Genomic DNA, 72,089 nt, shown 5'->3' on the forward strand with positions numbered 1-72,089 from the left:
TTTCGAGCTTCTAAAGCAAAAGTTGACGACTACCCCCATCATTACCGCACCAAATTGGAGCTTACCCTTTGAGCTCATGTGCGACGCTAGTGATGTTGCGGTGGGGGCGGTCTTGGGCCAAAGAATCAACATAATGTTCCATCCGGTGTACTACGCAAGTAAGACAATGAATGAAGCTCAAAGGAACTACACGGTCACCGAGAAGGAATTGCTTGCCATTGTTTTTGCCATGGAGAAGTTTTGCCCATACCTTATGAGGGCCAAAGTGATTATTCATACTGATCACGCCGCCCTTAGGTACTTGATGACGAAGAAAGACTCAAAAGAGAGGTTAATGAGATGGGTGCTTCTTCTTCAAGAATTTGATTTGGAGATTGTTGATAGAAAGGGTAGTGAAAATCAAGTGGCAGACCACTTGTCTCGATTGGAGGAGGAAGGGAGGCCTTTGGACGGCCTTGAGATAAATGATGCTTTTCCAGATGAACAACTACTCTCGGTCTCAATAGACATGCCATGGTTTGCCGACATTGCCAATTATCTTGTTACCGGTGTGATTCCGTATGAGCTCTCTTCTAACCAAAGGAAGAAGCTCAAGCGGGATTGTTTGGACTACTATTGGGATGAGACGTATCTTTTCAAAATTTTCACCGATGGTGTAATTTGTCGGTGTGTTCCCGAAAAAGAGCAATTGAGTATTGTGGAAGCTTGTCACTCTTCGCCCGATGGTGTCCATCATGGCGTGGCGAGGACGTCGTCTAAAGTGTTGAGTTGTGGTTTCTATTGGCCTTCTTTGTTCAAGGATGCCGGTGACTTTGTGAAAAGATGTGATGAATGCCAACGTGCCGGAGGGATTTCGAAGAAAGATGAGATGCCCCTTAACACGATTCTAGAGGTTGACATTTTTGATGTTTGGGGGATAGACTTTATGGGACCATTCGTAAGTTCTTGTGGCAACACCTACATCTTGGTAGCGGTTGATTATGTGTCGAAATGGGTTGAGGCCATAGCTTTGCCAAATAATGAAGCTCGAAGTGTGGTGGCGTTCTTGAAAAAGAGTATCTTCACGAGGTTTGGCACTCCACGTGCTATCATCAGTGACGGGGGTTCTCATTTTTGCAACCGGGCTTTTGACTCTTTGCTAGCCAAGTATGGGGTAAATCACAAGGTGACCACTCCTTATCATCCTCAAGCGAGTGGTCAAGTTGAGGTGTCCAACCGTGAGATCAAGAGTATTTTGTCCAAGACTGTCAATGCAAATAGGACCGACTGGTCGAAGAAATTGGATGATGCTCTTTGGGCTTATCGTACAGCTTTCAAGACTCCGAATGGTATGTCGCCGTATCGGTTGGTGTTTGGGAAGGCTTGTCATCTTCCGGTAGAATTGGAACATAAGGCTATGTGGGCCCTGAAAAAGATGAACTTAGAATGGGATGTCGCGGCAAATCTCCGGGTTGAGCAATTGAATGAACTTGATGAATTTAGGTTTCATGCTTACTCCAACTCGTCCTTGTATAAGGACAAGATGAAGACCTTCATGACAAGTATGCCCGAGGGAAGGAATTCAAAGTTGGTGACATGGTTCTTCTTTTCAACTCCCGGTTGAGGTTATTTCCGGGCAAGCTGAAGTCTAAGTGGAGCGGCCCATTTGAAGTGGTTGGTGTAACTCCCTTTGGTGCCATTGATCTCAAAAATAAGAATGGTGAAGTTTTCCGAGTCAATGGGCATTGTGTCAAGCACTATTTGGGAAAGATTGATGACAGCCACATGGTGGCACTCATTTATTTGAAATGACAGACGCGCCGTGCCGCGACGTTAAATTAGGCGCTTCTTGGGAGGCAACCCATGTCTTTTCTTTTTCTTTGTTTTTCTGTTGAAGAGTAGGATTTTTGAGGTGATAATTTATGAAGTGTTGCAGGGATAATGTTGAACCAGTGCAGGGCAAATATGCAAAAAAAAAAATGGTCAGTCTCTGAATATGGCCTACGCGGCCGCGCAGCAAAACAGTGTGGTCCGCATAGGTGTGAGCAGCTGAAAGGCTGAGACCCAGAAGACCCAGCGCGGCCGCGTGACATTTCTGTGCGGTCCGCGCTGGAGGACCAGGAAGTACCAAGTCTCTGACAAAGTCCCAGTCGCGCACCAAAACAGTGCGGTCCGCGTGAATTGAACAGCTAAAGTGAAAGATGCAAAATCCAGCGCGGTTCGCATCCATTTCTGCGCGGCCGCGCTGGTAGGTGGGTAATAGGTCCCAGGGCTTTTCTATAAATAGAAGCCTTGGGCCTCATTTTAACCTTTTCGCCAATTTTACACCTGAGATATAATTTTCACTGTTCATCAACATTAAGTGTGCACATCGTTGAAATCTCATTAATCCCTGGTAACAACTCTTATTCATTTTAATCATAGTCTAATTTTTGTCTTGTTTAATTGCTCTCCACTAGTGTAACTTCTTACTTTCGTCTTTTTCTTCTTAGTTTAACTGTTAGATTAGATTTTTGTGTGTTTTTGTTTAATCATGGGCATGAAATCTTGTTAAATAACTGAGTAGGGACACTTAGGACCCAAGAAGGTGAACAAAAATTGGATTTATTTGAACAAACACCCGGCTCAGTTAAATTAGCCCTACACGGCCGCGCAGCATTTGTGCGCGGTCCGCGTGACTCTGGTAAAGAGATGATGAACCTCTCTGCGCAGACCGCGTAACATCTTTGTGCGGTCCGCGTGAGCCCAGCGTGGATGCGGTCCAAAACAGTGTGGACCGTGTGTGAAGAGTTCAGAGAGGTCAACATTTTGGTATTTCACCTGCGCGGACCGCGTACCATTTCTGTGCAGACCGCGTCGGTTTATTCAGAGAGGTATGTGTTGGTGTCAGTATACTGCGCGGACCGCGTGCCTTTTGGTGCGGTCCGCGCCCCTTTGCCTGTGTAACTGTGTCTACACTCTTTTCATTTAACTGAACTGTCTACTTTACCTTATGTGCTTCTACTAACAATGTTAGACATGTATTCCTTGTAGACAATGGTTCAAAAACGAGTGGCTAAAAAACAAGTGGGAAAAGAAATACAAGCCGGGAGAGGTGGTTCCTCCCGAGGAGGGAAAAGTAGGCGGATTGTGAAACTCACTCCTCAAACTAGGGAACTGATAAAGAAAACCCGGAAGATAATCCGGGAAGCTGATAGAGCTGCATCTCATTCCACAGGGAGTGAGTATGCACCTTCACGGAGCATTACCTCGGAGTCTGCCCCCACCCACATGTCCACTTCATTTCAGCTCCATGATTCTCCTTCCCCGGATCATGATAATGTAGTCTCCTCCAAGAAGCCGGTTAATGTCATCTCGGACTCGTCTGATGAGTCCGTAGCAAGAGAAGAAAAGCAATACTCCACATCTCCCACAGCTTCATTATCAGGGGAGAGTGGAGGATATGCTGAGGGAGGTGAGCCACAGGTCGGGGGGATTGAGCGTACTAGAAAACCGGAGGCATGGGCAGACAGATTTGTTAGTGAGGTTGCTTTCCACAGATTCCGGGAGTGGTGGCCAAAAAGGAAACTGATTCCGGAGAGGAAGTTCATAGATGTCGATCTTGTCCCTCTCAACCCTCATGTGCAAGCACAATTCCGCACTAGAGAGGGTTGGGGCTTCTTCAAAGAACGTGTTGAAATGGCGAATGAGCATATGGTGAAAGAGTTCTACAGCAATGTTCACCATATAGTTCGGGACTCAAAAGTATCTAAAGTGAGGGACAAGATAGTGATGTTTGATGGCAAATCGTTGAATGAATTCCTGGGGTTCGGAGAAGAGGATGAATCGCAATATTTAGAAAAGCTAGCAATGAAATAGGAGGTTCGTCCTTGGTTGGTCAAGCACTTGGCATCCCCGGGTACAGTCCCAGTCTGGTTTAAAGCACAAGAAAAGATCTTTCGAAACACCCTGAACTTTGAAGCCAAAGGGTGGTTGACTTTTGTGTGTAGTCGACTTGACCCGTCTACACATGATCACTCCATTCCCCTCCCTCGTGCTGTCTTGGTTGCATCTATCATGGCGGACTTCCCTCTGAATGTGGGTAATATTATGTCGAGAATGATTTCTACAGTGGGTAATGAGACCCAAACAAACTACCCCTTCCCGAATACACTCTCTTTGTACTTCAGAGAATTGAAGGTGAAGAAAAAGAAATATGATGTCAAGGTACCTCCGGTGGCCCCGTACTCATGGTATAGTCAGTTGGGTCCGGACAACCCGAAGAGGGGCAAGAAAAATATGGCATCCACTTCCACCGCACCTGGCCAGTCTGAGGAGCCAGTGGTCATTGAGCAGCCCAGTGAGCCTTCCACCATTCCTGCTACGGATGAGGCATTGCCTCCAGGTCCCTCGTCGGCAGCTGGTCCTTCTATTGCAGCTGACCCGGTAGTTACTTCATCAAAGACTCACCGGTTCACCGCAAACCAGCTCACCCATTCCCTTGCCAGTTTGAACAACTGGATGTCAGTTGTGACATCCAAGTTGTCTACATTGACCACTGTTGTACAGGCACAGGGAGCGCCAGCTACTGTTGAGATTCCTTCCTCCATTGAGGATGCATTGAAGAAGATCTTGGCCAATCAGGAAAAGATGATGGCGACGCATGATGCCTTGACTAAGGCAGTTGGGGCACATGGCAAAGCATTGGAGAAATTGGCTCGGGAGCACAAGAAGTTGAGGAAGTAGAAGGCTTCCAAGGAGTCAGTGACACAGTTGAGAGTGGATGTGGACAAGCTCATGGCAAATCAGTTGCCACTTGATTTACTATTTGGGGACCCGGCTGTAGAGCCAGCAGCTGCACAGGTACAGGAGGAGGAGTAGAGGCCGAGGAAGAAGAGGAAACTCCCTAGCACTAAGGGAGTTGTGATTGAGGTAGCACCAGTTCAAGAGAGTCCCTCCACTGCCCCACTTGTTCATGAGTCAGTTCTTTAGCAGGCATCTATCCCAGTAGCAGCAGGCCGGAGACCAGTCTGAGGTCCCCGCCAGTACAGAGGACTTAGGAGCCACTGACCAGCACAGGGTGACGGATGAGGCTTGAGGGGCCTTTCTATATCCTTTCTTTCATTTTTGTGCTTATCTTGATAGTTAGCATTGGGGACAATGCTAGCTTTTATTCGTGGGGGTGTGGCCCTACTATTTGGATTGACTGTTGGATAACTATATATATTCTTTTACTTTCTTTTACTTTCTGCACATTCGTAGTTATAGATGGATTATATATAACTGTTCATTCCAGATGCTCTATGTATATATTCATTCCCCCTGGTTGTATATTCTACTCCCCTTTTGTACATATTCATTCAGTTTTCATTTTGGCTTTCTTTTTTTGTAAAAAAATTTCGTTTTAGTTGCAAAGTCAGGCTCGTAGCCTTTTTGTTTTGTTTTGGCGTTTGCAATAAGCCCTTGGTTTTGGCCTTGAGACTCTTGTGTTGACCAAACAATCATCATGTGGTCATTTTGGGCCATTGTGCGCTTGAATCATATCTAAGGTCGTTGTGGGCCCTCGACTCCGTCTTAGACAATCCTTGAGTATGTGTAGTGAGAATTCGAATCGTGAACCCAAGTACTGAGCCGATGGTCTAGAACTTGCCCTGAATGTTTGTTGAGGCGAAATCATAGGTGGAACTTGCCTTGAGATGTGATTATAGGCTCTCCTTGATCCAAAATGCAAAATTTGAACAATTTCCATGACCTACCAATGAAATAATCCCTAGTTCAACCCTTTTGAGCCTTAAACCTTTTTCGTTCATAAACCAAGCTACAAGCCTATACCCATTCTTAACGAAACCCTCTCTTGGCACTCATATCTTCCCTTGAGTAAATGGCAAATGTCTAAGTTTGGGGGGGAGAGACAAGAAAGGCATCAATATGGTAAAAAGGCGCAAAAGCAAAAAGAAAAGGAAGGCAGTGAAAAACAAAAGAGAGAAAAAGACAAAAAGAAAGACAAAAATGAATAAGAACCAAAAAGGGAATCCAAGGACAACAAAAAAAGTGAAAAAGGTGTGGAAAAGTGATAAAAAGGAGAAAGGGTTTGAATTGCAAAAGAAAGAGTGACAATGTGTCTCTCTAACCCCTTGAAGGAAGTGAATTACTCAATTGAGTCAAGAAAGTGTGCCAAAATAAATCAAAAGAAGTGTTTGAGGGAAGATTGAACCTATTTGAACAAAAACACGTCCTACCTTTACCCAAACTCTTGATGCTCTTGTGTCGCACTTGATCCACAAGTTTTCAAAGTTTAAATGTGTTAATGATGCATTCGCATTGAGGGCAATTGTTAGTCCCAATTGATGCTTGTTGAGGTTACTTTAGGATAAACAGGAATTACTTGGGTGTTTTCCATTGAGGGGTAGGTCTCATTTTATTTGCTTGAGGACAAGCAAAGGTTTAAGTTTGGGGGAGTTGATAACTGTGATTTCTACATGCTTTATACCCATTCTTACCTAAGCTTTGTGCATTAACTGCCATAAATTAGTCCAAAAATACTTACAAGTTGCGCTTGATTGCAGGTTTAAGCAACAAGATGACAAATACTAAAGATCGGCTCAAAAAGGAGTGAAATCTGCCAAGTGTCAAAAGACAACAAAAGGGGGGAACAAAATGACCTGTGCGATCCGCACTGTTTTGTCACGCGGCCGCACAGGAGAGTTCAAAGGCTGGGCATTTTCAAGGTAAACATGTGCGGTCCGCACTGTTTTGCCACGCGGCCGAACAGGAAAGTTCAGAGGCCATGCCATTTTTAAGTCAAGCTGCGCGGTCCGCGCTCCTTTTCACGCGGTCCGCGGCCCTTTCCGTGCGGTCCGCGCCCCTTTTCATGTTGTTCGCGCCTAAGAGTGTTAGAGATTCAATCATTCAAGGCAAGATATGAAGTTCACGCGGCCGCGCGTCACTTTTGTGCGGTCCGCGCCAGGCCCTCAGGGGTATTTTTGTCCGGTTTTTCCTGTGTAGTATAAATAGAACATTTTACTTTTTACTTTTGTCCGGCCGCACACCTAATCAGTGCGGTCTGCGTGGATGAAGTTCACGCGGCCGCGCGTCACTTTTGTGCGGTCCGCGTCCCCAGTGCCAGAAGCAAGATATGAAGACCAAAAACCCTCCGTGGCCGCGCGTCATTTGTGCGCGGTCCGCGCCAGGACCTCAGGGGTATTTTTGTCCGGTTTTTCCTATGTAGTATAAATAGAACATTTTACTTTTTAGGAGCAGTTTTTTAGTTTTGGTTTTTTATCAGATAGGAGCTGAACTCGTGACTACATGGTTTTAGCCTATTTTGGGCAATTCTTCTAGTATTAACGTGGATTTGAGTAGATTAACATTGTAATTAATTATTATGTCAATTTCATCTACTATTTCTTCACTTTCTATTTCTATTATGGCTAGCTAAACCCATTAGCTAGGGTTGTGGCTCAACCCTAGTGTGGGTAATTAATGGGTGTGATTGTTTAGTGCATGAATGATGTTGGGTATTTGTTATTTGGATTAATCTTATGTTTTCATTACGATTTGGTGGTTGCAAACACTAAGTCTAGCTTAGTGAGTATTGACTCTTCTTGAGAAAGAGAGTTTATGACCCCAAGATTAATTCCAACAAGGAATTGGGATGGACCCATGAGAATGGTAGCCCCAATTAACGGGTTAAACCTCGAGAGAGTAATTACCCAACTTGAACCATGAGTTGCTTGGGCAAATTGGCCTACCCAATTGGTCTCGAGAGAGTCAATTGGGCAAAATCACTCTCTCTACCGAGAGGTGTGAGAGTGGGTGCAAAAGTGCAACAGTTATAGCATAAGTCCCATATTCATCATTCTTGCATTAGGAATCTCTACCCGTTAGTTGACCACCTAGATGCATGCCACGACCCTAGTGCCTTTCTCTATATTGCATATAACATAGAATTAATATCTTAGCATAACTTAGCTTTAAACTTGTAGTTGATAAATTGTAGTTGATAATCAAAAGAAAACCAAAAATGTTAGAAGATCAATTAGGAGCTAAAACATAGTCCTAGACCATACAAACACTCAACTCCAAATTGAAGCTCCCTGTGGAAAATTGACCCCGATACCGCTATTGGGTAAAAGTATTAGCGCCCACTCTTCCTTAGGTTGAGTCCGCTGCGATCAAACACCTAGGAAAAACTATGGAGGTCTACATAGACGATATGTTGGTCAAGTCAACACAAGCAAGGGATCATTTTCAACATTTGGCTGAGACCTTTGAAATTCTCCGCAAGTACAACATGAAGTTAAATCCGTAAAAGTGCACTTTTAGTGTGGCTTTAGGTAAATTTTTAGGTTTTCTTGTTTCTAACAGGGATATTAAAGTAAATCCCGCACATATCAAAGCTATTGAAGAAATACCAGACATACTCATGAGCAAGAAAAAAGTGCAAAGATTAACAAGTAGAGTAGCAGCTCTGGAAAGGTTTATATCAAAGTCATCGGAAAAATGCTTTAAGTTCTTTTCAATATTAAAAAAGCAAAATCAGTTTGAATGGACTACTAACGAGTGTCAGCAAGCTCTGAAGGACTTAAAGGCATATCTATCAAATCCACCTCTGTTAGCAAAACCAAAAGACGGAGAGAGGTTGCTCATCTACCTCGATGTATTAGAAGTAGCGGTAAGTACGGTATTGGTACGTAAAGATAAAGGTAAATAATCTCCAATTTATTTTGTTAGTAAGTCTTTACTAGATGTTGATACACAGTATCCTCACCTAGAAAAACTTGCTTTACCTATACTTATGGCGTCAAGAAAGTTACGACCTTACTTTCAATGTCATCCTATTTCTGTTTTAACTGTTTTCCCACTAAGGAATATATTGTATAAACAAGAATTATCAGGTATGTTAGCTAAATGGGCAATAGAACTCAATGAATATGATATTATATATCAGCCTAGAAACGCTATAAAATCTCAGGTGTTAGCAGATTTTAGCTCAAGCTTAGTTTCTGAAGCAGAAAAAGAGCTACAAATATTTAACGGAGCTAATCCCGGGACTTGGACCTTATTTACTGATGGTTCCTCAAATGTTAAAGGAGCAGGTTTGGGGATTGTTTTAATTTCACCCTCGGGAGAAATTATAAGATAGGCAATAAATTACTAACAATGAGGCAGAGTATAAAGATGTGATTGCAGGCTTGGAACTCGCACGAGAGCTTGATATTGAACAAATTGTGATCAAAAGTGGCTCGCAACTAGTAGTCAATCAAATATAGGGGACTTACGTGACAAAAGAGACACGAATGCAGCAGTACCTCGAAAAGGTACGAGAATTGCTTAGGTAGTTCCAAACATGGAAAGCTGTGCAAATACCCAGGGAGGAAAATGTAGAAGCAGACGGATTGGAAAATCTCGTGTCTGTCGCTAATGCAACAAATGCAGAAAATGTCGTTGTGGTACATCTGTTTTAGCCCTCGATCAAACCAAGAGTGAGGTTTCAATAATTTAACTTGGAATTGGAGAAACAAATTTGTGAACTTTTTGCAGTATGATATTTTGCCTGAGGATAAAAAGAAATCCCGATCGTTACGGCTGAAGGCTGCTCAGTATTGCTTAATTCGCGGGAACTTATATTGCAAAATATTTAGTGGACCTTTAGCACAATGCCTTGGTCCATCACAAACGGAATAAGTAATGAGGAAAGTATACAAGGGGCATTGCGGCAATCATACCAGGGGGGATCGTTGGTAAAAACACCAATAAGAGCGGGATACTGTTGGCCAAAAATGGAAGCAGAAAACTTTGTAGCAAGGTGTGATAAATGCCAACGATACACTAACAATATGCATAGACCGGTGGAATTGTTGCATTCAGTCATATCACCATGGCCCTTCATGAAATGGGGGATGGATATCATAGGACCATTGCCTCAAGCTAAGGGAAAAGTACGGTTTTTGTTAATTCTAACAGATTATTTTTCAAAATGGGAAGAAGCAGGTGCCTTTAAACGAGTGCAAGAAAAAGAAGTTATGGATTTCATTTGGAGAAATATTATATGTCGATTTGGAGTCCCAAAGGAGATCATTTGTGACAATGGGTCGTAGTTCATAGGTGAGAAAGTCACTGACTTTTTCCAAAGCGGGCAAATTAAACGGATCACTTCTGCACCTTACCACCCAGTGGCTAACGGGCAAGCTGAGTTGACAAATAAGGTTATCATCAATAACTTAAAAAAGCGATTGGAAGAATCAAAAGGCAAATGGCCAGAAGTGCTACCAGGTGTGCTATGGGCTTACCGAACAACGGCAAAGACTAGTACGGGAGAAACCCCATTTTCACTTGCGTACAGAACAGAAGCTCTAATTCCGATAGAGATAGGCGAACCAAGCATGAGGTACACACATACTACTATGGCAACAAATGAGGAAGAGTTGCGAGTAAATTTGGATTTGACAGAAGAAAGGAAGGAAGCAGCATTAATTCGGATGGCTGCTCAGAAGCAGATGATTGAACGATACTATAACAGGAAGGCAAATATGAGGTACTTCAAAATTGGGGACTTCGTCCTCAAAAAGGTGTTCCGGTCGACAAAACCGGCGAACGCAGAAAAGTTGAGTCCAAATTAGGAAGGCCCATATAGGGTTAGAGGCATTGCTGAAAAAGGAGCATACGAATTGAAAACCATAGATGGCAAGGTGTTACCATCGCATTGGAATGCCTGATCACTGCCGACTCAACCTAAGGAAGAGTGGGCGCTAATACTTTCACCCAATAGCGGTATCGGGGTCAATTTTCCACAGGGAGCTTCAATTTGGAGTTGAGTGTTTGTATGGTCTAGGACTATGTTTTAGCTTCTAATTGATCTTCTAATCATTTTTTGGTTTTCTTTTGATTATCAACTCAATATATCAACTACAAATTTAAAGCTAAGTTATGCTAAGATATTAATTCTAAGTTGTATGCAATATAGAGAAAGGCACTAGGGTCGTGGCATGTACCTAGGTGGTCAACTAACGGGTAAAGATTCCTAATGCAAGAATGATGAATATGAGACTTATGCTATAACCGTTGCACTTTTGCACCCACTCTCACACCTCTCGGTAGAGAGAGTGATTTTGCCCAATTGACTCTCTCGAGACCAATTGGGTATGCCAATTTGCCCAAGCAACTTATGGTTCAAATTGGGTAATTACTCTCTCGAGGTTTAACCCGTTAATTGGGACTACCATTCTCATGAGTCCATCCCAATTCCTTGTTGGAATTAATCTTGGGGTCATAGACTCTCTTTCTCAAGAGGAGTCAAGACTCACTAAGCTAGACTTAGTGTTTGCAACCACCAAATCTTAATGAAAACATAAGATTAATCCAAATAACAAATACCCAACATCATTCATGCACTAAACAATCACACCCATTAATTACCCACACTAGGGTTGAGCCACAACCCTAGCTAATGGGTTTAGCTAGCCATAATAGAAACAGAAATTGAAGAAATAGAAGATGAAACAGCCATATTAATTAATTGCTAATGTTAAACTACAATAATCTATGATGAAACTAAGCTAAAAATGCCCAAGATAGGCCAAAATATAAGTCTCACGAGCTCAGCTGCTATCTGCCCAAAAACAGAACTCAAAAAAACTCTGCTAAAAAGTAAAATGTTCTATTTATACTGCACAGGAAAAACTGGACAAAAATACCCCTGAGGGTCTGGCACGGACCGCGTAAATGTCACACGGCCGCGGAGGGCAATAAGTCTTCAAGTCTTGCTTCTGGAACTGAGGGATGCGGACCGCACAGATATGTCATGCGGCCGCATAGGCTAAGAAGCGCGGACCGCGTAGAAATGGGATGCGGCCACGTAGTAGATTTTACCCAAAACTCAACTCTCTGAACTTTTACCCACGCGGACCACATTGATTTGGTGCGCGGCCGCGTGGGCTTTTGCCTTGATTTTCTGGGTCTCTTAACTTCCATCAGTGCGGACCGCGTGGAATTGATTGCGGACCGCGTGGCTTGACTTCAAACTTGCAAGGTCTTTGAACTCTCCTGCGCGGCCGCACACCAAATCAGTGCGGTCCGCGCAGGTCATCTTGTTCTGTTCCAGCCTCTGAAATCTCCTGCGCAGCCGCGCAGCAAATCAGTGCGGTCTGCGCAGGTCATCTTGTTCCCCACTTCAGTTGTCTTTTGACACTTGGCAGATTTTACTCCTTTTTTAGACGATCTTTGATATTTATCATCTTGTCGCTCAAACCTGCAATCAAGTGTAATTTGTAAGCATTTTGGGACTTATATATGGCAATTAATGCACAAAGCTCAGGTAAGAATGGGTATAAAACATGTAGAAATCACAGTTATCAATGTCATCCATTTGAAGAAGTATTACTTCTAAAAGAGGTTAATACCCACAGACATGTATCATGCAAGTTCAATTTTACTTTGATCATTTAAAATTTACTAACCATTTTAGATAATAGGCAAAAAGTTGGACCGTACCAAATGATGATATAAGACCCGAAGACACGCGGAATACTGAATTATTTCCGGACTAAGTTAAAATATTTCTGATGGCAAAAAGGGTTATACAGTTATTATCTAAAAGATTATCTCCGAGTCCCGTATGTATTTTCTTTTTCAGGAAAAAGGACCAAAAGTAAGGAGCTGATCCAGTGTTCGAGATCTCATGCTTCAATGCTCTAACACTGGGGGGGCTATGCATATAGAAGGATACACAAGGAAAGAAGATGTAAACCAAGAGCATATTTCAGCCATGATTAAAACCTCAAAGAGCCCTTGAATAAAAAATTTCAAAGGCGTTCAAACTTGCAGAAAAGATGGCCAGTAGAAAGTGCAAAATATTCCCACGAGCTTCTAGGTTAAAGCCATAAATTTAGCCAGGGGAAGATATACCCGAATTTGTAAACCTGCTACAAAGAAAGCATTTATGAAAATATTATACAAACTTATTTATTGAAAAGTTCAAAAAATAAAACTTCTTCAAATTACTTCATGTTTTATATCTTTGCACCAATATGAAGATGAGATGTCATCTTCATCAGTGTTGTTAATATAAAAGGGTCCACTTTTATAAAAAACTGTGCATATTGAAGTCACTGTCCACTAAAGTATTTTAAATGTAAGTATAAGCTCAAAATCTCAAAGAGCAGAAAGCATAATATGAAGCAAAGAGATATTTATATCATAACCCCAAAAACAAGGGCGGAAAAGCTTCCAAAAATTATCCAAAAAAACAAGAAAGAATTCCAACAAAAACCAAAGCAAAAATAAACAACTTCCACAAAAGTCAAGAGGGAAAAGCTAGGGAGAATAATCCATGGGAGAAAAAGAATTAATTTGAGAAGACGAGGGTTGAGCATCAGCTTCACCAGCAGTAAGTCCATCACCATCACCTTTGGAACTCTCATCCTCGGGTGTTGAGAAGCTTTGGCACTGCTGAGTCTATTCAATCGTCTCTTTTGCTTTCGCAATTTCAGCATTGAGGTCAAAACCCTCCTGGCTAGCTTCAGTTAGAGTTTCGAAGCGAGTGTTCAAAAAAGTCCAGCTAACATCAAGTGTTAACTTGTCTTCAAGGCCTCATAATCCTTCTTCCACTGCTCAATCTCAGCTTTTAACTCTTCTTTTTTTGCTTCTGAGGCTTCGTAAGATGCCTTTAAAGGAGTAAGATAACTCTCAAGGAACTGAATCTTGTCCGTAGAGGTACGAAGATCTTCTTGAGCCTGGGTGAGCATATGTACCACATCACCCGCATACACCTCTTTTTGATTAAGGAGCTCTTTCAAACTTTATATTTCTTCAGTTGCCTTGGAGTGTTGTTCAGCAAAGGAGGATTCCAATCTGTCCTTGTCTTTTTCAACTTGACTAGAAGAAGCTTTTAAAATCGCTAGTTCAGCGGTGATCATCCTCAGTTGTTGTTCTAAAGCTTCTTCTCCTCACCAAGAACGTCTTTCTCCAGTTGAAGGCCTTCGAATTGCTCTTCCAATTATCAGCCTCGGTGCGCAACTCAATCACCTGCTGATCTGTCCAAGAAATCCTTCTCATAAGCTTCGTACTTGTCAAATTGATCTATAAAAAGAGAAAAGAAGGGGAGTTATGAATGAGAAAAGAAGGAAAGGAAAATAAGTAAGTAAATACCTTGAGGGAAGAATGGATGATGCCATTCATCAAGGTCAAAGAATTGTGACCCTCAAGCTTTTTTCTTTTCACGGGACCAAGCAATAGTTTTAACCACACAGCAGCTTGATTGGACTTTTTTAATAGATTCCCACTATCGGGGACTTCAATCAGAACTTTTTTAATACCCCATCTGCTGCTAGAAGGCTCAGCTTCTTCACGAGGAGCAGAAGCGGGGGAAACCACTAGGGTTACTATAGGCGGAGAAACAGGGGATTAACAATAGGTGTAACTGACGACATCAGAACAGAGGCAAGTGGCGGCTCTTCAGAAACAGGTCCAAATTATTCTTCACCCTCAAAACCTTGGGCAAAGAACCTATAAATAGGACTTGAGGGAAGGTTATCAAAGTTACTAGCGTTTTTATCAGAGATATCCAAATGGGTATTCTCTGGCTCATCAACGAGACTAAAAGGAATTGAACTTGAAGGGGGATCTTGAGAGATATGGGTTTCATCATCCGAAACCACGCGTCTTCTGACACGTAGTTTCCTCACTAAGGAACTTTCTTTGGTATCCTATCTTCGGACCCATGGGCTTCAGTGGTTTCCTCTTGGAGGAAGATACGCTTAAAATTTGTTCTTGTGCAGAGCTTATAGAAAGCCTCGCAAAGGGAACAGAATAAGGGTCGATACTACGAATGGCAAACCCTAATAAAAAAGGAAAAAAGTATATGCATTAAAAGGAAGGAATAAATAGAGAGAAAGGGAATCATGGGAATAAAAAGTTATCGTGCGTCTTCACTTTCCATCCAAATTTCTATGAAAGAAATTTCCAGGATCTCTTATCCATGGGAGCAGCGGTCAACATTTTTTCTACCCAAGCACGGAAGTCAGGAATTTCTTCAAAAATTTCCATGGTTGCTGAAAAAATGAATATACATTCATGTAAAGAAAATCAAAACGTCAAGAAAAGTAAGGGAAAAAAAGGCAAAAACACTTACGTGCAAAGTTCTATTTTTCAGGGAAAGGCATATTTTCATCACCCACTAATCCACGAGTGGGGGCAGCAACAAATCGAGCATACCAGCCACGGTCACGGTTATCCTGGGGCTGACTAAAACCCTTTTTACTTCTAGCCACGAAGGAAAAGACACTTTCATGAAACAGTTTTGGAGAATATAGGTAGAGCAAGTGACGAAAGGTAAAAGGGGCGGACACTAAACCCGACAAGTAGCGAATGCAAGCAACTACCCTCCACATGATGGTACCTATTTGACCGAGGTAAATATTGAAGTAGTGACAGAACTCAATAATCACAGAGTCAATGGGAGGTTCAAACCCTAAAGTAAAAGGATAGGTGTAAACAAAGAAAAAACCAGCATGGTAAGAGGTGATTCTTTGATTAGCACCAGGAATCAATACTGAAAAATCCGGATTCCAATGGCATTCACGTCGAACCAAAGAAAGAAGTCCTGGAGTAATCAAGCTTGGGTAATGTTCAGCAGGGTTAAGAGATGCTATAAAAGAAACCTGTTTTTTCATAGCTTCGCGATCTGATACGAAAGAGAACTCTTGTGGGACAATCTCAGAAACAGTAGGTTCACGCATGGGTTCATTGTGATCCCTCCCTTAGAGGAAGATCTAGGAGTTAAGGAAGTTCTAGCCCTAGAAGAATATGGCATAGCAGTGCTACTTTGAGGAGTAGAACTACGATCGGATAGTGAACCTAAACTATGAAGTCTGACACCTCTCCTACTCCTAGTGGAGGCAGTAAAAGGAGAAAGTTCACCAACGATCACCACTTTACGTGGGTCTAATTATGAAGAAGGATTTTGAGAACGTGAAGACATCTGTAATGGAGGAAATACAAGGAAAAGATGAAGAGATACAAGAAAAACTGGGAATTAAGATAAATACAAGGAAGAGAAAAAAGAAACTTTCGAAATTTAGTGAGATGAAGTATTTATAGGAGAAAGAAACTGTCATCAGAGTTGGTCATTATGAACCGTCATCATGGAACTGTTACTTCGTGATTGATGCAGCCGCAGAAAAACCCTAAAAATGCGCTGAAAATTGCAGAACCAATTACAAAGGACACATGTCTTGAGCATTGAATAGACATGATGTATGTCGTATCGGTTCTGAGAAAGGCATTATGTTACTCGGGAAAAGGCGGCAAAGAATTCCCGCCATAAATACTTACCACTTTCCGAATATTCAGAAAGTGGGGGGACTATTTGTATTGGTGGAAAAAAGCATGACACGTGGACTACATCAAGGTGACAGGTGGCACTCTCAATCAAGTGAATTCAAGAATTCAAGAAGGCACGGGAGAAATACCCCCGGTATTTCTCTAGAAAAGAACTGGAAAAGAAGAAATAAAAACGGAATGGATAAAGACCATAAGGAGGGAAGGTGTACGAATCTGTTATAAATAAGGAAGGGAAATCGACATTAATTGTGGTTACGCAAAATCTTCAGTCATTAATGCTTTCATTACAATTATATATGGTAACGGGTAATCAAGGAAATTAATTCCATTAGCAAGCCCGAATTAAGTAAGGAAATCGTTATAATTATATACTCTTATATAAGGGTCTAGTCCTCATTTGTAATGGTATCTGATTCTTGACTGATATATGCAATTATTCTTTTGCTTTATTCAAAAAGTTTTAACCGCAATTCGGGGAGTGATTACCAATCTATTTTGAGTTTTCTTTCCTTGTCTATTATTTTCTTTATATTTTATTCCTCAAATTACTAAGAAAGTGATGTAATTTTGATTATCAGTAGCCCAATCTCTTTTTAATATTGACTTTGACCGAAAATTCTATTTTTGGGTCAGACAGTGTACTTCTTACTGTATCTCCATATTTGGTGATGGTTCAAGGCTCGTGTGTGTGTATGTACATAATAAATTGATAGTAACAAAATTCTTTACACTTAATATATATAACATAAATCACTTTAAATAAGGTAAAAGCAAATTTTATGCCGTGTTGCAATAGTTAATTGAATCCATAGACGTACCTATCTGTCTAACAAATAAAGGTTGAAGTCAATTGTTGTATGCGGAGTTAATATACAATTTTGGACAAGATAATGCTAACAAAAGTGGCCAATTTTGAACAAGATAATGCTAACAAAAGTGGCCAAATGGAGTACAATCAATAATAGAACACAACGACGAAGCGATCAGAAAGGGGGAATTTGCATCTATACCCAGTTTTTGGGTCACAATTTAACTTAGACTCGCTTTGCAAAAAAAATTATAAGTGTACTTACTTTTCGGGTAACTTACGGAGCCTGAAATAGCAAGAATTTATGTCTTAAGTTTAAACTTCAGAATTTTTTTGCCTGAAGTGTGACCTTATCAAAGTAAAACTTCAAATATTTTCGTCTGAAGTTTGGCCCGACTTACAAAAACAATCAAAAAAAACTTCAGTTCGTAGCGCAAACTTAAGACAAATTAGTATGAAGTCAGTTTGTGGTACAATAAACTTTAGTTTCCCAAACTTGTTAGTCTTCAGTTGGAACATTCTGAACTTAACGGTCATGTAAGATCAGACGAAAACGATCTTATTCTGCCAATGCTTGAGACTTTGGTGTTAAGATTTTGTGTTGATGTTGATTCTGTTAATATTGTTTCTCCAAAGCTTGTGAAACTTCAATTGATGTTGATTCTGTTAATATTCCCAAACTTCAGTTGATGTTCTATATATATGTGATGTGATATGGAGTTTTCTTTATGTTGGCGTCACTGTGATGAAATTAATAAAACGTCGACGGCACTCGGAAAGACGATTATTCCGGTCGTCGGAAAGAGAATTATACCGGTGTTGAAGAAGTCAAATAGCAGCAAGAGGATTTTTTGCTTAGACTTGAACTTATCCCCTGATGAGAATGTTGATCTGAAGTTATGGCCGACGGCGCCAGTTTAATCTCCGGTTTTGCGATGCTGTCAAACTTAGGAAAAGAAGAGGAGGAAGAAAGGAGCTCGTAGGTAGAAGGATTTGAAGTTTCAAAATTAGGGTATAGGTTAAATAATTTTAAAAATATGAGTACAGGTTAAATGGGGGCAACCAAATAAGGCTCAATGCAATTTTTACATCAGAAAGAGCTAATAATGTAAAGATGAATATATGTGTTTTGATTTTTATTCAAAATGATCATCTTATTCTCATGAACTGGTGTCATAAGTACCCAATTAGACATTATAAATTATATTCAACTATATTTCAAGATAACAATTTAATTCGATCAGAAGTTATTTTTTTACGTAGATCTTCTATATATTTTGCTAAAATTCACTGACTGCTTCATATAATAGTTGAGAAGAGGTCAAGTCTCGCGTCATCGTCGTCGCTCGTCTCGGCTCGACTTTATTTTTGGATTTAGATCTAATCAAATGAACTGATTGATTGATTAATTTTTTGGACCAAATTTATTTGTTAATATTAAGATTAAATTAATATTTTTTAATCCGAATCAAACCACATCTAATATTTTTAATCCGAATCAAACCACATCCGTAATGGTAATTTAATTTTTCTCCGTTTTGATTTTTCCGTTAAAATTTGAAATTGGCGATTTGTGTAAATAGTCATTTCGTAAAATAGCCACTTTGAGTTGCAGCCTTAAAGGAAGAGTTGAAACTCTTTGATTTTTACCCAAACATTGGCTATAAATACATGCTCTTTCCTTCGGATTTTTCTAATGAAAATTCTGAAATCTCTTCTCGTTTTTGTATTATTTTCTTACAAAAACAGAGTAAGTGTGTTCACTATCGCCATTTGTATTCGTGATATAGTGGTATTTGAAATACCGCTAAATAATCATAAACCTCGGGTAGTAGATGGGAATTAAGTTACTTAAGGAAACATTGTAAATTCAGTAAGCTCGGATATAATTATACTTCTTCTACATTTTTTATTTATATTGTGTAAGTTTCCGGAAGATATTTTTCGAATGCGGATTAATAACAAGAGTTAGATCGTAAGCCTATTCATGTAAAAAAGTAAGAGGTATTAATACTTGTTTATTATGGCAACTCGGCACATTGTTTTATTTATTCACATATATCTATTTCAATGTAATTGTTAATTCAATTGCGTACTCTTGAGCAAACTCATAAAAAGCAAGTACTTAAATAATACTCCATAAGTACTTAATTTAAGTACTTGCTTATAATGAGTTTGCTCAAGAGTACACAATTGAATTAACAATTGCTTTGAAATAGATATATGTGAATAAATAAATAAACGTGCCTAGTTGCCGTGGAAGATCTCATTAGGAAATGACAAAAAATCTTTACGCCATATAGAGTATACAACAAATAAATTGTACAATCAATTCTATTAAAAGTTAACTGTCTATACCTTTAAATAATAAATATTGATCCGCAATCTAAACAAATACTCTTGTGTAACCTGTCATATCCCATCAAATCACATTGAATATTCTTCACATTGTCAGTTAACATAAACTAAAAATATCATCATTGCAAGAACCATTATATTATGTAAAAACATTATCTGCACCAAACGTTTATACCATATTATATCTACTTATCATGGTTTGATTTGGTTTAACCGCCCAATGCCAATATGTATTTACCACTATCTTCTTATAAAAGTCATTTTTTTTAATAACATGTATTTTATATTTATACTCCACGTATACATGGCCAATTTTAATATTAATGTGAACTCGATGAAAGTTGAGAAAGCTTAATATGGACTTTTTGTTTCTTTATTTATTTGTGTATGTATGTACACATATCTGGCTAAGTATTAGCACAAGGCTTTATTAGGGGGGAAAAGGAGTCATTGGTGAAGGTTTGTAAAGATGGTGAGTGTATCAAAAATGCTATCAACAATTTCCAAGAAAATAATCAAACCTTCCTCTCCCACCCCATCTACTCAAAGATGTCACAAACTTTCCCTTTTAGATCAAAGGCCTTACAATTATATGCCCCTTGTTTTTTTCTACCCCAAACATCAAGTAGCTACTATCCCAAATGGACCTAAACAACTACCAAATCTTTTAGCTAACTCTGTGTCAAAAACTTTAACTTGTTACTATCCTTGGGCTGGAAGTCTAAAAGACAATGCCACTATTGATTGTGATGATAGTGGAGTTGAGTTCTTTGAAGTTCAAATCAGTTCTCAAATGGATAAAGTTATCCATCATCCAAATTCAAATATCAAAGAATTGACATTTCGTCAAGGTTTACCTTGGGATAGTTGTATTGATCGCGCCTTAACTATAGTCCAAATTAGCCATTTTGATTACTTAGTGTTCGCCTTTCACACAAAGTGGGAGATGCATGTAGTGCTTACTATTTTTTGAGAGATTGGGCTGCACTAACTCGAAATCCAAACGCAAAAATATCTCCATATTTTGCTGAGGATTCCCTATTTCCATCACCATTCGATGGTCCTTTGGTTGCATCTGTTATCGAGTCGAAAAACAAGGATTGTATCCAAAAGAGGTTTGTTTTCTCTGACTCGAAATTAAGTGCTCTCAAAGCCTATATTGCTGATGAATCAGGACTTCAAAATCCAACAAGGAGCGAGGTCGTGAATGCACTTCTCTACAAATGTGCTGCCTTTGCTGTAAGTGGTAGCTCGGGTTCATTTCAGCGATCTCAGTTGATCCAATACTCAAATCTTCGAGAAAGAATTTCACCTCCGCTACCACCAAGCACCATAGGGAATATTCTCACTGTCTTTTCTACACCAATATATAACAACGAACGAGACCTCAGGTTGCCAAAAATAGTACGAGATATAAGAAAGTACAAAAACAACCTCTCCAGCAAAAATAATCTCGAAGAAAATGAGTGGGTTGTAGAGATGCTAGATGCATATAGAACAGGAAAAGAGTTATTCAACCAAAGGAATTGTGATGTGTACCTTTGTAGTAGTACATTAATGTACGAATACGAGAAACTAGATTTTGGATGGGGGAGACCTGCTAAAGGAAGTCTAGGAAATGTTGGTCAATTTAGCAAGAACTTTATCTTGATGAATACTCCAGATAGAGGAGTGGAAGCGTTCGTCAACTTGAACGAGCAAGAAATGTGTTTGTTCGACAAGGACAAGGACCTTCTTGAATTTCCTACTCCTATTGATCGGGATAATTTGAACTAATTTCCCTTCGAGAAATGTCCATTTTGTTGTGTAAATGTGGGGAGCAAAATACTTTTTAATATCGAATATCGCTTCCCTATGCTTGGGACTATTCCTATACTATTGTATTACAAATGTCGCTAGTAATTTTATTCTTACTGCAAATGAATAATTTGAACTAATTTCGCTGTAATAGTGACTCCTAAATTAAAATGTCAAGCTTGATGTAAAGGGAGACATTTTTCTTGTTTCCTTTTTATTGTTCTTGAGAGGACTTTATGTTTGAGAATTAAAGGCTGGCTGGGGGCAGAAACAGGGGAATTAAGAGGGAAGAAACAAGTATAAACCAAAGGACTGGGATGCTCTTCCACTAAGATGATCATAACAAACATCAACATGGAAATAGCATCATAAGAACCAACACCAACATCAAATTCAAGCACATTTACTGGTCTCTTTCATTTCTTTCTCCTTTTTATTCATTTCAATTCCACTTCACCACTCCTAAAGTGAAGGGGAAGAAACGAACTGTCTTGGTAAGCTAAAAAGATCTCTCTCTTCAAATGGAGAAGTCCACTCCCGAGAACCACCAGTAGACGTTTCCGCTGTCGCAACTCTTTCCTGCAATCCGGGAATTGAGACACCACCTCCATTGGACAGGACAGGTCTCATGGCAGATGTAACACCAAGTCCAGGGGTAAATGAATCATATGTACGAGCATTGTTTGGCCTAAAAGAGCTTGTCGTTGACCACATGCCACCTAATCTCGATGATGAAGTCCCACGATCTAAACTCCAGTCTATGTTGGCGTAGTCTAGCTGCACCATTGAGCCACCACCGCTGTTCCAATCCACTGGAGATGATGATCCAGATGTACCATTGGTTCCAAACCCAGAGAAGAGTCCAAGCGAGGAAGCCGGAGAAAGGGTTTGTGTCTGCAGAGCACCTGTTCTATTCCACAAACTATTCCCCCGGCTTATTCCTGGTGATTCAAGTGAGCCATTGCTAGAAACAAGTTGTTGTGGTTGCTGGTGCTGTTGATACTGAAGTTGGCTGTACAACTGGTTTGTGCCGACACCATTTGTGCTCAGGCTTCTTGTGCCAGGAATATGTGGCATCAGTTCATTGGGTTTCATTGTTTCAATAGAATTGTTAGGAAACCACCCTGCTGCAGTTCCAGGTGGAGAAGAGCTAACAGTTGAGGTGGGAGTCTGCTTAGGATTAATTGATTGATTGGGTCGTTGCATAACTATGACTGGTTCTCTCACGGTTCCTAGCTGTAGATTCTTCAACTCATTTCCTACAGCCACATAACGAGCTTCTGACTTGGCAGATGAGGGTGATGCCTGCAGAGGAGATGCCAAAGAATAGGAAACAGAAGGATTCGATCCTGCATTTGGCCACCTTTTGTCAGCAGGCACCACCACCTGCGGTGGCTTGGCCCAGTCCAGTTTCGGTTGAACCTTTTTTAATGATTGTATATTTTTGCTCCCATTATCCGCAGAAGACCCTGCTGTGGCTGCAACTTTAGTATAATTGAAGTCTCTGTCATCCCTCTTTGGCAATATTGTGCTGGATGAAGGTTTTACAGGTACTCTAAGTAAGTTCTGACTGTTGACAACTGGAAGCTTGCCATTGCCCACGGTAGGAGGATCACCACTTTCTTCAGGCTTAGATGGCACAGAATGAGGTTCCTGCTTTTGTGACCTCAAAGTCTCTCCAGCCTTCTCGAGATCACCCTCACAGGCAACTACTGCTCTTTCAACCTCCTGCCTGGAGCACTTATACCTAATTTCCATGTCTGCAATTCGAGCAAGCTCTTCTGAAATGTCAATTTTCAGATTACCCCCACCATCAAGATTATGTTCCTTATGTTTATCTGCTTCTTCACCTCCTTCAAATAACCACGACACTGATTCTTCTACTCTGCCTTCATTCAAGATAAGAGCCATTGTCGCTCGTTCTGAAGAGAATCCCATAGCCACAAGCTGCTGGGAAAGAGCTTCCAGCTTTCTCGACATGAGATAGCCACTGCACTTTTCATGCAATTCTTGAGCTCGTCTCTCCTTTTGACGTTGATGCTTCTTCTCATTCTTCTGACGAATTTTTTCGCGCTTGTCGTTATCAGAGCCAGGTACTGCCTCTGGCCGCGGAGGAGGATTGGATGTTTTCTCTTTATGGTCCTCGGACTCACCAGACCAGCTACCATTATTGGAAACAGAATCATACTCAGTGCTAGCTCCAAGTGAGTGCCCACTATGGTCATCTGTCTCGTCAATATTTCTGAAACGACCATTCACATGAAGAGCAGCATTTGAAGTCACAGGAGCTGTCTCAAGCGTATGGAATGTTCCTAAAAGAGGATTGTATCCACTAGTGGGTGTTGCAGCACCTGCATTTACACTTGAAGGCTTTGAAGCAGCTTTGGGTGGTTCCTTGCCACCCTTTTTGTCCTTTGGCTTGGACCTAGATGCTGGAGACATTGCTGCAGCTTCTAATTCAAAAATCTATACCAGAGAAGAAGAATAATAGAGTAAGTTTAGCACAGAGTGTAAATTTTATCGATAAGAGGCTCTTCATCAATAAAAATTACAATATTAAGTTTGAAGAAGAAAACGACTTCTTGTCGAAAAAGAGTACACAAGTAGAGGTCTGCACATTCCCCTTAAGAGAGGAAGATCTAATAAGTTCCATAATAACATCAAAGGCACAGATACGAGAATATATATATAACTGAAGTTTTTTTAATTCCTAGGCTTGATGTGTACATCTCAGTATCAACTGACAGACAAGGAAGCAAGACAGAACTATAGATGAACATGGACACACTTTTATCTGTTAGACAATTCCTTGTATTCCTGAAACAATAAATTTAATGAGTTGATAACCATATAACGCAATGCATTGATTAAATTCACGTACAAAGAAGAGACATGAACACAAACTTGAATTATCAGAGAAGGGTCAAATATGTTACTATTGCAAGTTTTGAGCAATTCTTTTAAACTTGCAGAAAAGCTGAACCAAGAAGAATTCTACTGCAACTCTAGTCATACGACAAGAAGAGAGATTCTAACGTTACCACTGCCGGAGAGCAAAAGCAGATAGACAAGCGTAGCTAATGAATGAAGTAAGCCTCATTCTATCAGATCAGAAGCCAAAGCCCATGGAAAATTTATAGAAATGAGTATCAATCGAGATACTACTAAGTAATAGAAAGGAGCGTCTATCCAGGTAATCCTAATAAAATTCCACCCAAAGGATTGTCTTTATGTTTGTTTCATCATCCGTAGTCTAGTAAACTTCAGCACTAACTACATCGAGAATCCTAAAAACCCTACCTATTCAAAGGCATCTCCAATTAGCAATTTGAGTGGCAATGCATTATGCCTGAGACGAATGCCTCACATGATTACACAAAAGGGGATTTTCAGTCATGCAGAAAACTGCATTAAGACTATCTTAGGTGTAGTTTCTCTCGTTGGTTAGAGGCAAGAAATGTCTTCAAGCAGCAATATCTAAATGTCCATTCTCGATCTCATTCAAACCACCATCTAAGATGAACTTTTTAATGCATAAGTAATTGCATAATGCGAATGAACCTCACTCAATATTTCACAAACACCACAACCCCACCGTCCAAAAGAAAAAACAAAATCATTTATACGACATAGTCCTAATTGATGAGACGCGAGGTGGCGTTAACGAGAGGCTTGAGGTCTGGAGACATACCCTGGAGTCTAAGGGTTTCAAGTTGAACAGGACCAAGACAGAATACTTGGAGTGCAAGTTTAGCGTTGTTACCCAGGAGGCGGACGGGGATGTGAAACTCGATACGCAAGTCATTTCCAGGAGAGAGATTTTCAAGTATCTGGGATCTATAATTCAGAAGGATGGGGAGATAGATGAGGATGTCACATACCGTATCAGAGCAGGGTGGATGAAGTGGAGGCTTGCTTCCGGTGTCTTGTGTGATAAGAATGTGCCGTTGAGACTTAAGTGTAAGTTCTACAAGGTAGTTGTTAGACCGACTATGTTGTATGGGGCAGAGTGTTGGCCAGTCAAAACCTCTCATGTCCAGCAGATGAAGGTAGCGGAAATGAGGATGTTGAGATGGATGTGTGGGCATACTGGATTGGATAGAATTAGGAATGAAGTTATTCGAGACAAGATGGGGGTGGCCCCTGTGGAGGCAAAGATGCGTTAGGCAAGGTTGAGATGGTTCGAGCATGTTAAGAGGAGAAGCGTAGATGCCCCTGTCAGGAGAAGTGAGAGGTTGGCCTTGGGAGGTGAGAGGAGGGGTAGAGGTAGGCCAAAGAAGTCTTGGGGAGAGGTGATCAGGTGGGACATGGCGCTACTTGAGCTAACCGAGGACATGACTCTAGATAGAAGGGTGTGGAGGTTGAAGATTAGGGTAGAAGGTTAGTAGGTAGTCGTGCATCTCCCTTTGTCTTCTCTAGCTCGATAGTATTAGCGCTAGTTCAGTACCCTTTTTTCCCTTAGTTTTCTATATTCGCATGTCTCGTTTCATTGTTACTTGCCATTGGTAATTCCGTAGTTTGCTAGCAGTACTTCGTTCATATTCTCGTCTGCTGCCTTGGAATTTCTAAATATGTTATCTTGCTGCTACTTGTTATCAGTATCCCTTTCATATTATCTGTTGCTATCTCCGATTTAGTTTTCTAATTATTGTTTTGCTATTACTTGCTACCAGGGTCACCTTCTTTAGCCGAGGGTCTATCGGAAACAGTCTCTCTGCCCTCCCAGGGTAGGGGTAAGGCTGCGTACATCTTATCCTTTCCAGACCCTACTTGTGGAACCACACTGGACTGATGTTGTTGTTGTTGCTTCTTCCTTTAACTGTTATAATGAGTTAACAAGAAAGTCACAAGACCTACAGGATGTTGCGGATTTACGTTTGAGGTATGGGTGCCGAAGCACCCACAGCACCCATTGGCTTAGGCCAAATTGTGTTATGTACTCATAGATAATACCTAAAAAGTTAAATAATTGATCATGAGCACCCACTATGATCATGTTTGACCACGGTTAATTTACACTAAAATCAGTGAAGCACCCACGACCACTGGCCAGTGTTATACATAATATAAGAGTAGGCAAGAAACTCTCATCAAGAAGACTAATATAAAATTAAATGAAAACATAAGCATACTTCCAGAATTGTACTGAGAGCTCGAACAGGCCAACGACAGTAGCATATACAGATCATTCAAAGTAGCAATTCCAAAATATCATATATTTACATAGTTGATGTGCAACGGCACACTTCTGACCGTGATTCAGTAAGAGCAGCACATACATACACAGACGTTTTGCAGTCTATCTAGAATAGAGATAATGGACACGAAGAACAAACAATTGAGTTTCATGGCATATGGACTGTTTTTTAAAGGGGCCTAAAGACCGAGATTTAGTCAGAACAATGCTCTTCCAGATTCATGATAAACAGAGAAATACACATATCTGATAAAAATAAGGAATGTGAATTTTTATAAATTGTCCACATCTTTTTTTTTTTTTTTGAGAACCCGTGCAAGAAGCTAAATAAGTTGCATTTGTTGTCAAAACAGAAACAGAGGAGATAGATAAGTACATCAAACAATCACTGTTAATTTAATTAAGATCCTTTCTGGAAGAAATAAATTGGTGCCAAAATCAAAAACCAATTGCAATTTGGACAACTGTAGAACCTATAATTTCCAATACCTCAGTCAGCTGCTTACAAATTACTAATTTTTCAACTGACAGTCAATCATTTACCATAGAAATTCTTATGCAAGTTCCATAATCCACGGAGACCTAGGCACACAAGATATTCCATCTACAATTAACTTACAAGAAAAGAAAAGACTATCTTGATGAGAAATTGTTTCCAAATTACACCTTTGATTTCCAAATAGAACAAGTCAGTCATGGCATTTCTGATCCGCAACATGGTTGCAACTATTTTAGAACAATATGGTCACGGCAATTCTGATCCTAACCAGTGTTATACTTAGACCAGTGCTATCAAAGGCGAAAAGCGCAAAGAAGCTCTAAGGTGCGTTGGGGCTTTAAGAGCAAAGCACAAATAAAGTGTGGGCTTTAATGAAGAAAGACGCAAAAGGAGAACAATACAAATATGTGTGTGTAGTCCAAGATTAATAATTACAAGCATCAATAACGAATATATTGACAAAAAAATTGAAAGAAATTACGAGAAAGTTAAATATCAATTGTCTAATGCCGCCTCTTCAAGATTACGCTCATTAGCAAGGAAAAGTATGTATTAGAGCCTTGATGACGACACTAAAGCGCCCGCTAAGCAAGGCGAAGCGCTCAACATGTTTTGTGCCTCGCTCCAAGGCCGCATTAAGCACACGTTTGACAACACTGATTTAAACCTATTCACGAATGTGAGGGGTGAAAGGCGTTTAAAAAGAGAATCCCACCCCTTTTCCAAGACAAATAAAAGAGTCTCATTCCAACCATGGCAGCGAATATCTCACAATCATTTAGGCTTTCAGCATCTTTTACTTATGAGCATTTTCGCCAAGACAAAAGGGGGGGGGGGGGTTTGTTAACCAATACAAATAAGAAAAAGATCCAGCTTTTCTAATAGAATCTTGCTGCAATCCCATTTCCTTTGGCAGCTTCTCCAGCCGAACCCATCCTTACCCCATAAAACCACAACTTCCCTGCATAATAGCAACAATGACTACCCCTAAATGCCTCAATACAAATTAGATGTGTCAGCTATATGAATCCACTATTATCCCCGAGCTTCCTAGGCTGCAGTTGGTCCTAAGGATTGGCCCAGATGGATTTCTCAGTCATTAAAAAAATCTTCTATATCCATTCTGCTCTATTTGAGCCCCATCTTTTCCAAGTCCCATTACTACCATTGTTTTGAGGATTCAACATAATTTGACTATTTTATCCATACATAACACTAACAACTACGCCTGAATGCCTCAATCCAATGATTGTCAATAATATCAATCACTCTATATCCATTCTGCCCTCTCTGGGCCCATCTTATTCCATGTCCGCCATCCATCATTTTGAGGATTCAACATAATTTGACTATTTTTTTCCCCGGCCCGAATCATACCGCATCCATCCTCCTTTATCCATGGAAAATTCATGCTTAAATATGGATCATTTTATTTTCCCAACACTAATCATGACCATAAACACAAATCAATACAAGGAAAATTTACATGGCTATATAACCAACATAAGCGCCAAATTCCCCTTCGTAGAAAAGTAAACAAAAATTCCTAATAATTTACCAATCGTCCAAACCGACATCTAAATAACAATAAAAAATCAGAAGAAAAAAAAGAAGAAAATAAATAATCAATCTGCTACTGAAGATCGATAGAAGCATACCTTTAAGGGAAGAGGAGGGGACGGATCGATCGAGGAATCGTTATACCGGTGAAGAATTTTCGAGAACACGGATGAGTTGGGAATTTTTAGAGAGAGAAAGAGAGAGAGATTGGGGAATTGAATATAGACAGTGAATGAGAGAGAGAGAAAAATAGAGAGATAGGTAATGCGAGGCTGAAATGAAACTGAATCGACGAAATTAGGGTTTCCCCACAGATGCTTTTTCTCTATCTTTTTTACCCTTTTTAAAGATATCAATAGAGAGAATTTTAAAGAAATATTACTACTATCATGTGGAAAAAAAATCTTCTATTTTTTATTATAATTTAAATAAAAGAAAATAATTTTATTAAAAAAAATTGCGAACGTGTAATTGCTAAAATTGTGTGCTTAGACTTCATCCAAATTTGTGATCTTGTCGTTTGTGAAGTTTAAAAGAAAGATTATGAGAGTACATTGACCAACTCAAGAAAAATACGTATTAGGTATTTTTTATTTATCTAAACTTTATTATGTAAATTTATTTAAATATTTTGATAGAACATTCAAAGTACATGTAAGTTCACTTCGACTATATGATAAAAATATAAAATAAAAAGGCCAATTTGTGTGCATATTTTTTTTTGACAAAATTAAAAGTTTTATTTCAACCAAATATAATTATATACATCCACTAGTTACATTGGACTCTATAACTAGTCTTTCATAATCTCACTACTTATTTGTAAAGGTGTAAGTTTCGCTTTCTAGTGTCTCAACTACCTCTACACAGGGTAACTATACAAGGACTCTAATACTCTCTTCCATTTGCTGAAATGTTGTCGTCATGTGTGCAACTGTATGGTTATCTCTTTTAGTATCTGCTAACTTTCTTTCTTTACAGCTTGGAATCTCCTTGCATTTCTTTCCCTCCACACATGATAAATAGTAGCAGCATATAGGAACTTAATGATCTCTGCTCGTGGTCTGTTGTTCCTCATTTTCCTACTTATACATTCAATCTCTTCCTCCCAGTTGCTAATTCTCCTTTTCTCCCCTAGCCACATGAGTATTGCACTCCAAATTTGGGATGAGTAAGAGCACTAGAAGAACAGACGTTACAGGCTTTCCTCAGCTCCAGTATTATATAAGACACAATCAGTTTGGACGTGTATACCCTATTTCTGCAATATATCAACAATGGCCAATCGACCCAGTAGTGCCAGCCAAAGGATGAACTTGTGTTTTGGTACAGTAGTTGGTCCCAGCACTAGCCCTTTCCATTGAACTTTCTGAAACTGTGGAAGAAAGGATAAGTAAACTTTTTTGATTTCGAATTTATCTTTTTCACAGCAGCTTTGTAATGTCACGTTGTAGTCCATGTTCAGAAATCACTTCTTTGCATCCAATACTTTCCTTACCGGCCAGCAGGCCTGTGCAGGTGTATTTAGGTGTTGCACCTCTTTTCCTTGATATAGAAGGTACAGATCCATTTTATCTAGAGTGCATCTTTCTTTGTTGTTACAGCCCATAGAATTTACTAATAATTACTCTATTCCATGCATGAAATTCTATGAAGTTCAGACCACCTGCTGAATGTGGTTTACATAATGTCTCTCATGTAACTAGAGCTTTCCTTGAGCTCTTATGACTGCATGTCCATAGGAATATTCTGCAAACTCTAGTTATGAGTTGAATGACCTTCTTAGGAATTAGAAATACCTGAACCCAGTAGGTTTGCATCTCAAATAGCATACTTTTAATAAGTTTCACCCTTCCATTATATGATAAGAACTTAGTAGACCAGCATCTTATTCTTGCAATCATTTTCTCTACCAGTGATAGACATTGTTGAACTGTGATCTTCTTTGAGGACAGAGGAACCCCCAGATACTTGAATGGGATCTCTCCCTCTGAGAATTGCATTTCATTCAATAATTGTTCCTTAAGTTGTTGATTGATCCCTGCCATATACAGTGAACTCTTTTTCAAATTTGCCTTGAGACCAGATACTATTGAGAAGTGGTAGAACTGCTGAAGCATCAACTTTACAGAAATTGGATCAGCTCTGTAACACATTATTAAGTCATCAGCAAAGCATATATGGACTATCTCTAGCTTGATGCATCTTGGGTACTTAGGCTTACAAACTTTCCAGGCATCCCATATTCTAGTAGAACCATTCTGAGAAAGCCCAATTCAATTGTATCATAGGCTTTTCTAATACCTACCTTTACTAGGCAGGTAGGAGACACTCCTTTTTATGTGTAGCCCTTCACCATTTCATGTGCCACAATCACATTATCTAGAATGTTTCTCCCCTCAATGAATGTTGATTGTGAAGGCCCTACCAGATAGTCAACTACTAATTTCAACCTAGCAGTAATGACTTTAGCTATCAGTTTATACAGAGTAGTACAACAGGCTATGGGTCTGAATTCCAAAGGTGGGGTTTTTTACTTTTGGAACTAAAGTTGCAGTAGTGCAATTTACCTCCTTAAGTAGTTTCCCAGTTTGAAAGAATTGTATTGTAGCCTTAGTTACCTCCTTTCCTATCAGATGCTAGTACTGTTTGAAGAATTCAGCTGGGAATCCATCAATGCCTGGGCTTTATCAGCTGGGAGGTCCTTCAAGGCCTGAAGCACTTGTTTCTGTTCATTAGTGAGACAAGGTCCATATCTTGTTATGATTGGGTCTAGGCATGGCATTTCTGCTGCAGTTGTTCCCAATAAGTTCTGAAAGAAACTTATAAATTCTTTTTGGATTAGAGTAGGCTCATGTAGTTGTATTCCATGTTTTGTGCAAATTGAGGAGATTCTATTTCTAGCTTGTCTAGCTTTCAATGCTGCATGGAAAATTTTATTGTTCGAGCCTACATAAGCTAGCCATGTTGCTCTAGATTTCTGTCGAAGAACTTCTCATGTATAGTTGTCCATTTCTCCAGTTGTATCAGAGTATCCTTCTCAGTTGTAATGAGTTGTTCATTGAACAGATCTGCATTCAGTTCCAACTATATTTGTTGCAGTTTGTCTTTCAGTTCATTTAGCTTGCTCTCCAATGTTGACATTTCTCTATTCATCTAGGAGGTCTCCAACTCTATCAACTTCAGTTTCCTCCAAATTACATATATGTTATGTTCTTGTATATGTTATCCCCAAGCTTTGTGTACTGCTTCTTTGAAGTTCTCCTGAGTCAATAGTACATTAACAAGTCTGAATGGCCTAGGCAATTTCTGTTTGGCCACCTCTGTTCTAATGATCATCACCAAATGCCCAATCAATCAAGCTATATATTCTATCTATTGCCTCTCTCTGATTGCACCGGGAGTAGGCACAACCCTTTCTGCTTAGTTGACCAAGTCCAGTCTCCTGTGTATAGTTTCAAAAGTCTTCAATCTCTAATTGTTTTATAGGCAGTCCATTAACCATATCTTGCACAGAAAAGATTGTATTAAAGTCCTCTAGGACAACCCAGGGATCTGTCATTAGGGTGCTAATTTGCTTCAGTTGTCTCCGTAAATCTTCCCTCTCATTTTATGTATTCATTCCATATACAAAGGTCATGTGGCAGGCAATTGTGACTCCTTGTCCTCAACCTTACAGTGTTCCAGTTACATATGCGATATCAAAATGTTTACTGAAACCTTGTGGGGTTTTCAGCAAATCCACAATCTACCTTTAGGGCTGACTGTATAGTTTGCATGTATCCTCCACTCAGCTTCTAACTTTCTTTTTATTTTTTCTGCTATGTTCTGTTTTATTTTAGTTTCTAGACATCGAAGTACCACTTTATTTTTAAGCAAAAAGGATTTTTGCTTTTAGGGTTTGTTCAACCCTCTTATGTTCCATGAGCAAATGATCATGGGGGATCTTTGTTTACAGTATCCCCTTTTACCAGGCTGGTATTAGCTTTCTCAGGTTATATCCTTAGCACACTGAATCTGTTGTGATGTAGGAACTGTTCAACCTCTTTAGTTACTAATGGAGACCTTGACCTGGTACCCTTCTTTTCATCCATCTTCTGTTTGCCTCTCTCATTGCATATTCTTTGATTTTCATGACTTTCCTCCATAACGTTCACTTCCTTATGGTTTTCCTTTGACTCATCATTTGTTTTTTCAGTAGCATTAGCAGATGACCCTGTATTGGGCTTGGCTTTCCATTGTTGCTTCTTTGCTTTCTTCTGTTGTCTCCTTGGTTGCTGCTGGTCATTTGTTCCTGAGTGCGTCTTAGTTTTGCTTTGCAGTTTGTTTTGTGCTTACCAATCTGCAAGCATTCCTGGCAATATTCTGGTTTCCACTTATATTCAATTGGTTGCAATATACAGCTACCATCAGGTTCCTCTAGTGTTACTGATTCAGGTAGAGAATAGGCCACATCCATTTCAATAAGCACCCTAGCATAAGAGATTCTTTTGTTGTGAGCTTATCAGTACAGATTGGTTTCCCAAAGCAACTAGCTATTCGTCCCAAATTTTCTGTCACCCAATACTGGATGGGTAGGTTTGGAAACACTACCCATACTGGTATTGCATTCAGTGGTTCTTCAGTTAATTTAAAGTTTGGTACCCATTGCTTTAGAATCATAGGCCTATTGTTATAAGTATAAGGCCCATTTTTGCAAAATCTTCAGTTTATCTTCTTCATCATCAAATCTAAATATAAAATAGCCTTCATCATGGAGATAAACCTGAGGAGTTGTGACAATATCCATACCACATAGACAAACTTAAGCATGTCTTTGAATGTAGGATTACCCCCAATTACATAGCCAATTAGGGCTGACCTCCATTTTTGATTTTGCAATTCTATGGCATTAGCACTTAGATTGACAACTTTAATTCCATCCTTCAGGGTAGGAGGGAAGTAATCATGTTCCTGCCCTAGGCGTTGAGCTCGATTACCTTTGACTATGTCCGCCATGGTTGGCTTGACCGCACTATAATTTGCAGAGAATCTTAGTTTCCTTGCTGCATTGTTAGCTCCTGGTTGCTAATCTTCTACCTCCACCTGTTTCTTTTCTGGAACCTCCAATTGATCTCGATTTAGGGCATGTAAAATCGTTGGAGTACTACCCATACCCATCATCCATTGCTCTATTTGAATTGGGGCTAAGTTTTGTGGAACTCATGTCTCTGGTGTAACTAATCTAAATGAATCGTCATTGGTTAAGGAAAGGTTGGTGTCAACCACCAGCGTTGGAATCTGCTTCTTCTTCTGGCGTGCCATGGATGGTGCACTTTAGCTATCCTCGTTTAACATGCGTCCTCAGAGCTTCTCTCATTTTGTGTGCATGTTATTTTCCTATGTGTCTATATATAGGTCTGTTACAAGGAATTTGTATGTTTGTCATATATCAGTTTGTTACAAGAGAAGAGATATATACATATTTGCGCCTATTTATTCTCCTCTGAAAATTTTAATGGGGCTTCTTTACAGCTTGTGGGGATGGTTGTTATCCATCGTTTTATAATATATTGTATTGTGTTGTATCATTTTATATATACGACGTTTGGATCGATTGTATTATTTGCTATTGTTAAATAATATTTTGCTATTTGGTTTAACTGTATCGTACTGTACTATAACTGATAAATTACTAAAATACCCTCAATTGTTTAAATATTAAATATATCAAGAATTACGCATAAAAATAATTTAAGAAAACATATTTCTACTAATTTATCACCAACTATGTCTTATAAATAGATTAAGCAATTAAATTCATGCAAATTCTAACAAAATTAGTTGAATAAAATTAGCAAATTTACATTGGAGTTGGAAGCGGCAGAAGTTCGAAAAAAAAAGGACGAAGATAAATTAGGTTTTAGGTGGGAGATTTGAAATTAACAAAAAGATAAAGGGTAAAATAGAATTATGGAGTAATAAATTAGGGCATAATTGGAAAGAAAAATAGGAAACAATCCCACCACACCAAACCGGTTATTTCAAAGAAAGGGACTTTTCATTGTTCCGGAACAATGAATGTAACAATACAATACAACCATTTTTAATGAAACAATTAAAACAAATATTGTTTTGGGATAATAATACAATACGATACAATCAGTAACAACCATCCAAACAAGCTGTTAATTAACATTATTAAACCATAACAGAATTAATAGTGGTCGAACATTTCCTTTTTTTTTTTTTTTTTTTTAACACATTTAATGTGGAAAGTAGAAAGAATTACCCAACGGGATAGGGAAAATCAGGAGATACTTTTTGCTCCCATAACACTAAGATTATTTCGAGTTGATTTAAAATGCTTGAAGATATATTTCTATAAGTAATTCATGCTTTTGATTAATTAATTTAGTTTTATATATATTGAAGTTTTCAGTATAGATCTAAAAACTGCTTGTAGTTTACTATACCATACAAAAGAAGTAAAAGACAAAGCACTTGAGATTTTATAACGTTGAAAAGAGAAATTGTCGATTAGTTTATTTTAGACATTCTTGTGTATGATATTGCCACATTTCTTAGATATTACTGTCAACTTTGAACTTTAACTATTTCTTTTCATTTCTTGAAAAAGTTCATTAGTTGTATATTTTACACTTCCATCCCTTACAAAGTTGTTGCATTTATTATTTCAACTAGGATTTTTTTTTTTTTTTTGGTATGGGTACAACATATTCATGTCTGCTTTTGTGTTTACAGAAATATTAATTTTTGTGTATTTATGTTCGTATGTTACGTGTTATTTTAAATTATTGTATGGTGTGTAAACACCAAATTGGGGAAAATTAAGATTATAGTTTTATTGTTAGACTTTAATTTGTCCTCATGATCCAATTAAACAATCTTAACATTCAATAAATATAAATTGTGCTTTGTTGGTCACTTTACTAATTAAACAATCACTTTTAACTGATGTTCACTTTTAAAAAAAAGACTAGCGTATAACTCCTAAGAGAACAATTAAAGGATGAGTAATCATATGCCTTAACGATCACATGAATTTACATAAGTTTGTTGGAAATGTTTGTGACCAAAATTAGGTCATGTTTGACCTTATCAAAACATGGCTTTTCTAGTCTTTTTTACGAAAAAAAATATTTCTTTGACTACCTACTCCCAATAAGTGTGTTATTATATTCCGTAAATCCACAAAAGCAATGAATTACATGCACGATCATCACAAGGACCACAAGAACCTACAGACTTCATAGTTACACAAAGTGCAATCATGGTCGGACTTATAGTTTAGAGTACTGGTTCAATTGAACCCAATTCTTTGGCTTATATTCTATGATGTGTTTACGTGAAAAATTCAAAAAAGGGAAGATCAAAGGCGAGGAAGGAAATGCCCCGCACGAATTATATGATCAAGTTTTTTTTCCATCACATCCGGTGGGCTGGGCCGAGGTCGATTTAGAAGGAAGCAAGCATTCCTGTTAATATTAAGTTCGGAACCCATAATTTCAATAAACTCATTAAAATTAAATTTTGAATATGCTTTTGAGTACATTATGTATAAAACATTTTATTTGGATTGTTTGTTATGCACAGTAGGTTCAAAATTAAACTCATTAAAATTAAATTTTGAATTTTAATAAACTCATTAATATTAAGTTCGGAACCCATAATTTCAATAAACTCATTAAAATTAAATTTTGAATATGTTTTTGAGTACATTATGTATAAAACATTTTATTTGGATTGTTTGTTATGCACAGTAGGTTCAAACTTGCTTGTAGTGGTGTTCCTTCTCAATCGGAAGAATTTTGGCAATTGTTAGTTTGGAAATGAGAAATTTTCATAAAGCACTATTTTTAGTAGTAATTAGTCATCTATAGATATCATTTGCTATATTACGGATTATAGATATCTTTTTTGTGGTTATAAGATGTATTTGATGTATTTAAGTTATTGTATTCATGAATACAGTAGAAAAAATAGGCGTGAATCAGGGAAGTCCAGCTAATCAGTTGTTGTATTCGAGTGTATTCGACCGTATTCATGGAGTGAAAATGGGATTACAGCTGGACAAATTATTGTATTCGACTGTATTCACGGCGTGAAATAGGGGATTACACTGTTTTTAAAACGGAAAGTGAATCAATTAACATAATAGACTCCTAATATAACTCAACAAACTCAATTATAACACACAAATTTTGTATTTTCAGTTATAGAAAAGATTCTCAACCGAAAAATACCCCAAAAACATTGCAATCTTCAGAGAAATTATATAATACATCTGAATACATAAATTATATTAATTAAAAAAAATATATGAATACATTCATGGCATATAGCGAGACAGTGAATACAATGAAATACATAGAATACAGCGGGATACATTGAAATACAATGAGAAAAAAAGATAGCAAATACAGTGAAATACATGGAATACAACGAGATACATTGAATTACAATGGAAAAAAAAGACAATGAATACAATGAAAATACAACATGATACGTTGAAAATACATTGAAATATATTAACAGAAAATCAAGTTGCTCAGCCCCAAAATCCGTCGTCTTTGTTCAAGAACAAACCCTAATTTCCAGCTACTCCTATTGCAGCAGATGCAACAATAACGTCAAAAGCATCAACAACAACAGGAAGCCATGGCTCGTTTCCCTTCTAACATCGACGTTCATCTCCGTCCTCCGCAGCTCCTTCATCGTCCGGGATCAAATTCTCTGTTTAGTACTTACAATTGGGCCTTTGGGGTTCCCGATTTTTGAATTTGGGAATTGAGATAACCAAGTTCAAATATGGCGGAAAATCTAGGAGATGAAAGGAGACAAAGAGAGAGCCGTACAACTGGATTTCGCCGGAGAGGAGGAGGTTCCCAAATCCCAACCAAGAGAAGTGGTGGTCGGTCAATGAATCCGGTATTATTTGGAGGAGAGAATGATATGTATCAAATTAGAGAGAGAAAGAAAAGAGTGTAACTAAATAGCATATTTAGTGGCTTAGGGGTAGGAGGTACTAAAATTAGATATTTTGCTATAAACAGTAAAATGTATCTATAGAATATAATTAATTTAAATGGTATTTATTTAAAATAAATAAGGTGTTAACATTTGCTATATGAGGTAAAAATTCCTTTGGAAATCCATTTGAATTTAAAGTCTAACCTTAGTTTTCTGTGAAAATAGTAACGGCTAGCCTTTTTTGGACTGGTAATTGAAAAATACCCGTGTTTGCAAAACCATTAAAAAATAGTCACTATTTTATGTGGATATAAAATCCGGACAAAAATACCCTCGCTGAAACACAGAAAATTTCAGCATAATATGTTAGGATTATGGAGCTCCTGCGTATAAACTTCTAACACATTATGATTATGCTGGACTTTTTCCGGATTTTTAAGGGTGATTTTGTTCAAATTTTATCTTTACATAAAAAAGTAATTAAATTTCGATTACTTTTGAAATTTTGGCTATTTTTCAATTACCAGTTGTGAATCAGGGTAATATTGATTTTTTTTCCTAGTTCTTTTTGTTATTTCAAATCAGTAAAGTCTAATTCGTAATTCCCTTTGATTTCCCGAAGGGTGTCATGAGCACAATTCCTAATTTGGGCGGGTCAAATGATGTTGCCGAATCTGTGCTACTAAAAGCAGGTTAAAATGCAGCAAGACCATGGCAGAACCAATTAGTTACTCTTTTGCATAAAATTTACCAGTAATTGATTCAACGGCGAAGGTAGTACACCGCGACATGTGCGGTTAGTACATGTCAAAGAATTGGGATCATGACCGGCGAGAAGTTCAGGTCATGATCCCAAAAAAAAAGCTTATAAATTCGATACCATTTATAGAATCTCTGTTCTGCCCCTGTGCAAAACCTGCATATATATTTGCTAAGCGAAGTTACTTGTTTCATGCCACAACAATACTCCATATCATTAAATCCAACTGTTGATATCCAATTTTTTCTATATATTTTCAATATGCAAAATAACTTCAAAATGACATTATATATGTATATGTAAGCATATCCAAGTGTTTTATTATTTTTCTATAATTTTTAAAGTTTTTTAAATCAATCTATTTCCCTTTTTAATCCATAAAATCCCAATAATTACTTCCAAAATTATTATTTTTTGGTAATTCATCTATTGGATTTTTATTTTTTTTGCCAAAATATAGCTAAGGTAATTTTTACATATTTTTACAATCTTATTTAGTATTTTATAAAGCTAATTGCATATAATTACAATATTAGCCCTTTTTAAGGTTTAATTGTGTTCTATATTCATAAAATTAAGCCCTGCATTTTTAAAATTGTTAATTGTATATTACAAATCATTTTAGTGCTTTCAATTTGTTTCCAAAATTTATTTACTATTTTTTATAAATTTAAAAGGTAAAAATTGGCTATTTAAATAATAGCCCAATTGCATTTTAATTGTAGCCTAAATCTGACCCCAAATCAGACCGAATTTCCCCGGCCCAATTTTATTTAAACCCGACCCCTAACCCAGTTTAACCGGCCCAATCCGGATTTCCCACCTACCCTTTTAAATCTAGGCCGTTGATCATTTAGATCAACAACCATCGTTCCCCCTTACCATTTTTAACCCTGAACGTCCCCTAAACCTAACTCATTTTCCACCACCCGCCGCCTCTGAATCCCTTCCCTCTCAATTCTCTCTGCAACCTCACATGAACCCTAGCCGCCGCCATCTAATTCCACCCTAATCCACCTCAACCCCTGCCTAATCCATGGCCTCTCATGGCCATTTGAGATGTATATCGGCCTCCTATGGCTCCTGGGTGTTTATTTCTGTGGTTTGATGGCCAGACCTCGAAGGAATCTGGTCCAGTCCTTGCTCGACTTCTGTTCATGGCCTTTCTCCGGCCATTCATGGCCTTTCTCCGGCCATTCATGGCCTTTCAAGGCAGATCCTTGACTTTCCTGGTTAGATCGGTAACTCTCAAGGTCTTTCTCATCTTTTCTGGGTTTTCCGAAACCCTAATCTTTAAGATTTTGCTATTTTCTTCAGATCTATCTTAAATTTGTGTTTACTACGAACTTCGTAAGTGCTTTCTTGAAGGTTCTTCAACTTTTCTTTCAAAACGACTCTTTATTTTTCGACGATTAGGGTTTTCCTTTAAGTTTTTCAAAAGAGCTCTTCTCTGATTTTAATGTTGTCTGTGATTTTGCTATGTTTAAAACGGTTTGCTCATGTTGTTCTTCTATCTATTTCAGCATGTTAAAAACCCTAGTTCCCTTTTAGTCTTATCCGAGTTTTGAAATTGTTTGCTTAAATGTGTGCTTATTTTAAGTTCTTCGTTTATGACTCTCTTTTCCTTGTTTGACTTATCTGATTTGAGTTCTTATCACCTCTTAAACTCGACTACTGTTGAAGCCCTAATTTCTTAGAAGTTTTGCCTCACTTGTTACTGTGAGACCTTTACTTGTTTCTGACTCTCTTTACCTATTACTATGTTCTTCTTCACTGTTGATTCTATGTGACTACTTGACCTACTTGACACTGTGCTTCGAATATTTTCTTGCTACTGAGCCCTAGCTTACCCCCATTGCTACTGTATGTTTGTGTTGCTTCTTTTTGTCAACATGGTTAACTTTGCATGCTTGTTCATCCCTTGCTATTTATATGGTGAAGTGCAGAACCATGTTCCTTTCTTGATTGTTCTTGATTTCCTCAATCTTCCGACTAATTGTAAAAGGTTTTCTTACGAGCCCTAATTTTTACTCATCTGTTTAAAATTAATTGATTTCTTTCCTTTACTGTGATATTTTATCTTGCTGAATTCTTTCCCAAAATAAGCCTATTTTGTACTTAGACTTGGTTATTTACTTCATACTTTTACTGCCCCCTTATATGGCAATAATCAATCTATCCCCAAACTGATTTCTTCCCTTAATTAAACCTGTTACTACCTGTTAAACAGTGATTCCTTAATTAAAGGGAATCACTTGTGTTAATTGATTTTGATTGTGATTATTTCCATGTTTGTGTTTAAAACTTTACCTCTTCTTCACTCGTCTTCAAAACTATAAATACCCACCCCTTCTTATTTCAAAGAGACGGACAATTTAAGTTCAAGAACACACACTTATACTCAAAACTTTCTCTCTTTTCTCTACTACTACTTGTGCTACTACTTTTGTCTAGCTGGCTGAAAGCCAAGGCTAGACTGTGAAATTTTGCTTACTTTTCCTTTCTGCACTTTGCTTCTCTACTGGTATGTCCTAGTTAATTTTCAAGCATCAACAACAACATATTTTTTTAATTGTTTCAACTTCTCTCATTCTTGTCTACTTCTGCTTATGTTTCTGCAGTCAAGTTACATTAATAACATGCTAAAATATGTTCCATTCTCCTTTTAAATTAATGCTCTCCTATGTGTATGAATCCCAAATCCCATATCCCCTCTATGTGTTGGTGTTCCTTTGGTTGGTTTGTGGCCATACTAGCATCACCTATTGATGTGCATGATCAAACCAGACCCCTGCTGGGTCATGTGATTACAAGCAATGTATTCCCAAAACCCCTTTGACCCCTTTTATGACTATTAATTCTGTATTTTGATCATTACCCCAAGTGATTTTTAAACACTTCTGCTACTGATTACCTTAAAAAAATGGACTTACTTTTTAAAAAAACTCTTTTTTCTAAAAAACTATGTGTTCTGCACTTCCATTATATTCTTAGAACCCCTCTTGTGTGAGCCTTGCCTTGGGAACCTTGAGCTCCCTCTGAACTTGGACACATAAGGGCTGGCTCTTCCACACTGCACTCATTTCTGTCTAGTTATGCAAACATAGGTGTAAGCACTACTCGGGGTCCCTTGAGGCCCTTAGGGAACTTTGACATACCCAGGTCTGAGAAAGGCTTTGAAACAATATTGGCATTTGAGGTAGTTTATTCCATAACTCAGAGAGGAAGTCAAGAATCAAGCTTCCTATGGTTATAACTTCTTATTTTTGCACTTTTCTGACGTAATTCAGTAATTTTTGGTCTGTAATAATTTGTAACAAATATTGGGGTTGGCTAGTGAAAAGGGTGGAGTGATTATGCATGCTTTAGCTATTAGAAGAGTAGATAACATGCCTATAGGATCTGTTTAATAAATTCTGCATGTTTCACTTCCACACTTAGACACCATACCTATAGGATCTAAATGACTATAATCAGACATCATGCCTACAAGGTTAAAATCAGCTTTGAAATTAGATGTCATGCCTATAAGATCAAAAAATCAATTTTTCATAGAAATCATGCCTATAGGAATTTCGTTGTGATCAAATGAATTCTGCCTGCTTCACTTCATGTTCAATTAGATACCATGCCTATAGGACCAAAATCAGCCTTTAATACTTAGATACCATGTTTGTAGGAATTAAAATCGGCTATAATACAGATCATGTCTATAGGATCTAAAACCAGTTTAGTTAAAAAATCGGTTTGACTCGTACTGTTCTGAACCAGTTTAAATAACTTACTCTTTTAAATTAAATACGGTTAGAAAGCATGTCTATAGGATCCAGATCGCTCGTTTCAAATTGTTTTCTATTTTTATTATACCCCTAATCAGTGATTGATATCATGCTCACTACTGCGCCTAGGCAAGCCTTAGGTAATAATGATAAAACTGAACTCGTCTTTGTTTAATTAGCACTGCTACAACCAGCAGGCAGACCTGATTCGGACTTCTTATCTGAGTTATGTAATAAGTTGGTCTGCGTCAACAATCAAAACACCCTGCCTTAGTACTTTAAATTCTGACCCCAACTGTGTTTAAGTCATGCTATTTATATGCATTGTCTACAGAGGTATATATGAGCCTATTAATTGTTTATGTGTTTCCCCTTTAAATGTAGTCCTACATGTTTTTTGTTTGTTGCCTTAGCCTTTTACCTTTAAAACCTAAGAGTCAACCTAAAATCATCCCTCTTATAGGAATAGTAGTCCTAAATTCCTCCGGGACTGATAGGAATGAGACGGGTAATAGCATGCAATAGAGGTCGAGACCAATCCGCGCTTTAATACCTTAACGGGGTGGGAAGGGTAGATATGGATATGATGATCGGTGCGCTAATACCACGTGTATCCCCTCTTCTGAGGAGGGTCATACCGGGTATCGCATTGATGTGATCTATATTATAAACAAACCTAGGACCCCCCCCCCATCCTTTTTATATTATCAAGTATTTGTAAAACTGTAATTCCTTTTTAAAATTCGCCTTTTAATAATTGTATTCAAACTCTTACGTGTTTAAACTTAAATCCCCTACTATTTGAGCCTATACTTGTCTATTTGCTAATTGTACAAATTCACAAAATTGTCTGGCCGGGAACCGCACTAGTGGATCTTGAGGGGTGCCTAACACCTTCTCCTTAGGATGATTTCAAGCCCTTATCCTATCTCTGATTATCAAACAAACTTAGAAATGAACCTTATAGGTGTCCTAATGCACCTTAAATCATTAGGTGACGACTCTTCAAAAATGCAAACCCCGTTACCAAAAGGAATGAGTTGTCTTATACCCAAAATGTCATAAACCCAATTTTCCGACGAAAAGGAGGAAAAAAGGGGCACGACAACATGGTTACTCTGCTGGGGATCTTTAGGCTTTTACCACTTCAGATTGTTCTTATGAATTTGTACCCTCCCTTATGTGCAATTACTTGTCCTTTCAGAATTTAATTTCTTTTCGAAAGCAAAACTAACTTATCTTCTTTGTTTCCTTCCTTTATTGCTGCTTTAAATTATGAAAACTGCTGTATTTATCGCTTTCTTAACGTGCAAATACGTGCCAACATGTTTTAATTATTGCATAATCATGCTCAACATCATATTCCACTCATGCCAAACAAATACTATAGCAACAGTTATAATGAGTGGTTGCACTCTTCCTATATCATTACCCCCTAAATTTGAAAAGGCATATTTGCGGTAAAACCAGTTGATCAGCAGTGCAGTTGACGGTACCGTGCCTTCCCCCTCGAGTTGTCTGCTTGAGGGTACCAGTCTAAAACCCCATAGAAATCTTACTCTGTTCAAATTGTGCATGCATCATGGTCAAACCTAGCCGGGTCAGTTATGTTGTCCACATAATGATCCTTTAAAATAGCCTTGTCCAAACTCCCCTGGGTTTCTCTAAACCCAAACGGACATCACCACGTTCTGTGCATTTATTTGGAGAACTAAATGCTTCATGCTAATTGTTGGTATTAAATAGTCGAGTCTGGTGGGGGTAAGGGCTAACCTTATCTGTCTTGTAGAAATATGAGGCACGAAGTCCCTAGATTCAGCATGGTCACCAACATCCACCCAAGACTGCTAAGTTGGTGGAGAGATTTGCCCTCCAATGACCAAACTCTCGTCCGAAAATATCTGGGAAATCTACCTTCCCTCCTAGAGATCCAACCTGACAACAAGATCATAGAAGCTGCCACACTATTTTGGGATTGTGAAAGGACTGTGTTCCGCTTTGGGGACATTGAAACGACACCCTTGCTAGAGGAGATAGGAGGATTGGCCAGTCTTGTGTGGGAAACTCCGGGTTTGCTAATGCCTAAGAACCACAAAGGCAGGGGTTTTCTCAAAATGATGGGTTTGAAGAAGAATCCAGAATTGACATGCTTGAACGAATCCTACATCCCTTTTGACTATTTGTATGAAAGGTACGGTCACAAAAAATCCTACCGTACCTACCCTAACGAGTTTGCCATCACATCCTTGGGGCACATCCATCGAAGGGTTTTCGTCTTCATGTTTTGTTTCCTGGGGCTGATCTTGTTTCCAATGAAGAAAGGGAGAATCCATACCAGGCTGGCTATGGTAACTAAGACCCTAATGGAGGGGATTGGTGGGCAGCCATTCAGCATCGTGCCCATGATCATTGCAGATATATATCGAGCCTTGGAGAAGTGTCAACGAGGAGTAAAACACTTCGAAGGCTGCAATTTATTACTCCAATTCTGGCTCATGGAACATCTCCAAAAGGGCAAATACTGACAAGAGATTCAGCGAAGGGACTGGGATGATCACATCGCTTTCCATCATCCAAAGCAAATGAATTACATCCCCAATATGTTCGCTCAGCCTGAGAATGCCAAAAGATGGGTTGAACTATTTGATAATCCGACTGAAGAATAGGTTCAATGGATGTTCGAGTGGTTTTCGACCGAGGAATTCATAGCCCGATCCAGAGATGCACCTTTCCTGATACTGATTGGTCTGAGAGGAACATATCCTTACGTCCCTCTCCGAGTTATGAGGCAAGCTGGTAGGAAGCAAGTTATACCCAAGGTCGACAACATGAGTCATTTCCGAGCTGACTTCCAAAATGATGATAGTCCCTACAAGTGCCAAGCTCGACATATGTGGCACTGCAAGATCATAATGGGCAAAGATACCATCGAGCCAGATATGTATCATGCTGGTTGTGCTCCTTTCTACTCAGGTTGGTTGGAAGACAATCATGATGGTTTGGGCCAGCCAGGGTTTGCCCGAGGTTACAAGATTATAGATGAAAAGGCCGAGGCGCAGGTCAAGTACAACCAGCTGCGCAAAAAGATCCGTGAGTACGAAAGCGAACATCGCAAAATACAAGAGTCCAGCCAGAAGCTGATTGAGGAATGAAAGGACATAGCTGTCAGTGCCAACAAGCAGCTGGGATACTTGGAGCGAGGCATAGTGGAATTGGAGAGAAAATTTCTCAAGAGGGTCGAAGATTGTCAAAATGCTGAAGGGGCCGAAGGCGGACATCTAGCTAGAGCATACCTATTGCTGGGACTCCGCGAGTTGGGAAAGCTGTTCGACGGAGCTAAGGATGTCGAGTCTGGGGAAGGTCCTTCTGGGACCAAATAGATAGGAGTTCGTTTTTTTGCTTTTATGAATGTAATAAGGCCAATGACCATTAGTGACTTTTTATTTCCTATTTATTTAGTGTCAATTTGGATTCGTCTTATTTTCTATCAATAAAATGAGACATTTAGCATTCTAAGTTCTCCAAAATAATTTGTCGCTAGGCCTACCTCGAGCACAAAGAGGTCCCCCAAATTAGGACACGATTTACATTCCCGCACTATGTGTTTAAATATTGCAATACTTCTTATGATCCTCATTAACTTGGTTACCTTTTGTTTTTGTTTTTGTTTTTATTATTCCCCTCCCCAAAGATTAGTTCGTGCACTCTAGCAATATCATCCTATTCCACGAGATCCAGGGGCCCTCCACCCACTCCTCCTCTTAGTCCTGTCAAAAAATAAGAACAAAGGCAAGATTGAAGATTTGAACAACGTCAGAAAGGAGAATCCAACTGAACGGGTAGAGGCCACTAATAGCCATGGTACTCAGGTTCCTAAGGAGAATGTATCCCAACTTGAACAGAAACTGCTGAAATTCCAAGAAAAGCTCGATCAGGTTCGGAATCTGGCCAGCCTGTCATTTTTCCTCAGCACCCCAGATATCAGTTTTCCCAATACTCAAAACCCTACACCTCCTCAAAATATCCCAAAGCAATAGAATCATCCGTTCCTCACCATCACACTATTCCACCAAAAACTCAATGCAACACTTGCCATATCCCAAACAACACTCCACTACTCATCCCAAAATCTCAAAACTCCACAAATAACCATTTCCATACCCACATACCAGGCCATCATAACACCCCCATCTACATGGAGACCATGCCACACTCCACCCAACCTATCCCAAGCACACCTAAGTCCGATAAAAAGGACCTACTTATCAGGAACCTGGCCGAGGAGCTCAAGAAACTAACCAGCCGGATTCAAGGCATTGAAGGAAGCAAGGGAATTGAGGGGCTGAACTATGAGGATCTTTGCATACAGCCCGATATCGAACTGCCCAAGGGGTAAAAACCTTATAAGTTCGAAATGTTTGATGGTACGGGTGATCCAAAGGTCCATCTGAAGACATACTGCGACAAGCTGGTTGGAGTAGGGAAAGACGAGCGAATCCACATGAAGTTGTTCATGAGGAGTTTGAAAGGAGGTGCATTGTCTTGGTACATCAGCCAAGATCCAAAGAAGTGGTCAAACTAGGTAGGCATGGCATCCGACTTTATTGACAGGTTCAGGTTTAATACAGAGAATGCGCCTGACATGTTCTATATTTAGAATCTAAAGAAGAAGCCTACATAAATGTTTTGCGAGTATGCTACTCGTTGGAGGTCCGAAGCTGTTAAGGTCAGACCTGTCTTAGAAGAGGAACAAATGAACAAGTTCTTTGTCCAGGCCCAAGACCCACAATACTATGAGCGGCTGATGATGATTGAGAACCACAAATTCTCTGACATTATCAAATTGGGTGAAAGAATTGAAGAAGGTATCAAAAGCGGTATGGTTACAAACTTCGAGGCCTTGCAAGCTACCAATAAGGTTTTACCGTCCGGTGGTGTGTCCAAGAAAAGGGATGTGGGGGCCATAATGATTGCACAGAGGATCAAATCTCCCATCAAATATCAAACTTACCCAACACCTCCACTCACATATCAGCAAACTCCGAACTACCAAGCACCCTTACCCTCATACCAAGCTCCACCACCAACTTCTTAGTCACCTCCACCTCCTACATATCAACCTACTTCACCCAGATACTCCCAACCCACACATGTCTACCAAACCTATAATTCTCAGCCATCCCACTATCAATCACCTCCTGCACGCCAAAACTTCCCTAGACCTCGGCCAAATTTCGATCGCAGACATTCAAAACAATATACAGCCGTTGTTGAACCCATTGACCAATTGTATGAGAGACTCAAAGCCACTGGTTATGTCACCCCCATCCCTGCTGCAACCCCTGAGAACCCTTCTTAGTGGGTTAACCCAAACAAATCCTGTGCATACTACTCCGGCATAAAAGGGCACACCATCGATGAATGTTGTTCCTTGAAAGACAAGATCCAGTCTTTAATTGATAACAAGATTATTGTGGCAAAGGAACCCGCTCCAAATGTCCGCAACAACCCTTTGCCAGACCATAAGGGTGGAGGTATCCACATGATCGAAATAGAAGATGACTGGGATCCCGAGGGATCGATCAGGTTGATCGCAGAAGGTGATGACCCAAAGAAGCCAATAGTTACCCTTAATCCGATCATAGTCCAGATTCAACCATCTGAGGACGTTGAGGTGAATATGTTTGTGCCACTTGAGTTTGAAGCAACGTCATCTGCAAAAACACCAGCACTAATTGAGGTTGAATTCGTGTCTCTAACAAATGCACCCACACCATTTGAGGTTGCAGTTTTGCCACCTAAAGCACACACTCCGTTCGGAGTAAGGGTAGCCACGCCGATCCTAGTGGCGATGTCGACCATGACACCATTCCATACAAAGGTTGTACCCTGGGACTATACAGCCAAGGCGAGGAGGAAAGGCAAGGTCAGGTTCGGAGAGACTATTGCAGTATAGGGCATGACGAGAACGGGTAGAGTCTATACCCCTGAACATCTAGCTGAGTCAAGCAAGCAAGCCTCCAATCAGCTACCCATCATTGAGATAGGTCCAGATGACCTCTGGAGAAAGATACAGGCCAAGAAATACTCGGTCATGGACCAGTTGAACAAAACACCAGCGCAAATCTCCATTCTTGCTTTGCTACAAAATTTTGAGGCACACAAGAATGCTCTGTTAAAGGTGCTGAGTGAAGCATACGTACCAAGCAACATCACTGGCGGGGAAATGGCTAACATGGTAGGACAAGTACTCGAGAGCCATAAGATCACCTTTCATGAGGACGAGCTGCCACCTGAAGGGCTGGGGCACAATAAGGCACTGCACATCACCGTGCAATGCGAGGACTATTTCATCACCAGAATCCTGATCGATGGAGGTTCCAGTCTCAACATTTGTCCGTTTGTAACACAAGAAGTTGGGTAAAGGACTACACGAGATAAAAGATGGAGCTATCAATGTGAAAACCTTCGATGGTTCCCAGAGGTTCACCATTGGGGAGATTATTTCATGCCTGCAGATGGGACCAGCATGGTTCGATGTCGATTTCCAGGTAATAGATGTGTCAGCATCTTACAACTTACTGTTGGGATGGCCGTGGATTCATGCTGCTGGGGCCGTAGCATTAACGTTAAACCAGGCAGTAAAATTCTAATGGAATCACTAGGAAGTGATCATTCACGACGATGATAGCAATCCCATATACAGTCGTCAGACCATTCCGGTGATCGAGGGAAGAAGGAAGCTGGGTGGAGAGACTTACCGTCACATTGAACGGGTAAATGCTGTTGACAAGGACAAATGGTGGGATAACAAAATTGAGAGTATACTAAATTGGAGTGGTACGAACCTGGCAAGGGGCTCGACAAGAACCTCCAAGGAATCGCTAAGCCTATAAAACTCAAGAAACATGGCACTACTTTCGGTTTGGGATATGATTACACTTGGGAAGAACTCAACAACTGGTCGCCACCATGGCGTGGTCCTTATTATTCACAAGAGTAGCCAATACCGCATCTGGAGCAGACTTTCCAATAGGCTAACATCGTTTATGGGTCAGACGAAGAAGAAGCACTTGCAACGGTGAAGAATTTGTTCCTAGAAGACAATGATATTGACTGTTGTATTGTTCTTGAGGAGGAGGAGGAGGAAGGCCCTTCCATACAAGCTGTGAGCAAAGGGGCACGCCTCAACAATTAGACCATCAGAACAACCAGAGCCCGACGAGCCTCGGGGTAGCAAGGCTAAAACAAGCATCATTCATTGTTTTATTTACTAAATGATTTTCTTTTTGCATTTTCAATTCCCGCAATAAGATCTTCGATGTTCAAAGAAGTTTATCGAAAGCATTTCTGATTTTCTTATAAATTAATATTTTTGCTATCATTTTTCTTTCCCTACTTTACCAATACAGCATTATTATTACTTATCTTGATGAACCAACGCCTGTGACATGCAATGATTCAACGCAACAAACGGATATTGATTCAGAGGAAGATGACATACCTGACGAGATTGTCAAAGAAGTTGAGAACTTTGAGAATAGACCTAAGTCCAACCTGGACGAGACCGAAATTGTCAACCTGGGAGATGTAGAAAACGTCAAGGAAACACGAATCAACGTTCACCTATCGCCATCAGAAAATAAAGAATACACAGAATTTCTAAAGGAATATGAGGACATATTCGCCTGGTCGTATGATGACATGACTGGTCTGAGTACGTCTATTGTGGCTCACAAACTGCCAACCAATCCAACGTGCCCACCGGTAAAGCAAAAGCTTAGAAAGTTCAAACCTGATATGAGTCTGAAGATCAAGGAAGAAGTCACCAAGCAGGTCAAAGCTAAGGTTCTTAGGGTAGTAGAATACCCGACAAGGTTAGCCAACATCATGCCAGTGTCAAAGAAGGATGGGAAGGTCAGAGTCTGTGTCGACTACCGGGATCTCAACTGGGCCAGTCCGAAAGACGACTTCCCTTTGCCGAACATACACATCCTGATTGACAATTGCGCCAAGCATGAGCTGCAGTCATTTGTAGATTGCTTCGCTAGTTATCATCAGATCTGGATGGATGAAGAAGATACTGAGAAAACGGCTTTCATTACACCGTGGGGAATGTACTATTACAAGATGATGTCGTTCGGCCTGAAGAATGTAGGGGCCACCTACATGAGGGCCATGACTACCATTTTCCATGATATAATACATAAGGAGATTGGGGTATATGTAGATGATGTCATCATCAAGTCCAAGAAGGCCACTGATCACATGGAAGATTTGAGGAAGTTCTTCAATAGATTGCGAAGGTACAACCTGAAACTGAATCCCGTGAAGTGCGCATTTGGGGTTCCTGCTGGAAAATTGCTTGGGTTTATTGTGAGTCGCCAAGGAATAGAACTGGATCCATCAAAAGTCAAAGCTATTCAAGAACTACCACCGCCAAAGAACAAGAAAGATGTGATGAGCTTCTTGGGAAGGCTCAATTACATCAGCCGATTCATAGCATAGTCTACGGTTATTTGAGAGCCAATCTTTAAGATGTTGAAGAAGGACGCCGCTACCAAATGGACTGATGACTGCCAAAGGGCCTTCGACAAAATCAAGGAGTACCTGTCAACACCACCAGTTTTGGTCCCGCCCGAGCCAGATAGACCCTTATTCTTCTACCTTGCAGTATTGGATGGAGCTTTCGGTTGCGTACTAGGGCTGCACGATGAAACGGGGAGGAAGGGGAAGACCATTTATTACCTCAGTAAGAAGTTCACCCCATATGAGGCCCAGTATTCTCTATTAGAGTGCACCTGTTATGCTTTGACTTGGGTAGCTCAGAAGCTGAGGCACTACTTCTGTGCCTATACTACATATCTCATATCAAGGATGGATCCTTTGAAGTACATCTTTCAGAAGCCCATGCCCACTGGCAAGCTAGCCAAGTGGCAAATCCTGTTGAGTGAGTTCGACATTGTTTATGTAACTCAGAAAGCGGTCAAGGGACAAGCACTGACAGACCAACTTGCTGAAAATCCCGTGGATGGAGAATACGAACCCCTGAAAACGTATTTTCCTGATGAAAAGGTATCATTCATAGGAGAAGACATTGCAGAACCCTATGACGGTTGGAGAATGTTTTTCGATGGAGCAGCAAATTTCAAAGGAGTTGGCATAGAAGTTGTCCTAGTATCAGAAACCGGTCAGCATTATCCGGTGTCCGCCAAACTCAGGTTCCCGTGCACCAACAACATGGCAGAGTATGAAGCTTGTATCATATGGCTCAAAATGTCCATTGACATGACTGTTCAAGAGCTACTAGTGATTGGAGATTCAGACTTACTTATACATCAGGTACGAGAAGCATGGGTAACCAAGAACTCCAAGATACTCTCGTATCTGCATCATGTACAGGAATTGAGAAAGAGTTTCACAAAGATGGAGTTCCAACATGTTCCCAGAGTCCAAAATGAGTTCGCCGATGCATTGGCTACCCTGTCATCGATGATACAACATCCGGACAAGAATTTTATTGATCCCATTCTAGTAAAAATCCATGATCAGCCAGCTTACTATGCCCATGTTGATGAAGAAGCAGACGAAAAGCCTTGGTTTCATGATATCAAGGAATATCTGGCAAAATAAGAGTACCCAGAGCTTGCAAACCCTACTCAAAAACGCACACTTCGGAGGTTGTCCAACAATTTCTTTCATAGCAGAGGAATCCTATATAGGAGGACTGTCAATTTGGGATTACTAAGGTGTGTCGACGTAAAGGAAACATCCAAGTTACTACAGGAAATTCATGCTGGGACCTGCGGTCCACATATGAACTATTTTGTCTTAGCAAAGAAGATACACCGAGTAGGTTACTTTTGGATGACCATGAAAACGGACTGCATCTAGTATGTTCGGAAATACCACCGCTGTTAGATACATGCAGACATACCTCCAAATGAGCTTAATGCAACAAGCTCGCCATGGCCATTCGCCGCTTGGGGAATGGACGTTATTGGACCAATTGAGCCTGCCGCTTCCAATGGACACAGATTTATCCTGGTAGCCATAGAATATTTCACCAAGTGGATAGAAGCAGCATCTTACAGAGCAGTGACTAAGAAAGTCGTGGCAGACTTTGTCCGCAACCGCATCATTTGTCGATTCGGAATTCCAGAGTCAATCATCACTGATAATGGCTTGAACCTCAACAACGACTTGATGAAAGCTATGTGTGAAACTTTCAAAATCAGACACAAGAATTCCACAACCTACATGCCTCAAATGAATGGAGTTGTAGAAGCCGCCAACAAGAATATCAAGAAAATATTGAGGAAAATGATAGAGAAGCATAAACAGTGGCACGAGAAGTTGTCATTTTCCCTATTGGGATATTGCACCACAATCCGTACATCGACCGGGGAAACCTCCTATATGTTGGTTTATGGTACAGAGGCTGTCATTCCCGCTAAGGTAGAAATTCTTTCCCTAAGGATCATACAAGAAGTTGAGCTCGACGATGCAGAGTGGGTAAAAAGTCGTTGTGAGCAACTAGCCCTTATAGACGGAAAGAGAATGAACACAGTCTGCCATGGTCAACTCTATCAGAACAGAATGTCCAGAGCCTTCAACAAAAGAGTCAAGCCAAGACAATTCACACCAGGACAGTTGTTGTTAAAGAAAATCTTTCCACATCAAGATGAAGCCAAAGGGAAGTTCTCTCCCAACTGGTAGGGTCCATACATGGTTCATCGGGTTCTGACAAGAGGAGCCCTCATACTTGCAGAAATGGACGGAGAAGTCTTGCCAAAGTCGATCAATTCTGATGCAGTCAAGCATTACTATGTGTAATCTTTATGCTTTCCTATATGATGTAAATTGAACTACGCCTAACCTGATTCTTATTTAAGAGGGGATACGTAGGCAGCCCTATAGGTTCGGTCACAATTCAATAAAAATTTCATTTCCCCCCCCCCGCAATTGGAAACTGGGGCAGAGTTTTGAGGACCCTCAAAATTCCGAAGTAACTTCAGCCGATCGCCGCACATGCAACAGTTAGAAACATCAACTCATCAAACTGGGGCAGAATTTTGAGGAGGATCCTCAAAATTTCGTAGCAAGAGAGGTTGCAATGTCCTGAACCACGTCACATTTGTCGGTTCATCTATAAGCTATTTTTAATTATATGCTGATGTCATACTTTTACAAAATCATGCATGTTTATTATCGAAACCGCTTTGTTTAGCAACGCTGCCCCAATGATACAGACAATATCACCAGATCCAAAGCCGAGCAAGTCAAGAAAAGACAGTGGGGATACGAACTGACCTCCCCCCTACAAAACTCACAATTTTTCTTTGGATGCAGGCACTAGGACTGCGAAATCATTAAAGATACTATACACTCATGGGACAAACATTATTCAGGAATACAACTCTCAGAACCATTGCACTTACCAATATTTGCTATCCGCACACACCAGTGATTTTTCGTCCGACACAAATGCTCTCAGTAATCACAATATCGCAATCTGCTATCAGCTAAGAAAATTCTACTATCATTCGTTATTTCGATTTGCATAAGGCTACCATTCTGCCTTCTGAGACTAAATTTTGTCTCCATCTGCATTTGCATTTTTGCATAAGGCTACTATTCTGCCTTCCGAGACTAAAACGATGTCTCCATCTCCATTTGCATCCTGCATAAGGCTACTATTCTGCCTTCCGAGACTAAAACACTATCTCCATCTCCATTTGCATCCTGCATAAGGCTACCATTCTGCCTTCCGAGACTAAACGTCGTCTCCATATGCATTCTTGCATAAGGCTACTATTCTATCTTCCAATCTGCATAAGGCTACCTTTCTGCCTTCCGAGACTAAACGCTGTCTCCGTCTGCATTTCTACATAAGGCTACCGTTTTGCCTTCTGAGACTAAACGCTGTCTCCATCTGCATCTTGCATAAGGCTACCATTCTGCCTTCCGAGGTTAAGCTCTACCTCCACCTGCATTCGCGCCTTTGCATAAGGCTATCATTTTGCCTTCCAAGGCTAAGCTCTGCCTCCTACTTTCTTTAGAACTAAGCACTATCCCAAGCACTATTTATTTCAATTTTCGTACGGGCTAGGCTCTACCCTTAAATTCGCAAGACTAAGCTCTGTCTTGTCCGCATCATGCTATTGCATCCTTCATAGGCTGAAATATTGCCAACTCATCCGAAGGCATCATCGTTCGGAGGCATCATCTTCATATCCCGAGAACACCATGTCATGGCCTGAGGATCCCTTTCAATCTTTTGCATATCATTATTCAAAGGCGTCACGGTTCGGAGGCACCATCCTCATAGCCCGAGAACATCATTTCATGGCCTGCGAATCCTTTATCATACACTTCATGGCCTAGGACATCATGGTCTGAGGACGCCATTCCTAACCGTCCAAAGACAACATTCATGGTCCAACGAAAATTTGCATCATGTTTAAATTTATGCACAATATATGCTTGTATTGCTTAATTGCAGGTAAGGCGGCGAGCAACGGCTATCCCAGTAGGAGCGATCCCGCTCCAGTTCCCTCAGCCATATCAAACCTTAACCATCCCCACAAGTCGTCCACTCACCCCGCCTTGGATATTGCATCCGTCTTTGAAATCGCTTCATTGGTATACTCCGCCAATGAATCCTGAACTACATATAGCCTGATTCCTGTAAAACCAGGGGTATGTAGGCAGCTCAAAATCCAGGGTGCGGCCTAAACCTCTTCAAACCGTTTCGCTAAGTCAAAATTGGCCATCAAATCTTTACCCAACAACTCTTTCATCTTTTCCGGTAAAGAGGGACAACTGTTGATATCCAATTTTTTTAAATATATTTTCAATTTGCAAAATAACTTCAAAATGGCATATATATGCATATGTAAGCATATCCAAGTGATTTATTATTTTTCCATAATTTTTAAAGGTTTTTAAATCAATCTATTTCCCTTTTAATCCATAAAATCCCAATAATTACTTCCAAAATTATTATTTTTTGGTAATTCATCTATTGGATTTTCATTTCTTTTCCAAAATATAGCTAAGGTAATTTTTACAATCTTATTTAGTATTTTATAAAGCTAATTACATATAATTATAATATTAGCCCTTTTTAAGGTTTAATTGTGTTCTATATTCATAAAATTAAGCCCTGCATTTTTAAAATTGTTAATTGTATATTACAAATCATTTTAGTGCTTTCAATTTGTTTCCAAAATTTATTTACTATTTTTTATAAATTTAAAAGGTAAAAATTGGCTATTTAAATAATAGCCCAATTGCATTTTAATTGTAGCCTAAATCTGACCCCAAATCAGACCGAATTTCCCCGGCCCAATTTTATTTAAACCCGACCCCTAACCCAGTTTAACCGGCCCAACCCGGATTTCCCACCTACCCTTTTAAATCTAGGCCGTTGATCATTTAGATCAACAACCATCGTTCCCCCTTACCATTTTTAACCCTGAACGTCCCCTAAACCTAACTCATTTTCCACCACCCGCCGCCTCTGAATCCCTTCCCTCTCAATTCTCTCTGCAACCTCACATGAACCCTAGCCGCCGCCATCTAATTCCACCCTAATCCACCTCAACCCCTGCCTAATCCATGGCCTCTCATGGCTATTTGAGATGTATATCGGCCTCCTATGGCTCCTGGGTGTTTATTTCTGTGGTTTGATGGCCAGACCTCGAAGGAATCTGGTCCAATCCTTGCTCGACTTCTGTTCATGGCCTTTCTCCGGCCATTCATGGCCTTTCTCCGGCCATTCATGGCCTTTCAAGGCATATCCTTGACTTTCCTGGTTAGATCGGTAACTCTCAAGGTCTTTCTCATCTTTTCTGGGTTTTCCGAAACCCTAATCTTTAAGATTTTGCTATTTTCTTCAGATCTATCTTAAATTTGTGTTTACTACGAACTTCGTAAGTGCTTTCTTGAAGGTTCTTCAACTTTTCTTTCAAAACGACTCTTTATTTTTCGACGATTAGGGTTTTCCTTTAAGTTTTTCAAAAGAGCTCTTCTCTGATTTTAATGTTGTCTGTGATTTTGCTATGTTTAAAACGGTTTGCTCATGTTGTTCTTCTATCTATTTCAGCATGTTAAAAACCCTAGTTCCCTTTTAGTCTTATCCGAGTTTTGAAATTGTTTGCTTAAATGTGTGCTTATTTTAATTGTTTTGCCTCACTTGTTACTGTGAGACCTTTACTTGTTTCTGACTCTCTTTACCTATTACTATGTTCTTCTTCACTGTTGATTCTATGTGACTACTTGACCTACTTAACAATGTGCTTCGAATATTTTCTTGCTACTGAGCCCTAGTTTACCCCCATTGCTACTGTATGTTTGTGTTGCTTCTTTTTGTCAACATGGTTAACTTTGCATGCTTGTTCATCCCTTGCTATTTATATGGTGAAGTGCAGAACCATGTTCCTTTCTTGATTGATCTTGATTTCCTCAATCTTCCGACTAATTGTAAAAGGTTTTCTTACGAGCCCTAATTTTTACTCATCTGTTTAAAATTAATTGATTCCTTTCCTTTACTGTGATATTTTACCTTGCTGAATTCTTTCCCAAAATAAGCCTATTTTGTACTTAGACTTGGTTATTTACTTCATACTTTTACTGCCCCCTTATATGGCAATAATCAATCTATCCCCAAACTGATTTCTTCCCTTAATTAAACCTGTTACTACCTGTTAAACAGTGATTCCTTAATTAAAGGGAATCACTTGTGTTAATTGATTTTGATTGTGATTATTTCCATGTTTGTGTTTAAGACTTTACCTCTTCTTCACTCGTCTTCAAAACTATAAATACCCACCCCTTCTTATTTCAAAGAGACGGACAATTTAAGTTCAAGAACACACACTTATACTCAAAACTTTCTCTCTTTTCTCTACTACTACTTGTGCTACTACTTTTGTCTAGCTGGCTGAAAGCCAAGGCTAGACTGTGAAATTTTGCTTACTTTTCCTTTCTGCACTTTGCTTCTCTACTGGTATGTCCTAGTTAATTTTCAAGCATCAACAACAACATATTTTTTTAATTGTTTCAACTTCTCTCATTCTTGTCTACTTCTGCTTATGTTTCTGCAGTCAAGTTACATTAATAACATGCTAAAATATGTTCCATTCTCCTTTTAAATTAATGCTCTCCTATGTGTATGAATCCCAAATCCCATATCCCCTCTATGTGTTGGTGTTCCTTTGGTTGGTTTGTGGCCATACTAGCATCACCTATTGATGTGCATGATCAAACCAGACCCCTGCTGGGTCATGTGATTACAAGCAATGTATTCCCAAAACCCCTTTGACCCCTTTTATGACTATTAATTCTGTATTTTGATCATTACCCCAAGTGATTTTTAAACACTTCTGCTACTGATTACCTTTTAAACACTTCTGCTACTGATTACCTTAAAAAAATGGACTTACTTTTTAAAAAAACTCTTTTTTCTAAAAAACTATGTGTTCTGCACTTCCATTATATTCTTAGAACCCCTCTTGTGTGAGCCTTGCCTTGGGAACCTTGAGCTCCCTCTGAACTTGGACACATAAGGGCTGGCCCTTCCACACTGCACTCATTTCTGTCTAGTTATGCAAACATAGGTGTAAGCACTACTCGGGGTCCCTTGAGGCCCTTAGGGAACTTTGACATACCCAGGTCTGAGAAAGGCTTTGAAACAATATTGGCATTTGAGGTAGTTTATTCCATAACTCAGAGATGAAGTCAAGAATCAAGCTTCCTATGGTTATAACTTCTTATTTTTGCACTTTTCTGACGTAATTCAGTAATTTTTGGTCTGTAATAATTTGTAACAAATATTGGGGTTGGCTAGTGAAAAGGGTGGAGTGATTATGCATGCTTTAGCTATTAGAAGAGTAGATAACATGCCCATAGGATCTGTTTAATAAATTCTGCATGTTTCACTTCCACACTTAGACACCATACCTATAGGATCTAAATGACTATAATCAGACATCATGCCTACAAGGTTAAAATCAGCTTTGAAATTAGATGTCATGCCTATAAGATCAAAAAATCAATTTTTCATAGAAATCATGCCTATAGGAATTTCGTTGTGATCAAATGAATTCTGCCTGCTTCACTTCATGTTCAATTAGATACCATGCCTATAGGACCAAAATCAGCCTTTAATACTTAGATACCATGTTTGTAGGAATTAAAATCGGCTATAATAGAGATCATGTCTATAGGATCTAAAACCAGTTTAGTTAAAAAATCAGTTTGACTCGTACTGTTCTGAACCAGTTTAAATAACTTACTCTTTTAAATTAAATACGGTTAGAAAGCATGTCTATAGGATCCAGATCGCTCGTTTCAAATTGTTTTCTATTTTTATTATACCCCTAATCAGTAATTGATATCATGCTCACTACTGCGCCTAGGCAAGCCTTAGGTAATAATGATAAAACTAAACTCGTCTTTGTTTAATTAGCACTGCTACAACCAGCAGGCAGACCTGATTCGGACTTCTTATCTGAGTTATGTAATAAGTTGGTCTGCGTCAACAATCAAAACACCCTGCCTTAGTACTTTAAATTCTGACCCCAACTGTGTTTAAGTCATGCTATTTATATGCATTGTCTACAGAGGTATATATGAGCCTATTAATTGTTTATGTGTTTCCCCTTTAAATGTAGTCCTACATGTTTTTTGTTTGTTGCCTTAGCCTTTTACCTTTAAAACCTAAGAGTCAACCTAAAATCATCCCTCTTATAGGAATAGTAGTCCTAAATTCCTCCGGGACTGATAGGAATGAGACGGGTAATAGCATGCAATAGAGGTCGAGACCAATCCGCGCTTTAATACCTTAACGGGGTGGGAAGGGTAGATATGGATATGATGATCGATGCGCTAATACCACGTGTATCCCCTCTTCTGAGGAGGGTCATACCGGGTATCGCATTGATGTGATCTATATTATAAACAAACCTAGGACCCCCCCCATCCTTTTTATATTCTCAAGTATTTGTAAAACTGTAATTCCTTTTTAAAATTCGCCTTTTAATAATTGTATTCAAACTCTTACATGTTTAAACTTAAATCCCCTACTATTTGAGCCTATACTTGTCTATTTGCTAATTGTACAAATTCACAAAATTGTCTGGCCGGGAACCGCACTAGTGGATCTTGAGGGGTGCCTAACACCTTCTCCTTAGGATGATTTCAAGCCCTTATCCTATCTCTGATTATCAAACAAACTTAGAAATGAACCTTATAGGTGTCCTAATGCACCTTAAATCATTAGGTGACGACTCTTCAAAAATGCAAACCCCGTTACCAAAAGGAATGAGTTGTCTTATACCCAAAATGTCATAAACCCAATTTTCCGACGAAAAGGAGGAAAAAAGGGGCACGACAACATGGTTACTCTGCTGGGGATCTTTAGGCTTTTACCACTTCAGATTGTTCTTATGAATTTGTACCCTCCCTTATGTGCAATTACTTGTCCTTTCAGAATTTAATTTCTTTTCGAAAGCAAAACTAACTTATCTTCTTTGTTTCCTTCCTTTATTGCTGCTTTAAATTATGAAAACTGCTGTATTTATCGCTTTCTTAACGTGCAAATACGTGCCAACATGTTTTAATTATTGCATAATCATGCTCAACATCATATTCCACTCATGCCAAACAAATACTATAGCAACAGTTATAATGAGTGGTTGCACTCTTCCTATATCATTACCCCCTAAATTTGAAAAGGCATATTTGCGGTAAAACCAGTTGATCAGCAGTGCAGTTGACGGTACCGTGCCTTCCCCCTCGAGTTGTCTGCTTGAGGGTACCAGTCTAAAACCCCATAGAAATCTTACTCTGTTCAAATTGTGCATGCATCATGGTCAAACCTAGCCGGGTCAGTTATGTTGTCCACATAATGATCCTTTAAAATAGCCTTGTCCAAACTCCCCTGGGTTTCTCTAAACCCAAACGGACATCACCACGTTCTGTGCATTTATTTGGAGAACTAAATGCTTCATGCTAATTGTTGGTATTAAATAGTCGAGTCTGGTGGGGGTAAGGGCTAACCTTATCTGTCTTGTAGAAATATGAGGCACGAAGTCCCTAGATTCAGCATGGTCACCAACATCCACCCAAGACTGCTAAGTTGGTGGAGAGATTTGCCCTCCAATGACCAAACTCTCGTCCGAAAATATCTGGGAAATCTACCTTCCCTCCTAGAGATCCAACCTGACAACAAGATCATAGAAGCTGCCACACTATTTTGGGATTGTGAAAGGACTGTGTTCCGCTTTGGGGACATTGAAACGACACCCTTGCTAGAGGAGATAGGAGGATTGGCCAGTCTTGTGTGGGAAACTCCGGGTTTGCTAATGCCTAAGAACCACAAAGGCAGGGGTTTTCTCAAAATGATGGGTTTGGAGAAGAATCCAGAATTGACATGCTTGAACGAATCCTACATCCCTTTTGACTATTTGTATGAAAGGTACGGTCACAAAAAATCCTACCGTACCTACCCTAACGAGTTTGCCATCACATCCTTGGGGCACATCCATCGAAGGGTTTTCGTCTTCATGTTTTGTTTCCTGGGGCTGATCTTGTTTCCAATGAAGAAAGGGAGAATCCATACCAGGCTGGCTATGGTAACTAAGACCCTAATGGAGGGGATTGGTGGGCAGCCATTCAGCATCGTGCCCATGATCATTGCAGATATATATCGAGCCTTGGAGAAGTGTCAACGAGGAGTAAAACACTTCGAAGGCTGCAATTTATTACTCCAATTCTGGCTCATGGAACATCTCCAAAAGGGCAAATACTGACAAGAGATTCAGCGAAGGGACTGGGATGATCACATCGCTTTCCATCATCCAAAGCAAATGAATTACATCCCCAATATGTTCGCTCAGCCTGAGAATGCCAAAAGATGGGTTGAACTATTTGATAATCCGACTGAAGAATAGGTTCAATGGATGTTCGAGTGGTTTTCGACCGAGGAATTCATAGCCCGATCCAGAGATGCACCTTTCCTGATACTGATTGGTCTGAGAGGAACATATCCTTACGTCCCTCTCCGAGTTATGAGGCAAGCTGGTAGGAAGCAAGTTATACCCAAGGTCGACAACATAAGTCATTTCCGAGCTGACTTCCAAAATGATGATAGTCCCTACAAGTGCCAAGCTCGACATATGTGGCACTGCAAGATCATAATGGGCAAAGATACCATCGAGCCAGATATGTATCATGCTGGTTGTGCTCCTTTCTACTCAGGTTGGTTGGAAGACAATCATGATGGTTTGGGCCAGCCAGGGTTTGCTCGAGATTACAGGATTATAGATGAAAAGGCCGAGGCGCAGGTCAAGTACAACCAGCTGCGCAAAAAGATCCGTGAGTACGAAAGCGAACATCGCAAAATACAAGAGTCCAGCCAGAAGCTGATTGAGGAATGAAAGGACATAGTTGTCAGTGCCAACAAGCAGCTGGGATACTTGGAGCGAGGCATAGTGGAATTGGAGAGAAAATTTCTCAAGAGGGTCGAAGATTGTCAAAATGCTGAAGGGGCCGAAGGCGGACATCTAGCTAGAGCATACCTATTGCTGGGACTCCGCGAGTTGGGAAAGCTGTTCGACGGAGCTAAGGATGTCGAGTCTGGGGAAGGTCCTTCTGGGACCAAATAGATAGGAGTTCGTTTTTTTGCTTTTATGAATGTAATAAGGCCAATGACCATTAGTGACTTTTTATTTCCTATTTATTTAGTGTCAATTTGGATTCGTCTTATTTTCTATCAATAAAATGAGACATTTAGCATTCTAAGTTCTCCAAAATAATTTGTCGCTAGGCCTACCTCGAGCACAAAGAGGTCCCCCAAATTAGGACACGATTTACATTCCTGCACTATGTGTTTAAATATTGCAATACTTCTTATGATCCTCATTAACTTGGTTACCTTTTGTTTTTGTTTTTGTTTTTATTATTCCCCTCCCCAAAGATTAGTTCGTGCACTCTAGCAATATCATCCTATTCCACGAGATCCAGGGGCCCTCCACCCACTCCTCCTCTTAGTCCTGTCAAAAAATAAGAACAAAGACAAGATTGAAGATTTGAACAACGTCAGAAAGGAGAATCCAACTGAACGGGTAGAGGCCACTAATAGCCATGGTACTCAGGTTCCTAAGGAGAATGTATCCCAACTTGAACAGAAACTGCTGAAATTCCAAGAAAAGCTCGATCAGGTTCGGAATCTGGCCAGCCTGTCATTTTTCCTCAGCACCCCAGATATCAGTTTTCCCAATACTCAAAACCCTACACCTCCTCAAAATATCCCAAAGCAATAGAATCATCCGTTCCTCACCATCACACTATTCCACCAAAAACTCAATGCAACACTTGCCATATCCCAAACAACACTCCACTACTCATCCCAAAATCTCAAAACTCCACAAATAACCATTTCCATACCCACATACCAGGCCATCATAACACCCCCATCTACATGGAGACCATGCCACACTCCACCCAACCTATCCCAGGCACACCTAAGTCCGATAAAAAGGACCTACTTATCAGGAACCTGGCCGAGGAGCTCAAGAAACTAACCAGCCGGATTCAACGCATTGAAGGAAGCAAGGGAATTGAGGGGCTGAACTATGAGGATCTTTGCATACAGCCCGATATCGAACTGCCCAAGGGGTAAAAACCTTATAAGTTCGAAATGTTTGATGGTACGGGTGATCCAAAGGTCCATCTGAAGACATACTGCGACAAGCTGGTTGGAGTAGGGAAAGACGAGCGAATCCACATGAAGTTGTTCATGAGGAGTTTGAAAGGAGGTGCATTGTCTTGGTACATCAGCCAAGATCCAAAGAAGTGGTCAAGCTAGGTAGGCATGGCATCCGACTTTATTGACAGGTTCAGGTTTAATACAGAGAATGCGCCTGACATGTTCTATATTTAGAATCTAAAGAAGAAGCCTACATAAATGTTTTGCGAGTATGCTACTCGTTGGAGGTCCGAAGCTGCTAAGGTCAGACCTGTCTTAGAAGAGGAACAAATGAACAAGTTCTTTGTCCAGGCCCAAGACCCACAATACTATGAGCGGCTGATGATGATTGAGAACCACAAATTCTCTGACATTATCAAATTGGGTGAAAGAATTGAAGAAGGTATCAAAAGCGGTATGGTTACAAACTTCGAGGCCTTGCAAGCTACCAATAAGGTTTTACCGTCCGGTGGTGTGTCCAAGAAAAGGGATGTGGGGGCCATAATGATTGCACAGAGGATCAAATCTCCCATCAAATATCAAACTTACCCAACACCTCCACTCACATATCAGCAAACTCCGAACTACCAAGCACCCTTACCCTCATACCAAGCTCCACCACCAACTTCTTAGTCACCTCCACCTCCTACATATCAACCTACTTCACCCAGATACTTCCAACCCACACATGTCTACCAAACCTATAATTCTCAGCCATCCCACTATCAATCACCTCCTGCACGCCAAAACTTCCCTAGACCTCGGCCAAATTTCGATCGCAGACATTCAAAACAATATACAGCCGTTGCTGAACCCATTGACCAATTGTATGAGAGACTCAAAGCCACTGGTTATGTCACCCCCATCCCTGCTGCAACCCCTGAGAACCCTTCTTAGTGGGTTAACCCAAACAAATCCTGTGCATACTACTCCGGCATAAAAGGGCACACCATCGATGAATGTTGTTCCTTGAAAGACAAGATCCAGTCTTTAATTGATAACAAGATTATTGTGGCAAAGGAACCCGCTCCAAATGTCCGCAACAACCCTTTGCCAGACCATAAGGGTGGAGGTATCCACATGATCGAAATAGAAGATGACTGGGATCCCGAGGGATCGATCAGGTTGATCGCAGAAGGTGATGACCCAAAGAAGCCAATAGTTACCCTTAATCCGATCATAGTCCAGATTCAACCATCTGAGGACGTTGAGGTGAATATGTTTGTGCCACTTGAGTTTGAAGCAACGTCATCTGCAAAAACACCAGCACTAATTGAGGTTGAATTCGTGTCTCTAACAAATGCACCCACACCATTTGAGGTTGCAGTTTTGCCACCTAAAGCACACACTCCGTTCGGAGTAAGGGTAGCCACGCCGATCCCAGTGGCGATGTCGACCATGACACCATTCCATACAAAGGTTGTACCCTGGGACTATACAGCCAAGGCGAGGAGGAAAGGCAAGGTCAGGTTCGGAGAGACTATTGCAGTATAGGGCATGACGAGAACGGGTAGAGTCTATACCCCTGAACATCTAGCTGAGTCAAGCAAGCAAGCCTCCAATCAGCTACCCATCATTGAGATAGGTCCAGATGACCTCTGGAGAAAGATACAGGCCAAGAAATACTCGGTCATGGACCAGTTGAACAAAACACCAGCGCAAATCTCCATTCTTGCTTTGCTACAAAATTCTGAGGCACACAAGAATGCTCTGTTAAAGGTGCTGAGTGAAGCATACGTACCAAGCAACATCACTGGCGGGGAAATGGCTAACATGGTAGGACAAGTACTCGAGAGCCATAAGATCACCTTTCATGAGAACGAGCTGCCACCTGAAGGGCTGGGGCACAATAAGGCACTGCACATCACCGTGCAATGCGAGGACTATTTCATCACCAGAATCCTGATCGATGGAGGTTCCAGTCTCAACATTTGTCCGTTTGTAACACAAGAAGTTGGGTAAAGGACTACACGAGATAAAAGATGGAGCTATCAATGTGAAAGCCTTCGATGGTTCCCAGAGGTTCACCATTGGGGAGATTATTTCATGCCTGCAGATGGGACCAGCATGGTTCGATGTCGATTTCCAGGTAATAGATGTGCCAGCATCTTACAACTTACTGTTGGGATGGCCGTGGATTCATGCTGCTGGGGCCGTAGCATTAACGTTAAACCAGGCAGTAAAATTCTAATGGAATCACTAGGAAGTGATCATTCACGACGATGATAGCAATCCCATATACAGTCGTCAGACCATTCCGGTGATCGAGGGAAGAAGGAAGCTGGGTGGAGAGACTTACCGTCACATTGAATGGGTAAATGCTGTTGACAAGGACAAATGGTGGGATAACAAAATTGAGAGTATACTAAATTGGAGTGGTACGAACCTGGCAAGGGGCTCGACAAGAACCTCCAAGGAATCGCTAAGCCTATAAAACTCAAGAAACATGGCACTACTTTCGGTTTGGGATATGATTACACTTGGGAAGAACTCAACAATTGGTCGCCACCATGGCGTGGTCCTTATTATTCACAAGAGTAGCCAATACCGCATCTGGAGCAGACTTTCCAATAGGCTAACATCGTTTATGGGTCAGACGAAGAAGAAGCACTTGCAACGGTGAAGAATTTGTTCCTAGAAGACAATGATATTGACTGTTGTATTGTTCTTGAGGAGGAGGAGGAGGAAGGCCCTTCCATACAAGCTGTGAGCAAAGGGGCACGCCTCAACAATTAGACCATCAGAACAACCAGAGCCCGACGAGCCTCGGGGTAGCAAGGCTAAAACAAGCATCATTCATTGTTTTATTTACTAAATGATTTTCTTTTTGCATTTTCAATTCCCGCAATAAGATCTTCGATGTTCAAAGAAGTTTATCGAAAGCATTTCTGATTTTCTTATAAATTAATATTTTTGCTATCATTTTTCTTTCCCTACTTTACCAATACAGCATTATTATTACTTATCTTGATGAACCAACGCCTGTGACATGCAATGATTCAACGCAACAAACGGATATTGATTCAGAGGAAGATGACATACCTGACGAGATTGTCAAAGAAGTTGAGAACTTTGAGAATAGACCTAAGTCCAACCTGGACGAGACCGAAATTGTCAACCTGGGAGATGTAGAAAACGTCAAGGAAACACGAATCAACGTTCACCTATCGCCATCAGAAAATAAAGAATACACAGAATTTCTAAAGGAATATGAGGACATATTCGCCTGGTCGTATGATGACATGACTGGTCTGAGTACGTCTATTGTGGCTCACAAACTGCCAACCAATCCAACGTGCCCACCGGTAAAGCAAAAGCTTAGTAAGTTCAAACCTGATATGAGTCTGAAGATCAAGGAAGAAGTCACCAAGCAGGTCAAAGCTAAGGTTCTTAGGGTAGTAGAATACCCGACAAGGTTAGCCAACATCATGCCAGTGTCAAAGAAGGATGGGAAGGTCAGAGTCTGTGTCGACTACCGGGATCTCAACTGGGCCAGTCCGAAAGACGACTTCCCTTTGCCGAACATACACATCCTGATTGACAATTGCGCCAAGCATGAGCTGCAGTCATTTGTAGATTGCTTCGCTAGTTATCATCAGATCTGGATGGATGAAGAAGATACTGAGAAAACGGCTTTCATTACACCGTGGGGAATGTACTATTACAAGATGATGTCGTTCGGCCTGAAGAATGTAGGGGCCACCTACATGAGGGCCATGACTACCATTTTCCATGATATAATACATAAGGAGATTGGGGTATATGTAGATGATGTCATCATCAAGTCCAAGAAGGCCACTGATCACATGGAAGATTTGAGGAAGTTCTTCAATAGATTACGAAGGTACAACCTGAAACTGAATCCCGTGAAGTGCGCATTTGGGGTTCCTACTGGAAAATTGCTTGGGTTTATTGTGAGTCGCCAAGGAATAGAACTGGATCCATCAAAAGTCAAAGCTATTCAAGAACTACCACCGCCAAAGAACAAGAAAGATGTGATGAGCTTCTTGGGAAGGCTCAATTACATCAGCCGATTCATAGCATAGTCTACGGTTATTTGTGAGCCAATCTTTAAGATGTTGAAGAAGGACGCCGCTACCAAATGGACTGATGACTGCCAAAGGGCCTTCGACAAAATCAAGGAGTACCTGTCAACACCACCAGTTTTGGTCCCGCCCGAGCCAGATAGACCCTTATTCTTCTACCTTGCAGTATTGGATGGAGCTTTCGGTTGCGTACTAGGGCTGCACGATGAAACGGGGAGGAAGGGGAAGACCATTTATTACCTCAGTAAGAAGTTCACCCCATATGAGGCCCAGTATTCTCTATTAGAGTGCACCTGTTATGCTTTGACTTGGGTAGCTCAGAAGCTGAGGCACTACTTCTGTGCCTATACTACACATCTCATATCAAGGATGGATCCTTTGAAGTACATCTTTCAGAAGCCCATGCCCACTGGCAAGCTAGCCAAGTGGCAAATCCAGTTGAGTGAGTTCGACATTGTTTATGTAACTCAGAAAGCGGTCAAGGGACAAGCACTGACAGACCAACTTGCTGAAAATCCCGTGGATGGAGAATACGAACCCCTGAAAACGTATTTTCCTGATGGAAAGGTATCATTCATAGGAGAAGACATTGTAGAACCCTATGACGGTTGGAGAATGTTTTTCGATAGAGCAGCAAATTTCAAAGGAGTTGGCATAGAAGTTGTCCTAGTATCAGAAACCGGTCAGCATTATCTGGTGTCCGCCAAACTCAGGTTCCCGTGCACCAACAACATGGCCGAGTATGAAGCTTGTATCATAGGGCTCAAAATGTCCATTGACATGACTGTTCAAGAGCTACTAGTGATTGGAGATTCAGACTTACTTATACATCAGGTACGAGAAGCATGGGTAACCAAGAACTCCAAGATACTCTCGTATCTGCATCATGTACAGGAATTGAGAAAGAGTTTCACAAAGATGGAGTTCCAACATGTTCCCAGAGTCCAAAATGAGTTCGCCGATGCATTGGCTACCCTGTCATCGATGATACAACATCCGGACAAGAATTTTATTGATCCCATTCTAGTAAAAATCCATGATCAGCCAGCTTACTATGCCCATGTTGATGAAGAAGCAGACGAAAAGCCTTGGTTTCATGATATCAAGGAATATCTGGCAAAATAAGAGTACCCAGAGCTTGCAAACCCTACTCAAAAACGCACACTTCGGAGGTTGTCCAACAATTTCTTTCATAGCAGAGGAATCCTATATAGGAGGACTATCAATTTGGGATTACTAAGGTGTGTCGACGTAAAGGAAACATCCAAGTTACTACAGGAAATTCATGCTGGGACCTGTGGTCCACATATGAACTATTTTGTCTTAGCAAAGAAGATACACCGAGTAGGTTACTTTTGGATGACCATGAAAACGGACTGCATCCAGTATGTTCGGAAATACCACCGTTGTTAGATACATGCAGACATACCTCCAAATGAGCTTAATGCAACAAGCTCGCCATGGCCGTTCGCCGCTTGGGGAATGGACGTTATTGGACCAATTGAGCCTGCCGCTTCCAATGGACACAGATTTATCCTGGTAGCCATAGACTATTTCACCAAGTGGATAGAAGCAGCATCTTACAGAGCAGTGACTAAGAAAGTCGTGGCAGACTTTGTCCGCAACCGCATCATTTGTTGATTCGGAATTCCAGAGTCAATCATCACTGATAATGGCTTGAACCTTAACAACGACTTGATGAAAGCTATGTGTGAAACTTTCAAAATCAGACACAAGAATTCCACAACCTACATGCCTCAAATGAATGGAGTTGTAGAAGCCGCCAACAAGAATATCAAGAAAATATTGAGGAAAATGATAGAGAAGCATAAACAGTGGCACGAGAAGTTGTCATTTTCCCTATTGGGATATTGCACCACAATCCGTACATCGACCGGGGACACCTCCTATATGTTGGTTTATGGTACAGAGGCTGTCATTCCCGCTAAGGTAGAAATTCTTTCCCTAAGGATCATACAAGAAGTTGAGCTCGACGATGCAGAGTGGGTAAAAAGTCGTTGTGAGCAACTAGCCCTTATAGACGGAAAGAGAATGAACACAGTCTGCCATGGTCAACTCTATCAGAACAGAATGTCCAGAGCCTTCAACAAAAGAGTCAAGCCAAGACAATTCACACAGGACAACTGTTGTTAAAGAAAATCTTTCCACATCAAGATGAAGCCAAAGGGAAGTTCTCTCCCAACTGGTAGGGTCCATACATGGTTCATCGGGTTCTGACAAGAGGAGCCCTCATACTTGCAGAAATGGACGGAGAAGTCTTGCCAAAGCCGATCAATTCTGATGCAGTCAAGCATTACTATGTGTAATCTTTATGCTTTCCTATATGATGTAAATTGAACTACGCCTAACCTGATTCCTATTTAAGAGGGGATACGTAGGCAGCCCTATAGGTTCGGTCACAATTCAATAAAAATTTCATTTCCCCCCTGCAATTGGAAACTGGGGCAGAGTTTTGAGGACCCTCAAAATTCCGAAGTAACTTCAGCCGATCGCCGCACATGCAACAGTTAGAAACATCAACTCATCAAACTGGGGCAGAATTTTGAGGAGGATCCTCAAAATTTCGTAGCAAGAGAGGTTGCAATGTCCTGAACCACGTCACATTTGTCGGTTCATCTATAAGCTATTTTTAATTATATGCTGATGTCATACTTTTACAAAATCATGCATGTTTATTATCGAAACCGCTTTGTTTAGCAACGCTGCCCCAATGATACAGACAATATCACCAGATCCAAAGCCGAGCAAGTCAAGAAAAGACAGTGGGGATACGAACTGACCTCCCCCCTACAAAACTCACAATTTTTCTTTGGATGCAGGCACTAGGACTGCGAAATCATTAAAGATACTATACACTCATGGGACAAACATTATTCAGGAATACAACTCTCAGAACCATTGCACTTACCAATATTTGCTATCCGCACACACCAGTGATTTTTCGTCCGACACAAATGCTCTCAGTAATCACAATATCGCAATCTGCTATCAGCTAAGAAAATTCTACTATCATTCGTTATTTCGATTTGCATAAGGCTACCATTCTGCCTTCTGAGACTAAATTTTGTCTCCATCTGCATTTGCATTTTTGCATAAGGCTACTATTCTGCCTTCCGAGACTAAAACGATGTCTCCATCTCCATTTGCATCCTGCATAAGGCTACTATTCTGCCTTCCGAGACTAAAACACTATCTCCATCTCCATTTGCATCCTGCATAAGGCTACCATTCTGCCTTCCGAGACTAAACGTCGTCTCCATATGCATTCTTGCATAAGGCTACTATTCTATCTTCCAATCTGCATAAGGCTACCTTTCTGCCTTCCGAGACTAAACGCTGTCTCCGTCTGCATTTCTACATAAGGCTACCGTTTTGCCTTCTGAGACTAAACGCTGTCTCCATCTGCATCTTGCATAAGGCTACCATTCTGCCTTCCGAGGTTAAGCTCTACCTCCACCTGCATTCGCGCCTTTGCATAAGGCTATCATTTTGCCTTCCAAGGCTAAGCTCTGCCTCCTACTTTCTTTAGAACTAAGCACTATCCCAAGCACTATTTATTTCAATTTTCGTACGGGCTAGGCTCTACCCTTAAATTCGCAAGACTAAGCTCTGTCTTGTCCGCATCATGCTATTGCATCCTTCATAGGCTGAAATATTGCCAACTCATCCGAAGGCGTCATCGTTCGGAGGCATCATCTTCATATCCCGAGAACACCATGTCATGGCCTGAGGATCCCTTTCAATCTTTTGCATATCATTATTCAAAGGCGTCACGGTTCGGAGGCACCATCCTCATAGCCCGAGAACATCATTTCATGGCCTGCGAATCCTTTATCATACACTTCATGGCCTAGGACATCATGGTCTGAGGACGCCATTCCTAACCGTCCAAAGACAACATTCATGGTCCAATGAAAATTTGCATCATGTTTAAATTTATGCACAATATATGCTTGTATTGCTTAATTGCAGGTAAGGCGGCGAGCAACGGCTATCCCAGTAGGAGCGATCCCGCTCCAGTTCCCTCAGCCATATCAAACCTTAACCATCCCCACAAGTCGTCCACTCACCCCGCCTTGGATATTGCATCCGTCTTTGAAATCGCTTCATCGGTATACTCCGCCGATGAATCCTGAACTACATATAGCCTGATTCCTGTAAAACCAGGGGTATGTAGGCAGCTCAAAATCCAGGGTGCGGCCTAAACCTCTTCAAACCGTTTCGCTAAGTCAAAATTGGCCATCAAATCTTTACCCAACAACTCTTTCATCTTTTCCGGTAAAGAGGGACAACTGTTGATATCCAATTTTTTTAAATATATTTTCAATTTGCAAAATAACTTCAAAATGGCATATATATGCATATGTAAGCATATCCAAGTGATTTATTATTTTTCCATAATTTTTAAAGGTTTTTAAATCAATCTATTTCCCTTTTAATCCATAAAATCCCAATAATTACTTCCAAAATTATTATTTTTTGGTAATTCATCTATTGGATTTTCATTTCTTTTCCAAAATATAGCTAAGGTAATTTTTACAATCTTATTTAGTATTTTATAAAGCTAATTACATATAATTATAATATTAGCCCTTTTTAAGGTTTAATTGTGTTCTATATTCATAAAATTAAGCCCTGCATTTTTAAAATTGTTAATTGTATATTACAAATCATTTTAGTGCTTTCAATTTGTTTCCAAAATTTATTTACTATTTTTTATAAATTTAAAAGGTAAAAATTGGCTATTTAAATAATAGCCCAATTGCATTTTAATTGTAGCCTAAATCTGACCCCAAATCAGACCGAATTTCCCCGGCCCAATTTTATTTAAACCCGACCCCTAACCCAGTTTAACCGGCCCAACCCGGATTTCCCACCTACCCTTTTAAATCTAGGCCGTTGATCATTTAGATCAACAACTATCGTTCCCCCTTACCATTTTTAACCCTGAACGTCCCCTAAACCTAACTCATTTTCCACCACCCGCCGCCTCTGAATCCCTTCCCTCTCAATTCTCTCTGCAACCTCACATGAACCCTAGCCGCCGCCATCTAATTCCACCCTAATCCACCTCAACCCCTGCCTAATCCATGGCCTCTCATGGCCATTTGAGATGTATATCGGCCTCCTATGGCTCCTGGGTGTTTATTTCTGTGGTTTGATGGCCAGACCTCGAAGGAATCTGGTCCAATCCTTGCTCGACTTCTGTTCATGGCCTTTCTCCGGCCATTCATGGC

General features: G+C 40.1%; 2 protein-coding genes across 2 annotated transcripts; one reads left to right on the top strand and one right to left on the bottom strand.

Moving 5' to 3' along the window:
• Nucleotides 1-19,934: 19,934 nt before the first annotated feature.
• On the top strand, nt 19,935-21,241 carry LOC104240299 (acyltransferase Pun1-like). Its single transcript, XM_009795124.1, has 2 exons — nt 19,935-20,316; nt 20,406-21,241. The coding sequence occupies exons 1-2, from the start codon at nt 19,935-19,937 to the stop codon at nt 21,239-21,241; spliced, it is 1,218 nt and encodes a 405-aa protein (XP_009793426.1).
• Nucleotides 21,242-21,562: 321 nt separating this feature from the next.
• LOC104240298 (uncharacterized) lies at nt 21,563-28,822 on the bottom strand. Its single transcript, XM_009795123.2, has 2 exons — nt 28,617-28,822; nt 21,563-23,728 (listed from the first exon to the last, which is right to left on the bottom strand). Exon 2 carries the CDS (start codon nt 23,702-23,704, stop codon nt 21,725-21,727), a length of 1,980 nt encoding a protein of 659 aa, XP_009793425.1. The 5' UTR covers nt 23,705-23,728; nt 28,617-28,822; the 3' UTR covers nt 21,563-21,724.
• Nucleotides 28,823-72,089: the final 43,267 nt, after the last annotated feature.

The sequence above is a fragment of the Nicotiana sylvestris genome, chromosome 6 (genome assembly GCF_000393655.2).
Source record: "Nicotiana sylvestris chromosome 6, ASM39365v2, whole genome shotgun sequence".
Taxonomy (NCBI): Eukaryota; Viridiplantae; Streptophyta; class Magnoliopsida; order Solanales; family Solanaceae; genus Nicotiana; species Nicotiana sylvestris.

Bases quoted from the DNA above. Each gene is read 5' to 3' on its own strand.
- LOC104240299 (XM_009795124.1), top strand. From the start codon at position 19,935: ATGGTGAGTGTATCAAAAATGCTATCAACAATTTCCAAGAAAATAATC. The intron at 20,317-20,405 runs GTTTACCTTGGG...TTTCACACAAAG, and splicing joins AGAATTGACATTTCGTCAAG to TGGGAGATGCATGTAGTGCT.
- LOC104240298 (XM_009795123.2), bottom strand. From the start codon at position 23,704: ATGTCTCCAGCATCTAGGTCCAAGCCAAAGGACAAAAAGGGTGGCAAG.